We start from the raw sequence: 72089 nt of genomic DNA on the forward strand, positions 1-72089 counted from the left end.
CCCGACTTATGGGGGAATCATAATCTCCATCGTCCTTTCCTCACTGGGACAATGCTCTAATAATGAAGATCATCACACTTTTATTTTTCTTACAGCTCAAGAATTACAACTCGATACTTAGAACAAGATATGACTCTATATGAATGCCTCCGGCGGTGTACCGGGATGTGCGATGATGCATGGGTGACATGTATGAAAGAATTATGAACGGTGGCTTTGCCACAAATACGATGTCAACTACATGATCATGCAAAGCAATATGACAATGATGAAGCGTGTCATAATAATGGAACGGTGGAAAGTTGCATGGCAATATATCTCGGAATGGATATGGAATGCCATAATAGGTAGGTATGGTGGCTGTTTTGAGGAAGGTATATGGTGGGTGTATGATACGGGGGAAAGGTGCGCGGTATTAGAGAGGCTAGCAATGGTGGAAGGGTGAGAGTGCGTATAATCCATGGACTCAACATTAGTCATAAAGAACTCACATACTTATTGCAAAAATCTATTAGTTATCAAAACAAAGTACTACGGGCATGCTCCTAGGGGATAGATTGGTAGGAAAAGACCATCGCTCGTCCCCGACCGCCACTCATAAGGAAGACAATCAATAAATACATCATGCTCCGACTTCATCACATAACGGTTCACCATACGTGCATGCTACGGGAATCACAAACTTCAACACAAGTATTTCTCAAATTCACAACTACTCACTAGCATGACACTAATATCACCATCTCCATATCTCAAAACAATTATCAAGTATCAAACTTCTCATAGTATTCAACACACTCATAAGAGAATTTTATTATTCTTGAATACCTAGCATATTAGGATTTTAAGCAAATTACCATGCTATTAATACTCTCAAAATAATATAAGTGAAGCATGAGAGTTAATCTATTTCTTCAAAATAAAACTACCACCATGCTCTAAAAGATATAAGTGAAGCACTAGAGCAAATGACAAACTACTCCGAAAGATATAAGTGAATATCAATGAGTAGTTGAATAATTATGCAACTATGTGAAGACTCTCTAACATTTAATAATTTCATATCTTGGTATTTTATTCAAACAGCAAGCAAAACAAAATAAAATGACATCTAAGAATAGCAAACATCATGTGAAGAAGCAAAAACTTAGGATCAACCGATACTAACCGATAGTTGTTGAAGAAGAAAGGTGGGATGCCAACCGGGGCATCCCCAAGCTTAGACGCTTGAGACTTCTTGAAATATTATCTTGGGGTGCCTTGGGAATCCCCAAGCTTGAGCTTTTGTGTCTCCTTAATTCCTCTCATATCACGGTCTCCCTAAATCTCAAAAGCTTCATCCACACAAAACTCAACAAGGACTCGTGAGATAAGTTAGTATAAACCATTGCAAAAACCTTATCATACTCTACTGTAGAAAATCAATAAAATTATTATTCAACATTGCATACTAAATGCATCTGCATATTTAATAGTCCTATCCTCAAATAGAATCATTAAAGAAGCAGACATATGCAAACAATGCAAACATAACAGCAATCTGCCTAAATAGGACAGTCTGTAAAGAATGCAGCAACATCCATACTTCCCTAGCTCCAAAAGTTATGAAAAATTCCCGCTGTATTAAATTTATCAGAGCTTAATATGCAAAAAGGTTTCAACATTTTATCACATTATGACTTTTCTAGGGAATTATTGCAACAGCGGTAAACTTTCTGTTTTCAAACAGCAACATGTGGACTTCTAAAATAGGGATAGTAAAGGCTATCAATACCACTTTTATTGAAATAAAAGATGCAAAACATTGTTCTAAATAACAGCAAGCAAATCCAAACAAAATAAATTGACTCTCCAAGCAAAACACATATCATGTGGTGAATAAAAATATAGCTCCAAGTAAAGTTACCGATGAACGAAGACGAAAGAGGGGATGCCTTCCGGGGAATCCCCAAGCTTAGGCTCTTGGTTGTCCTTGAATATTAACTTGGGTGCCTTGGGCATCCCCAATCTTAGGCTATTTCCAATCCTTATTCCATAGTACATCGAATCTTTACCCAAAACTTGAAAACTTCACAACACAAAACTTAACAGAAAACTCGTAAGCTCCGTTAGCGAAAGAAAACAAAACACCACTTCATGGTACTGTAATGAACTAATTCTTTATTTATATTGGTGTTAAACCTACTGTATTCCAACTCCTCTATGGTTTATAAACTATTTTACTAGCCATAGATTCATCAAAATAAGTAAACAACACATGAAAAACAGAATCTGTCAAAAACAGAACAGTCTGCAGTAATCTGAATCAAACGTATACTTATGGAACTCATAAAATTCTCAAATAAATTTCTGGACCTGAGTAATTTATCTATTAATAATCTGCAAAAAGAATTAACTAAATAGCACTCTCCAATAAAAAATGGCAGCAATTCTCGTGAGCGCTAAAGTTTCTGTTTTCTACAGCATGATCAACAAGACTTTCCCCGAGTCTTCCCAAAGGTTCTACTTGGCACAAACACTAATTAAAACAATAAAACCACATATAAACAGAGGCTAGATGAATTATTTATTACTAAACAGGAGCAAAAAGCAAGGAATAAAAATAAAATTGGGTTGCCTCCCAACAAGCACTATCGTTTAATGCCCCTAGCTAGGCATGATGATTTCAATGATGCTCACATAAAGGATAAGAATTGTAACATAAAAAGAGCATCGTGAAGAATATGACTAGCACATTTAAGTCTAACATAATTCCTATGCATAGGGATTTTGTGAGCAAACAACTTATGGGAACAATAATCAACTAGCATAGGAAGGCAAAACAAGCATAACTTCAAAACTTTAAGCATATAGAGAGGAAACTTGGTATTATTGCAATTCCTACAAGCATATATTCCTCCCTCATAATAATTTTCAGTAGCATCATGAATGAATTCAACAATATAACCAGCACCTAAAGCATTCTTTTCATGATCTACAAGCATAGAAATTCTATTACTCTCCACATAAGCAAAATTCTTCTCATGAATAATAGTGGGAGCAAACTCAACAAAATAATTATCATGTGAGGCATAATACAATTGAAAACTAAAATCACGATGAAAAGTTTCATGGATATCATTATTCTTTATAGCATACAATTCATCACAATAATCATCATAGATAGCAACTTTGTTCTCATAATCAATTGGAACCTCTTCCGTAATAGTGGATTCATTACTAAATAAAGTCATGACCTCTCAAATTCCACTTTCATCAATATAATCATCATAAATAAGAGTCATGCTTTCATCATAATAAATTTTCTCATCAAAACTTGGGGGACAAAAAATATCATCTTCATCAAACATAGCTTCCCCAAACTTGTGGCTTTGCATATCATTAACATCATGGATATTCAAGGAATTCATACTAACAACATTGCAATCATGCTCATCATTCAAATATTTAGTGCCAAAAATTTTAATGCATTCTTCTTCTAACACTTCGGCACAATTTTTCTTTCCATCATACTCACGAAAGATATTAAAAAGATGAAGCGTATGAGACAAACTCAATTCCATTTTTTTGTAATTTTCTTTTATAAACTAAACTAGTGATAAAACAAGAAACTAAAAGACTCGATTGCAAGATCTAAAGATATACCTTCAAGCGCTAACCTCCCTAGCAACGGCACCAGAAAAGAGCTTGATGTCTACTACACAACCTTCTTCTTGTAGATGTTGTTGGGCCTTCAAGTGCATAGGTTTGTAGGACAGTAGCAAATTTCCCTCAAGTGGATGACCTAAGGTTTATCAATACGTAGGAGGCGTAGGATGAAGATGGTCTCTCTCAAGCAACCCTGCAACCAAATAACAAAGAGTCTCTTGTGTCCCCAACACAACCAATACAATGGTAAATTGTATAGGTGCACTAGTTCAGCGAAGAGATGGTGAAACAAGTGGTATGTGGATGGTAGATAAAGGTATTTGTAATCTGAAAATATAAAAACAGCAAGGTAACTAATGATAAAAGTGAGCGTAAATGGCATTGCAATGTGTTGAAACAAGGCCTAGGGTTCATACTTTCGCTCGTGTAAGTTCCCTCAACAATGATAACATAATTGGATCACATAAATGTCCCTCAACATGCAACAAAGAGTCACTCCAAAGTCACTAATAGCGGAGAACGAACGAAGAGATTATGGTAGGGTATGAAACCACCTCAAAGTTATTCTTTCCAATCAATCCGTTGGGCTATTCCTATAAGTGTCACTAACAGCCCTAGAGTTCGTACTAGAATAACACCTTAAGACACAAATCAGCCAAAACCCTAATGTCACCTAGATACTCCAATGTCACCTCAAGTATCTGTGGGTATGATTATACGATATGCATCACACAATCTCAGATTCATCTATTCAACCAACACATAGAACCTCAAAGAGTGCCCCAAAGTTTCTACCGGAGAATCACGACGAAAACGTGTGCCAACCCCTATGCATAGGTTCATGGGCGGAACCCGCAAGTTGGTCACCAAAACATACATCAAGTGAATCACGTGATATCCCATTGTCACCACAGATATCCACGGCAAGACATACATCAAGTGTTCTCAAATCTTTAAAGACTCAATCCGATAAGATTACTTCAAAGGGGAAACTCAATTCATTACAAGAGAGTAGAGGGGGGAAGAAACATCATAGGATCCAAATATAATAGCAAAGCTCACGATACATCAAGATCGTATCACCTCAAGAACACAAGAGAGAGAGAGATCAAACACATAGCTACTAGTACATACCCTCAGCCCCGAGGGAGAACTACTCCCTCCTCATCATGGAGAGCACCGGGATGATGAAGATGGCCACCGGAGAGAGATTTCCCCCTCCGGCAGGTTGCTGGAACAGGTCTAGATTGGTTTTCGGTGGCTACGGAGGCTTCTGGCGGCGGAACTCCCGATCTATTGTGCTCACAGATGTTTTTAGGGTATATGGAGATATATAGGCGGAAGAAGTACGTCAGGGGGGCCACGAGGGGCTCATGAGGGTGGAGGGCACGCCCAGGGGGGTGGGCGCGCCCCCCTGCCTCGTGACCTCCTCGCAGATCCCCCAACGTGCACTCCAAGTCTTCTAGGCTTCTTTCCTTCCAAAAATGAGTTCCGTGAAGTTTCAGGTCAATTGGACTCCGTTTGGTTTTCCTTTTCTTCGAAACCATAAAACAGGGTAAAAAACAGAAACTAGCACTGGGATCTGGGTTAATAGGTTAGTCCCAAAAATGATATAAAAGTGTATAATAAAGCCCATAAACATTCAAAACAGTAGATAATATAGCATGGAGCAATCAAAAATTATAGATACGTTGGAGACGTATCATTAATCACATAGAGACCGTTCTCGACATGCCCAACAAAGGCTACTTTAAGAGTCTTGCTCCACCAGAGGGCCACGGAATCAATATCAAAGAAAGTGGCAAAGCCCATGAGTGCTAGTTGATGAACGGAAAGTAAATTGTATGCAAGGGACTCAACAAGCATGACCTTCTCGATCGTAAGATCATGAGAAATGACAACTTTGCCGAGTCCCAATACCTTAGAAGATGAGGCATCACCCCACTCGACATTGGTGGGCATGGATGGAATCTTTTGCACGTCCACCACCAAGTCCTTGGTTCCGGTCATATGATTAGTAGCTCCACTATCGAGAAACCATGATCCCCCACCGGAAGCAAACACCTACAAGAGATCAATGCTTGGTTTTAGGTACCCATTTTGTAATGGGTCCTTTGATGTTAGTAACAAGGGTCTTAGGAACCCATATAGACCATTCAATGTACTCATAAGTAGAACCAATAAATTTGGCATAAACATGCCCATCTCTAGCGCGGCACAACACATAAGAAGGGTTCAAGTCGCCGGCTTTGTTCGGAAGGGGAGCGTTTCCCTTCTTGGCATCACTACCCCTCGTGGAGTTCTTCTCCTTCTCCTTAGTAGCACCCTCACCCTCCTTCACAAAGGTTTTCTTGAGAGGAGGAGGTCGTTAGCCTTGTCATTCTTCTTCTTGTTCTTGGACTTGGGCACGTACCCAATCCCTTCCTTGCCACAACTCCCTTTTGGTTGGTCAAAAGGTCATTGAGGTTCTTCTCACCTTGTATGCAAGACACAAGACCTTTCTCAAGTTGCACCTTTAGCTTAGCGTTCTCCTCAACAAGATGCACATGCTCACAACACGGGTTAGTAGCATTTGCATTATCAATTAACATCATACGAGGAAAAGTAGATTTCTCCTTGGTTAGCTTTACTTGAAGTTGATCATGAGACTCTTTGAGGCTAGCACGAGCACCCTTCAAGACCTTGTGAGCCTTGTCAAGTAGATCAAACTCCTCTTTGAGTCTAGCAAGATCAACCCCAAGTTTGGCCTTCTCGGAGTTTAGCACACGAGAAACAACGAGAGCATGATCAAACTCTTTCTTTAACTTAGCATGATCAACATTGTGTGACTCCTCAAGAGCCAAACGAAGACTACGCTCTTCCTCAAGAGCATTGGAAAGATCCGAAATCTCATCATCATAGTCACGACTATGCCCCTCCATCTTGGAGATAGTATCTTCATGAGACTCGATCATGTCATTGGCTTCACCAAGTTGTTCCAAGAGAGCAACAAAATGCTTCTTGGATTTACCCTTGAGTTTACCCATAAAGGACTCAAACTCATTTTCCTCCACATTAGATCCCTCACATTCATAAATGCAATCCGTCAAGGAAGGATTATTAATGATGGTAGTTTTGATGTTGGGGGTTACCTTGTTGGTGGCTTTGGCCATGAGGCACTTGGCGGTGATGTTCTCATTGGGTGAGTCGAAGAGGGACACTCGTGGAGTTTTTGCAATGGCAACGGAGGCCATGACAACCGACTCACCATCTTCATCATCATCATGGTACTCTTCTTGAACCACCAATGTCTTGTGAGGGGTCTTCTTGGTGAAGTTGCTCTTGTTGGGGAAAGACTTGGCTTTGTCCTTTTGAATGAGCTTGCCACCATTGTCTTCCCTCTTCTCATACGGGCACTCCGCAACAAAACAGCTCACATTGCCACAATTGTAGCAAGTCCTCACACGTTGCTTGCCTTTTGTGCCACTTGAGTTGTTCTTGTTGAAGTTTTGCCTTGAGCTTTTCTTGCTCCAAAATTGCCTTGAAGCAAGTGCCATGTGTTCATGATAGGCATATTTTGTATCTTCGGGGTTGCTTCCATCTTCTTCCTCTTCTTCTTCTTCTTCAACACAAACCTTGGCCTTCAATGCAAGGTTGGGCTCCTTTGCTCTTTGAGAACGAAGCACCGCATTGTCGGCGGTCTTGTCCAAGATGTTCATAGCCACAAACTCATCCAACACTTCACTTGAGGTCAATGTGTGGAAGTCCAGCCTTTGACGAATGATGGAGGACATCGCCTTGTGGTATGGCATCATTGACTTGAGGAATTTGCGCTTGATCCAATTGTCGTCCGTGTCCTTGCTCCCATGATCTCGGAGTGAGACTGCGAGTTTAGTTACTCTCCGATAAAGCTCACGAGGTTCTTCATCTTCTTTCATTGCAAACTCATCGGCTTCGTCTTGCACTACTTCATAGTTGGAACGTTGAATGCTTGCGCTTCCCCGCTAGAGAGAGACCACACAAAGCCATGCATCTTTGGCTAAGGCGAAGGGTCGAAGATGAGGTAGATCTTCGGGTGGGATTGCATCTTGGATGATGAAGAGAGCATTCTCATTGAATTGATTATCTGTGGCTTCTCGAGGAGTGAAGTTTCTTGGGTCATGCGGATAGAAACCTGTTGGGGAATGTAGTAATTTCAAAAAAAATCCTACGCACACGCAAGATCATGGTGATGCATAGCAACGAGAGGGGAGAGTGTGATCTACGTACCCTTGTAGATCGACAACGGAAGCGTTAACTTGGTTGATGTAGTCGTACGTCTTCACGGCCCGGCCGATCAAGCACCGAAACTACGGCACCTCCGAGTTCTAGCACACGTTCAGCTCGATGACGATCCCCGAACTCTGATCCAGCAAAGTGTCGGGGAAGAGTTCCGTCAGCATGACGGCGTGGTGACGATCTTGATGTACTACCGTCGCAGGGCTTCGCCTAAGCACCGCTACAATATTATCGAGGACTATGGTGGAAGGGGGCACCGCACACGGCTAAGAATATGATCATGTGGATCAACTTGTGTCAAGGGGTGCCCCCTGCCCCCGTATATAAAGGATCAAGGGGAGGAGGCCGGCCGGCCCTCTATGGCGCGCCAAGGAGGAGTCCTCCTCCTAGTAGGAGTAGGACTCCTACTAGGAGGGGGAAAGAAGTGGGGAGGGAGAGGGAAAGGGGGGCGCCCCCCCCCCTCTCCTAGTCCAATTCGGACCAGGGGGGAGGAGGGGCGTGGCCCACCTTTGGCTGCCCTCTCTCTCTCCACTAAGGCCCATATGGCCCATTACTTCTCCCGGGGGGGTTCCGGTAACCCTCCGGCTCTCCGGTTTTCTCCGAAATCACCCGGAACACTTCCGGTGTCCGAATATAGCCGTCCAATATATCAATCTTTATGTCTCAACCATTTCGAGACTCCTCGTCATGTCCATGATCACATCCGGGACTCCGAACTAACTTCGGTACATCAAAACTCATAAACTCATAATATAACTGTCATCGAAACCTTAAGCGTGCGGACCCTACGGGTTCGAGAACAATGTAGACATGACCGAGACACGTCTCCGGTCAATAACCAATAGCGGAACCTGGATGCTCATATTGGCTCCTACATATTCTACGAAGATCTTTATCGGTCAGACCGCATAACAACATACGTTGTTCCCTTTGTCATCGGTATGTTACTTGCCCGAGATTCGATCGTCGGTATCTCAATACCTAGTTCAATCTCGTTACCGGCAAGTCTCTTTACTCGTTTCGTAATACATCATCTCACAACTAACTCATTAGTTGCAATGCTTGCAAGGCTTTATGTGATGTGCATTACCGAGAGGGCCCAGAGATACCTCTCCGACAATCAGAGTGACAAATCCTAATCTCGAAATACGCCAACCCAACATGTACCTTTGGAGACACATGTAGAGCACCTTTATAATCACCCAGTTACGTTGTGACGTTTGGTAGCACACAAAGTGTTCCTCCGGCAAACGGGAGTTGCATAATCTCATAGTCATAGGAACAGGTATAAGTCATGAAGAAAGCAATAGCAACATACTAAACGATCGGGTGCTAAGCTAATGGAATGGGTCATGTCAATCAGATCATTCACCTAATGATGTGATCCCGTTAATCAAATAACAACTCTTTGTCCATGGTTAGGAAACATAACCATCTTTGATTAACGAGCTAGTCAAGTAGAGGCATACTAGTGACACTCTGTTTGTCTATGTATTCACACATGTATTATGTTTCCGGTTAATACAATTCTAGCATGAATAATAAACATTTATCATGATATAAGGAAATAAATAATAACTTTATTATTGCCTCTAGGGCATATTTCCTTCAAAACCTTCTTCAGTGATTCTCCAAAGATTAGTGTTCACATGATTTAAATGACGCTTAAAGCGATAAACCCAAGAATCGAAGTCCTCATTTTTCACAATCTTAGGGGGAGGACCGGCATGATTCAAGTGAGTGGAAGGAATCAGTCCACCATAAACAAGTGGTGGTTCCACATGGGCAAAGATGCCAGTGCCATTTTTACCACTAGAAGAAGGAACCTTTTCACTACTAGCTTCCCCCTTGTCGGAGTTAGCATCCGTCACCTTGTCCGTGGGATCACCCACTTTCAAAGGTGCAGTAGATAGTTTAAGTCCTTCAATGAATTTAGTAAACATGCTTTCAACCTCGGTTGTCATTGAGGTTTTCAATGTCTCCAAGGCTACATTGAATTCCTCACGGGAGACCGAGGTTCCCCCATCACCCGTAGACGAGATCGGATTCACACGGGAGTGCTCCTCCACACCGTCTATGGTGTCAACCATACTCTTTGGACGGCAAAGTCCTTAGAAAAGAGACGAGGCTCTGATACCAATTGAAAGGATCGATATGGTTGACTAGAGGGGGTGAATAGGCAACTAACAATTTTTTCTTGGCTTTTCTTTACCAAATTAAAACTTTACATCAAAGTAGGTTGTCTAGATGTGCAACTAGGTGAGCAACCTATATGATGCAACAACAACGAACATACAAGCAAGCAAGAGAAGTAACACTAATAAGCTTGCACAAGTAAAGGTAAGAGGTAACCAAGAGTGGACCCGGTGAAGACGAGGATGTGTTACCGAAGTTCCTTCCTTTTGAGAGGAAGTACGTCTCCGTTAGAGCGGTGTGGAGGCACAATGCTCCCCAAGAAGCCACTAGGGCCACCGTATTCTCCTCACACCCTCACACAATGCGAGATGCCGTGATTTCACTATTGGTGCCCTTGGAGGCAGCGACCGGACCTTTACAAAAAAGGTTGGGGCAAACTCCACAACTCAATCGGAGGCTCCCAACAACACCACGAAGCTTCACCACAATGGACTATGGCTCCATGGTGACCTCAACCATCTAGGGTGCTCAAACACCCAACAGTAACAAGATCCACTAGGGATTAGTGGGGGGATCAAATATCTCTTGGTGGAAGTGTAGATCGGGGCCTTCTCAACTACTCCCGAGCAAATCAACAAGTTTGGTTGGCTAGGGAGAGAGATCGGGCAAAAATGGAGCTTGGAGCAATAATGGAGCTTTTGGGGGAAGAGGTAGGTCAACGAAGAAGAAGGGGACCCCCTTTTATAGTGGGGGTAACAATCCAAACATCAGAGAATCAAACCTCCAACGACGCGGGAAGGCCTAGAGGGTGTGAAACGAAAGTGTACGTGATGATTCCACCCTACCCTTACCAAAGCGGACCCCCTCTTGATAGTACGGTGACTCCTACGAAACTAGTCCACCAACAAGAAACGAAAGAGCTACACCATCTTGAAAAACACTCCGAGGGGAAAGAAATCGTCTCGAGCCAAAGGATTAATCTCTGAAATGCTCAAAGCACATGGTTAGTCCACAAATATGTTGTCATCAATCACCAAAACTACATCAAGAGAGATATGCCTTAACACTTGCGTCGCTCCTCCACCAACCGAAGACCTTCAGCCTCAATACGCGAGTCGACACTAGCAAGCTCTTCACCAAGGCGGTTCATCGCGCCCATCGCCTCCTGGAAGAGATCGTGGCGGACCATGTTGTGCTCGCGCTCGAGCTCGAATGCTCGGCCCACCTCGTCCTCCACCTCGGGGGCTGCGGGTGGAGCATCAAGTGGCGCACCACCTCCCGGTTGGGGGCTGGGGGCTAGCACGGCCCCAGGCGCCAGCTGACCCTTGCGAGGGGCCCGAACCAAACAAGGCCCGCTACTTGAAGAAGACTCCAGGATCGAGACTAGCCATCTACCAACCGTGACCAGGGGAGGAGCCATTGGCACGCCTGCTACGCTCCGAGCAAGGCCCCGAAGAAAGGACGGCAAAGGCGCAAGCTCGGGGCGCCTTGGTAGCAGACGGGTGCGATGGGACGAGAGGGAGATGCTTCTCTAGAGATTTCACGGCCTTAGCAGAAGGGGGCCTGAGGGGACAATCGTCAGGAAAGGAAGGCGGCACATAGAAGATCACCAAGATAAGGTACTTACTCGTTGATAGCGATGTACTTCCGACGCTTCAACGGTCCGAAGATGCTGCCGCCGCTAGGGGGTCCTTTCCTCTTGCGGAGCTCCTCGAAGTCCACACAAAGGCGACCGAAGGGCTGGACGTGACGGCCGGAGCGCGGCGGAGCCGAAGAAGAACCAAGAGGGATGGCTTCAGGGGAGCCCGGCTGCAGCGAACAGCCCGGCTCTTTCTCGCTGTGACCTCCCGAGGCTCCTGGAGCCTCGGCCTCGGGAGCTGCATGCCGCATCTCATCAGCGACCGACGCCTCAGGAGGGGCGTCACAAGCTCTCGAGGACGATGCCCTCGGATCACCGCTCGGCATGTGCTCCTTAGCACCTGAGCAGCCGACCCCCGTCATAGCTCGCTCCCCCGCACCGTCACCTGGGGCGAGCTCGGCACCGGCGGCGAAGAATGGGACCACGATGACGGGATTCACGCAGGGCCCCACCAAGCCAATTGGGTGCAGCCCCCACTCATCAAAGGAAGGTGTGCTCACGGCAAAGGTGACCTTGTTCTCGCAGCGGTACAACATGCAGCTCTTCCTGGGCATCTCGTCCGACAGAGGGACACCAGATAGGACTATGAGCACCGTTTGGCACGCAGCAAGAGGAAGCCCCTCCTCCTGAAACGTCATGTTGTCCTGTCCGCTGAGCAAGGCCCACATCGGGCGAGAGTGGCGCTGAAGCGGAGCAACTCGACGCCTGACGAACTCCCTCACCACCATGGGTGCAGTCACGCCAAGGTCCTTCAGCCACCTCAGCCTAGCCCAGACGGGGGCAAGGCAGGGGCTCGTGAGCTTCTGATGGCCCCAGCCAAAGTTTGGAATGGCAGGCCCCACCGGAGCTTGGAGCAGAGGGTTGATCACGCCGGCATCAACAAACACCCATAGCATGCGGAACTCGCTCGCGGATGAAGGAAGCTCGAAGTCGATCCCCATGCCTGCTGTCGTAGCCACGACCTGGAAGCCCACACACCCTGAGCTCTGTCGGGCACCGGTGAGATGCAGTGAGAAGAAGTGGCGGAGGAGTGCCAAGGAGGGGGTGATGCCCACCATGGCCTCACACATGAAAGCAAAGACGGCAAGAAGGGTCACAGATTGAGGGTCGAGATGGAGCATGTGGATCTGATAGTGCTCGAGCACCGCGTTGAAGAAGGCGGAGAAGGGAGGAAGCAGGCCAGTCCAGAGGGCATCAATGAAGATCGGAACCTCGGTGACTGCCCGAGCCATGCTGGAGCGAGACGCAGGCCAGGCCAGCATCTCTCCTCACTCGTTGAAGCTGGAGGCGAGTATGGGGCACACCTTGCCCATGGCCTCGTCGTTGAGCACCCGAGGCCGGCCGAGCGCCGGCTCGAAGGATGGAGGCGCACTTGTCGAGGACAGAGGGTTCGTCCCCTTTTCGGCTTGTTTCGGTGCCATGGCGGTGAAGCGGGCGGAGCACTGGTCGGATTGGGAAGGTGGAGTAGGGCGTCGAGGAAGCAGGGAGATTGGCAGAACCAGGCGTGGCGATGGAAGAATAACTATGCAAGAAGCGGGGCCGCATAGCCAGGCGGATTGAAGGGCAGCGTGGGGAAGCAGAGACGCCCACGTCCAATCAACCGCCACGCGTCGACTGAGGCCGCAGGCTTTTGGGGCCCGTGGTGCTCCGAACTTGACCCTTGGCTTCGCCGCGAAGCCAAGCCCAAGCGCACCTTGGGCCCGGGGGCTACTGTCGGCGTTCTGGGAACGGGGGTCCCCAGACTTGCCTGCCTGCGGCCCACGGCGTGGCCAAGCAGCAGGCCGTACGACCCATCTTCACCAACAAGGCACCCAAGACCCTCGCGAGGCGGACGACGCAAGACCTCCTCTGGAGTGGCCTATCTAGGCAGGCTCACGAGGAGCGGAGATATCAAGGCAGGGCGAACCTCACGAGACTCTCGTGACGTGAGCCATGACGATCGACACCAGGCGGGTGCCAGCGCGCGCAGCGTCCTTATTTCCCCTTTGGTGCAAAGGAGGCAAGCGCAGCCGCGGAGTACCGAGGCCTCAGGCAAAGGTTGCCATTTCGATGCAACAAGTCCAAGACCAGAAGGACGGCAGACGGAGGTCATCGTGGAGCCCAAGACGTTGTCACCCCAGAGCCTTTCACAGGCGCAGACTACCTTTTGTCAGGATAGCTTGTACTAGCTGCCCCCCCTTCAAATTAGCCCGCCATTGTTGGCTCCCTTCCCGCTCAATATTTGGGAAAGAGGACCAGGGCCTCTATAAATAGGACTAGCCACCACCATAGTAGGGATCGGATCGCATCTCATCTCATCTTAGCTTGAGGGAATCTACACACCACAAGTTCATACGCACAAGAACACCTCAACCTCAGAAGGTTGTTCTTCCCTTATACTGTTCATCATCAACCCAAGAAGCAATTCACCACCACCACACTGGAGTAGGGTATTACACCACAATGGTGGCTCGAACCAGTATAAACCCCGTGTCTTTCTGTGTTGTGAGTTCGTCGAGTTCGTCCGCAAGAACTTAGCGAGCTAGAGCGTAGATCGGTAGGAGGGAAAGACTTCACGCGCACCCCAGTGTTCGAACCTTAAGGGTTTGCTGGAACCCCACATCTGACATGTATCACGGGGTCTGGATGCACCAGCGAAATTTGCACCAATTCTCAAGGTGATAAAGGGCAATGCACGGTACCGTAGAGGCTAGCAAATTGCGAAAAGGTAAGAGTGTGTATGATCCATGGACTAACATTAGTCATAAAGAACTCATATACTTATTGCAAAAGTTTATTAGCCCTCGAAGCAAAGTACTACTACGCATGCCCCTAGAGGGATAGATTGGTAGGAAAAGAACATCGCTCGTCCCCGACCGCCACTCATAAGGAAAGCACTCAAAGAACACCCCATGCTTCAAATTTGTCACACAACGTTTACCATACGTGCATGCTATGGGACTTGCCAACTTTAACACAAGTATTTCTCAATTTTGCAATTACCCAACTAGCATGACTCTAACATTACCACCTTTATATCTCAAAACATCTATCAAGTATCATAGTATTCAGTGCACTCTATATGAAAGTTTTTATCATACCCATCTTGAATGCCTATCATATCAGGACTAATTTTATAGCCAAAGCAAATTACCATGCTGTTCTAAAAGACTCTCAAAATAATATAAGTTAAGCATGAGAGATTAATAATTTCTACAAAATAAAACCACCACCGTGCTCTAAAAAAATAAGTGAAGCACTAGAGCAAAATTATCTAGCTCAAAAGATATAAGTGAAGCACATGGAGTATTTTAATAAATTCCGATTCATGTGTGTCTCTCCCAAAAGGTGTATACAGCAAGGATGATTGTGGTAAACTAAAAGGCAAATACTCAAATCATACAAGACGCTCCAAGCAAAACACATATCATCTGGTGAATAAAAATATAGCCTTAAGTAAAGTTACCGATAGACGAAGACGAAAGAGGGGATGCCTTCTGGGGCATCTCCAAGCTTAGGCTTTTGGTTGTCCTTGGATTTTACCTTGGGGTGCCTTGGGCATCCCCAAGCTTAGGCTGTTGCCACTCCTTGTTCAAAAATCCATCAAATCTTTACCCAAAAACTTGAAAACTTCACAACACAAAACTCAACAGAAAATCTTATGAGCTCTGTTAGTATAAGAAAACAAATCACCACCTTTAGGTACTGTAATGAACTCATTCTTTATTTGTATTGGTGTTAAACCTACTGTAGTCCAACTTCTCTATGGTTCATGCCCCCCGATACTAGCCATAGATTCATCAAAATAAGCAAACAACACACGAAAAACAGAATCTGTCAAAAACAGAACAGTCTGTAGCAATCTGTAGGTTTCGTATACTTCTGTAACTCCAAAAACCCTGATAAGTTAGGAAGTCCTAAATAATTTGTATATTGATCTAATGCAGTTAGAATTGGTATTTTATCGCTCTCTGGTAAAAAAATGGAAATTATTCTCGTGAGTGCATACTTTCTGTTTTTTCAGCAAGATCAAATAACAATCACCCAAGAAGATCCTAAAGGCTTTACTTGGCACAAACACTAATTAAAACATAAAAAACACAATCATAATAGAGGATAGATGATTTATTTATTACTAAACAGGAACAAAAATAAAATTGGGTTGCCTCCCAACAAGCGCTATCGTTTAACGCCCCTAGCTAGGCATAAAAACAAGAATAGATCTAGGTATTGTCATCTTTGGTATGCAATCCATAAGTGGCTCTCATAATAGATTCATAAGGTAATTTAATTTTCTTCCTAGGAAAGTGTTCCATGCCTTTCCTTAATGGAAATTGGAATCTAATATTTCCTTCTTTCTTGTCAATAATTGCACCAATCGTTCTAAGGAAAGGTCTACCAAGAATAATAGGACATGTAGGATTGCAATCTATATCAAGAACGATGAAATCTACGGGCACATAATTCCTATTTACAACAATAAGAACATCATTAATCCTTCCCATAGGTTTCTTAACGGTGGAGTCCGCAAGATGCAAATTTAAAGAACAATCATCAAATTCACGGAAACCTAGCACATCACACAAAGTTTTGGGAATCGTGGAAACACTAGCACCCAAATCACATAAAGCATAACATTCATGATTTTTGATCTTAATTTTAATAGTAGGTTCCCACTCATCATAAAGTTTTCTAGGGATAGAAACTTCCAATTCAAGCTTTTCTTCATAGGATTGCATTAAAGCATCAACTATAGGTTTGGTAAAAGCATTATTTTGACTATAAGCATGAGGAGAATTTAACACGGATTGCAACAAGGAAATACAATCTATTAAAGAACAATTATCATAATTAAATTCCTTGAAATCCAAAATAGTGGGTTCATTGCTAGTTTTGACCTCTTCAATCCCACTTTTATTAATTTTTGCATCAAGATCTAAAAACTCCGAATCATTGGGACGCCTTCTAACTAAAGTTGACTCATCTCCAGTCCCGTTTTTATCAAGATTCATATTGGCAAACAAAGATTTAACAGGAGACCATCAATCACTTTTAGATCTTCATCATTATTATCATGAAAACTAGAAGAACACGCTTTCACAAAGCAATCTTTTTTAGCACGCATCCTAGCGGTTCTTTCTTTGCACTCATCAATGGAAATTCTCATGGCTTTGAGAGACTCATTGATATCATGCTTAGGTGGAATAGATCTAAGTTTCAAAGAATCAACATCAAGAGAAATTCTATCCACGTTCCTAGCCAACTCATCAATCTTAAGCAATTTTTCTTCAATCAAAGCATTGAAATTCTTTTGTGAGGTAATAAATTCTTTTGCGAATTCATAAATTCTTTAACACTAGTCTCAAAATCAGAGGGCATCTTATTAAAATTTCCATAAGAGTTGTTGTAGGAATTACCATAATTATTAGAGGAATTACTAGGGAACGGCCTAGAATTAAAGTTTCCTCTATACGCGTTGTTACCAAAATTGTTCCTACAAACAAAATTCACATCCACAGATTCATTATTATTCTCAATCAAAGTAGACAAAGGCATATCATTAGGATCAGAAGAAACACTCTTATTAGCAAACAATTTCATAAGTTCATCCATCTTTCCACTCAAGACATTAATCTCTTCTATCGCATGAACCTTTTTACTAGGAGATCTTTCGGTGTGCCATTGAGAATAATTAACCATAATATTATATAGGAGTTTATTAGCTTATCCTAAAGTGATTTCCATAAAAGTGCCTCCCGCAGTCGAATATAAAAGATTTCTAGAAGCAAAATTCAATCCAGCATAAAAATTCTGTATAATCATCCATAAATTCAAACCATGTGTAGGGCAATTACGTATCATTAATTTCATCCTCTCCCAAGCTTGTGCAACATGCTCATGATCAAGTTGCTTAAAATTCATAATATCGTTTCTAAGAGAGATGATCTTAGCGGGAGGAAAATACTTAGAGATAAAAGCATCTTTGCACTTATTCCATGAATCAATACTATTTTTAGGCAAAGAAGAGAACCAAGTTTTAGCACGATCTCTAAGCGAAAACGAAAATAGCTTCAATTTAACAATATCATTATCCACATCTTTCTTCTTTTGCATATCACACAAATCAACGAAGTTGTTTAGATGGGTAGCGGCATCTTCACTAGGAAGGCTAGAAAATTGATATTTCATGACAAGATTCAACAAAGCGGCATTAATTTCACAAGATTCGGCATCGGTAATAGGAGCAATCGGAGTGCTAATAAAATCATTATTGTTAGTCTTGGAAAAGTCACACAATTTAGTATTATCTTGAGCCATCGTGACAATCAATCAATCCAACAAGCAAGCACAGAAGAAGCAAGCAAAAAGAAACGAATGAAAAAAGGCAAATAAAACGGCAAAGGTGAAGTGGGGGAGAGGAAAACGAGAGGCAAATGGAAAATAATGTAATGCGAGGGATACGAGTTTGTGATGGGTACTTGGTATGTCTTGACTTGTGCATAGATCTCCCCGGCAACGGCGCCAGAAATGGCTAGTTGTCGGGAGATCAAATCTCGACTTGACTTGGTGCAAATCTCCCCTGCAACGGCGCCAGAAATCCTTCTTGCTACCTCTTGAGCATGCGTTAGTTTTCCCTTGAAAAGGAAAGGGTGATGCAGTAAAGTAGTGTAAGTATTTCCCTCAGTTTTTGATAACCAAGGTATCAATCCAGTAGGAGACTACACGCAAATCGACTAGTACCTGCACAACAAATAAGAACCTTGCAACCAACGCGACAAAGGGTTGTCAATCCCTTCACGGCCACTTGGAAAAGTGAGATTTGATAAAGATAATAAGATAAATATTTTTGGTATTTTTGTGGTAAAGATTGCAAAATAAATAGTAAACTAGAATTGTAGATTCGGAACTTATATGATGTAAAGTAGTCCCCGGGGCAACAGGTTTCACTAGTGGCTTCTTTTAAGATAGCATGTATTACGGTGGGTGAACAAATTACTGCCGAGCAATTGATAGAAAAACGCATAGTTATGATGATATCTAAGGCAATGATCATGAATATAGGCATCACGTCCGTGACAAGTAGACCAAAACGATTCTGCATCTACTACTATTACTTCACACATCGACCGCTATTCAGCATGCATCTAGAGTATTAAGTTCATAAGAACGGAGTAACGCATTAGGCAATATGACATGATGTAGAGGGATAAACTCAAGCAATATGATATAAACCCCATCTTTTTATCCTCGATGGCAACAATACAATACGTGTCATTTCCCTTTCTGTCACTAGGATCGAGCACCGCAAGATTGAACCCAAAGCTAAGCACTTCTCCTATTTGCAAGAAAGATCAATCTAGTAGGCCAAACTAAACCGATAATTCGAAGAGACTTGCAAAGATATCAAATCATGCATATAAGAATTCAGAGAAGAATCAAATAATATTCATAGATAATCAAGTTCATAAACCCACAATTCATCGGATCTCAGCAAACACACCGCAAAAGAGTTACATCGAATAGATCTTTAAGAAGATCGAGGAGAACTTTGTATTGAGATCCAAAGAGAGAGAAGAAGCCATCTAGCTAATAACTATGGACCCGAAGGTCTATGGTAAACTACTCACACATCATCGGAGAGGCTATGGTGTTGATGTAGAAGCCCTCCGTGATCGAATCCCCCTCCGGCAGGTCGCGGGAAAAGGCCCCAAGATGGGATCTCAAGGGTAATGAGGGTTGCGGCGGTGGAAAAGGTGTTTTGCCGCTCTCCCCGAAGGTTTCAGGGTATAAGAGTATATATAGGCGAAAGAAGTAGGTCAGTGGAGTTATGAGGGGCCCACGAGGGTGGGGGCGCGCCCTCCTGCCTCGTGGCTTCCTCGTTGCTTCCTTGACGTCCACTCCAAGTCTACTGGATTGCGTTTATTCCAAAAATGATCCTCACGAAGGGTTCATTCCGTTTGGATTCCGTTTGATATTCCTTTTCTACGAAACACTGAAATAGGCAAAAAAACAACAATTTGCAGTGTGTTTTCGGTTAATAGGTTAGTTCCAAAAATAATATAAAAAGGTATATTAAAACCCATTAAATATCCAAAACAAATAATATAATAGCATGGAACAATAAAAAATTATAGATACATTGAAGACGTATCAGGTGTGTTGGGGACACAAGAGATTCTTTGTTATTTAGTTGCAGGGTTGTTTGAGAGAGACCATCTTCATCCTACGCTTTCCACGGATTGATAAACCTTAGGTCGTCCACTTGAGGGAAATTTGCTACTGTCCTACAAAATTTTGTGCTTGGAGGCCCAACACGAGTCCTCATGAAGAAGGTTGCATAGTAGACATCGCTGCTCGAGAGAAATTATGCGAAGTGTTGCGTAGTGAGCACCCCTCCTGGCACTGATTTGGGAGAAATTATAAATGATAAAAACCACACAAAACCTAAACCATAATGATTGAGTGTCACCGAAGAATCCAATTGAGCTTGAGCCTAACTTGGACTTGTTACAGTTGAGGATTGTGCATACTTCAGATGGTTAGGAGTCGTTCAAAGCACAGTGTGTGGGATAGACGAAAAATAAGTTTATATAGGTCTAAAGATCACTACAAGATCTACCTCAAGTAATTGTAAGAATTTAGGGGAACTTAGCTCAAGGATAACAAGGTGAAGCCTTTTGTGTCTTCGGAGCTATGGTTGAACCTCTCCAACCCATACGTAGAATTGTGTCAACAGTGTAAGCGGGATAAAAAATCAATTTGTCTTCACCGAGCATCCGAGTTCCAATTTTTCGCGCGTTTACTTTCTGTAATTTGCGTCTTACGAGGAATTACCCCCTCTCCTTTTGTAAAGATTTGTCTGGATACTTTTATATTTTGTTTCTTAGCTTTATGTTCAGATTTGTACTCGCTTACTTTGTTATAAAGTATGTTTGCTTACTAGTTAAGTTGACTATCGATCTAGTTTGCTCATGTTGTTTTACTTATTGCGTTTTCCATGCATGTCCCTTTGCTACTCTCCAGTTATAGTTTTTCTTCATTATGGTTCTGTTGTAGATATGTTTATTATTGTTTTCAAAGAATTTGTTAAAATATTCCATTCACCCCCAAGATCTGGTCAATACATTTGATCCTATAGTCATTTGTAAAGCATATGCATCCCGTTCGAAAGCCCTACACAGTGGTTGCTATTGTTGCAAGAAAGCAAGCAGTTTCGACAAACCATCAGGTGGTTAGTTAGGAAAAACATGCTCAATAATACATTTGTTTCTATCTAATGGTAGAGAATGCATGTGCACCTTTTCTTCCAGCGTTTGCAGAAAAGACATGGAATGCATGCACATCACTCAATGAAAACTCCCTATGTCCCATGATATAGTGTGCATTGCTTTTTGCAAAAGTCAAACTTCATAAACTTTGATCAAGTTTTAAAAAATCTATGTCTACAATATGTAATATAGACCACACGGAAATATATTTCATGATGAATCTAATGGTATTGATTTGATATGCTATATGTTGATAGTTTTTCTCTAAACTTGATCCAAGTATACAAAATTTGACTTACAAAACTTTTAATACGCACTATACTTTGGGCGGAGGAAGTACAAAATTAGCACATTCCACATGAGACAATGTTAGTCCCATTCGAACTTATTTTAGAATTGAAAAATGTGTAACCTTCAAACCATGTGGCCAAATCAAAATCTGCTTTCACCCATCGTGTTTCTCACGACAAGATCTTCAAAACTAAATCCTACATGAGCACATCCCAACAAATGTTTTTGAAAATCAACTTTTTACCAGCAAAATTAAGTTCCTTGTATGTACTTGCTTTTCTAGCACATACCAATAAAAATGGTACTGCCTCGAAATATAAGAGTGTTTAGATCACTAAACTGGTGATCTAAACGCTCTTATGTTTCTTTACATAGGGAGTATTTTCTTTAGTAAAACTATATCCATACGCTTTCTTGAATTTTTTTATTGTTCCTTGTTATGTGAACTTCAAATTTTAATCCACATGGAAAACTTATGTTGGATATATCTGAAAAGAAACTTGCTATGATGAAAAGAAAATGTTTAATATAAACCTATTTTCTCTGACAAACGGTGGGTAGACTGTCTTTTATTAATTGTATGCGCTAAGAGAAAGTTCCATGTTTTTAATGTTTTTATACAATTTTTTAAGAATTTTCCCCTGTATTTTTAAAACATAAATTAACTTGACAAAAAGTAACTTGTAACTTAGCTACATTGTGTTATTTCGAAGAAGCTAGTGTATGCCATAGAAACTACACAGAAGGTTGTTGAATTATATGCAAACTCCTACTTTTCATAAACATGCTTTTCACAGTCAAATAATGTATACTAAATGTTGACTTATCATTGTGGTAGAAAGTCAGCCCGGACAAGAAAAGCATATTTATACCTCAAACTTGCTTTTCGTGCCTCAAAGTTTCTTTTCAGAACTATCCATTTAAATATGCCCATGTGGTATTTATTTTGGAATATCTCATCATGTAGGAACACAACAATGAAAAACAATTTTGATTTGGACAGTTGGTTTGGAAGTAATGCATCTTAAAAAAATGAGTAAATTCCGGTTTTTACCCCCTATTTTGACATTTTTGACACTAATTACCCCATTTAGCAGGATTTCATTCATTTTACCCTATTTAGTAGAAATGTTGCCATAATTTACCCTGTTTAATTTTTTGTGAGCATTCTAACCGGCAGGTCCAATTGTGTTGTGCCTATTTACCCTGTCTATTTTTTGGAGTTGATGGTATTCTCCTATTATTTATAAAATAGATCCTTCTCTATTATTTGCAACAGATCATGGAAATAAAATGCGAAAAAATTGTGTTATGACAACTATTTCTGCCTATTTGTTCCCTGGGTCATGATGTCAATTCGTCTCCTTATTCAAGGATCATGCTGTCAAATTATCTCTCTTTTGCCAAACAGATCATATTTCTGCTTCACACTACTGTCAAAACTGATTAATATAGGCTATAGACTGCTCTGGATTCACATGTTCGAAACAGGATTGAATAATGCTTCCCATTTATAGATAGCTTCACTAGTTCACAACTACACAAACTACAGAATACACCAAACAGTGGCAGTGGCAATGACAGGCTACACAAGCAGCGGCACAAACACCTTGTCAGTCTTCACCTTTCTTAGCTCCTACACATTGCAGAAGGGTGACATGTATACACATGATCTTTAATAAGCATCTTAATTCTGTCCTAATGAAACGCCTCGCCGGCTAATGCATGAGTCGGGAAAATATCAGACTACACAAATTGCTATGATAGATATGGTCAAAATCTTGTGGAATGGGGTACGACTGAGAGGGATTGTTTGTTCACCAACCTCACTAATTTGTTGGACCAGCCATCGCCATAGCCCCGCCATCAACTGAGCACATCCTCATGGGGTCCCTGCTATGTCGCCAAAGTAGTAAGATGAACTGGTCACAGCCTGATGGGATCATGTACAAGGACGCGCCTATGCCAACGTCGGCGAGCTTGACGGAGCCATCGGATTCCACGGGGTCATTTCTTGCTTGGATGTCGCGGCCATACAACCCTGCTCGAGGAGGTATGAAATCGCATGGCCGGCCGCTCAGCACTCATCGTCGCCACCGCCATCATCATCACCGCTGCCTGACAATCCCCAACCCAAGGTTCGAGCGAGCCTAGCATGTGTGTGGGTTGGAAACCTAGACGGGCGATGCAATCGATAGGGGACAGGCAACACAAGCAAGAACCGACTGGAGGCAAGCGTGGCCCACGGCCGACTCGGGCGTTGTGCGTTGGATGCGACGCGAGCGACCTCCATCAGGTTGGTCCTGTTCCCGGTCAAGGAGAAGCTGGGAGGACCGGTCCAGCAGGAAGAAAATAGGCAGGAAAAAACGGTCGATGTGGGATGCCAAGTGGACCTGACAATTGGGACATGTCGGTCAGAACGCTCACAAAATTTTAAACAGGGTAAATTGTGGCAGAACTTTTGTTAAATTGGGTAAAATGGATGAAATATGGCTAAATGGGGTAATTAGTGTCAAAAATATTAAAATAGGGGGTAAAAACCGGAATTTACTCTAAAAAATTTAAACGGTTTGTATGTTGCTAATGCGATCTATTTTGGTCCTTTAGGGTTTGTCATTATTTGATATGCAGCGTAGTACGCATCCTAAAAGCTGAGAAATGAAGGGGATTCCAGTGGACATTCAACCATTCCTAGGGCACGACTCCACATAAAATTGTGTGAGGGCACACATAAACAATATGTGATTGATGTTATCAGACTCTTTACAAAGAGACCAACGAACGTTAGCATTACCATGTCTGTCTTAATAGTATGGTCAGTAGAAGATAAGCAACCCATAATCACTTGATTGCCATAAGAAAATTTTGATTTTGAAGGGGTTTTTAATCTGCCAAACTCTATTTAGATTGAGGTTGGTCTGGCCCATGGCTTCAAGCTTCTTAGCTTTACAAATGGACTTCCATTGACCAATTTATATTTTCTTTTTGTTATCCTAACTGTTCACGAAGAAATTACTACTGTATCATATTTGTTCAAGCCCTCACGGGAAACATTTCGAGGGGTGGGGGGGGGGGGGGGGGGGTAGAATCCTCTCGGAATAATGCATGGTATATGCGTGGAAAGATAAAACAATTATCTCTAGATGTACGTGCACGACAAATTCCCGGCTATAATCGACAAGGTCAGGCCGACTCCGATAGGAAAACTGCGACAGCGGCGCGTCACAGCTAGTTCTGACGACCATAGTGGTTGTTCAATGATCCAAGGTCTCAATCTATTTTTCTATTTATGTCTGGGTGATTTGTACTTAGTGAACCTTTATAATAGATCCCTGTCCTTCTCATGAAAAATATGATAATTAATCAAACTATTGAAAGGCAACACTAATCAGGTTGTACAGTACACTAATTTACAGCGTCACATCGTCCTCCAAACTTACACCACACAACGCCGCATCAATCATCTGACCTCTCCGTTGGCACATTTCTCCTCACTCGACACCACCCTACCCATATTTTATTCCTCCAGCATATGCTCCGTATCAAAAAGCTCTGTGCGGGATTTCTATATAAGAAAGAGAAAGGGAAATCGACGAACTCGATCGGTACAGGTAGGCAAAAGTGACAGCCCACAGCGTGTCCGAAACCTATGATAACTGCCAACCAGAATCGGCAGCGGCATTGGATACCCGCGTCGCTCCATCGCGCTGCCGCAACAACCGTTTTTGTTTCGAGTTGGCCAACGGCACCTGCCCCTCTGGACGATCGCCGCTGTGTGTGTGGTGTCGTCTGGACGGGAATGATTATGTCCGTCCTCCGGACTGGCTCCGGCGGCCGTCTGGACCAAGGGATCGATCGAACCGGGACCTCGTGTTTTCATGGCGTTGGCAGTGGTTGTTTGCCACTCGGACTGACAACGTGTGTGTCGGTGATCAATGTACCCTGCTCAGGCGTGATTCAGTGGGTGAGAGTGTGTTCCGTGCTCAGAAACTACCCTCGAGCTCTCAAACCCAGCTCATGTATGTAATGTACTGCTAGTACTCCCTCCGGTCATGGGAAGAAAAAGTACCATCATTCACAATGCCAAATCAATATTGTTAGATTCATTATGAAATGTAGTTTCATAATATATATATATATATATATATATATATATATATATATATATATATTTGGTATTGTAGATGTTGGTATTTTTGAATATACATTTGGTCAAACTTTGCAAAGTTTGACTTGACATAAATCTAATATGCAGAGTAAAAAAGACCGGAGTGAGTAAATGAGATGGGTCTAGGTTAAACCTGATCATACCCCGGGTCGGGCAAAGCCTGAAGCAAAAAACCAAACCGAGCCCGGCTCGGCCTGAAACACATGATAGTGACATTTTTCAATTAAAATATTTATATTCAGGGAACTAAAATAATATAATATACGGCCTCTGTAGTGATCTAAACGTCCTTATATTAGTTTACGGAGGGAGTATCTACATTTCGAGTAAAATATACATTTGTTGTCATTTCGGGCTTTTCGGCTTTTGGGTCGAGCTTCGGGCGATAAAATGGAGCCCAAGCCCGACCCAAATGCCGGGCAATCGGGCTTGGCCTCGGGCCGGCCTGGGCTGCCCATGCATAGGTCTAGTGTAGGTCCACTCTCCAAGATGAAATCTTGTACATAAATATGTGAGAAGAGATTGTGAGAATATTGTTTGATAAACCCTATAACTATTCCCTCCGTCGAGATTTATAAGATGGATACTTTTCTTAGGTCTTTGGTTGACCAAGCTTCTAGGGAGGTATGTATGTAGGAAGTAAATTCTAGCCGAAAAAGATTCATTAGAAGATAGAAACAAATCCACTATTGGTTGAATTACAATCAAATTGCTTTAATACTCCCTCTGAATGGGAATAGAAGTCTGACACGACATCCTAAGTCGTCAATTTAACTAGCGAAACATATATACTATGCCACAAAAAGCACATGTTTAGAAACTGCATTCGATGTCGAATCTAAAATATAAATTTTTGTGACAAATAACATATCTTTTGCTAATCAAATCAAAGACCTAAAAACCCGCGTCAGATTGATGTTCCCGCCTGGAGGGAGTATGTGTGATATGCCACCAAAAGTATATGTATTTTTTATTGCTTACCTTACATGCCCAATGGTGAACAAAAATCATGTTTGAAAACTTGACTCAACAACAAATTCAATAATGCTTTTAGTGGGCATATAACACGTATTTCACTAATTAAATTGAAGATCAACAAATATGTGTTGTCTTACAAATCTATGCTATGGAATTATCAACGAAATGAGGTATGTTTACTCAAGTTATATTTTAAATTGATCCAATTCTACATTGTGTGTAAATAACATAGATGCGATAAATGTTACATGCAACTCTTGTTGGGGAACGTAGTAATTTCAAAAATTTCCTACGCACACGCAGGATCATGGTGATGTATAGCAACGAGAGGGGAGAGTGTAATCTACGTACCCTCGTAGACCGTAAGTGGAAGCGTTTATCAACGCGGTTGATGTAGTCGTACACCTTCACGATCCGTCCCGATCAAGTACCGAACGTAAGGCACCTTCACGTTCAACACACGTGCAGCTCGATGACGTCTTCGCCTTCTTGATCCAGCAAGAGGGGCGAAGTAGTAGATGAGTTCCGGCAGCACGACGGCGTGGTGACGGTGTTGGTGAAGAACAATCTTCGCAGGGCTTCGCCTAAGCACTACGAAAACTATGACGGAGGATAAACTAGAGGGGACGGGGTTGCCGGCACACGGCTTGGTGTTTCTTGATGTGTCTTTGGTGCTAGCCCTGCCCCTCTATTTATATGTTGAGCCCTGGGGTCGAAACTTGGAGCAAAAGCCTCCTCAAAGTCAGTTTTGCCCGAAAGGCAAGAGTCCCGCTCGGACTCCAGGACTAAACGCCACAATCCTTGGCGTCTGGCACAGACGTCAGGGTCTCCGGCGTTTGCCCCCCTGGCCTCCGCAAAACTCTTTTTGCACCGACTTATAGCCCCGTGGGCCTGACCCCTTAGCCTAACCATATCATCCAATATATGAATCTTTACCTCCGGACCATTCCGGAGCTCCTCGTCATGTCCATAATCTCATCCGGGACTCCGAACAACATTCGGTTACCAACATACATAACTCATAAATACTATATCGTCAACGAACGTTAAGCGTGCGGACCCTACGGGTTCGAGAACTATGTAGACATGACCGAGACATTTCTCTGGTCAATAACCAATAGCAGAACCTAGATGCCCATATTGGCTCCTACATATTCTACGAAGATCTTTATCAGTCGAACCGCATAACAACATACGTTGTTCCCTTTGTCATCTGTATGTTACTTGCCCGAGATTCGGTCGTCGGTATCTCAATACCTAGTTCAATCTCGTTGCCAGCAAGTCTCTTTACTCGTTCCATAATACATCATCCTGCAACTAACTCATTAGTTACAATGCTTGCAAGGCTTATAGTGATGTGCATTACCGAGTGGGCCCAGAGATACCTCTCCGATAACCGAAGTGACAAATCCTAATCTCGAAATACGCCAACTCAACAAGTACCTTTGGAGACACCTGTAGAGGACCTTTATAATCACACAGTTACGTTGTGACGTTTGGTAGCACACAAAGTGTTCCTCCGGTAAATAGGAGTTGCATAATCTCATAGTCATAGGAACATGTATAAGTCATGAAGAAAGCAATAGCAACATACTAAACAATCAAATGCTAAGCTAATGGAATGGGTCAAGTCAATCACATCATTCTCCTAATGATGTGATCCCATTAATCAAATGACAACTCATGTCTATGGTTAGGAAACTTAACCATCTTTGATTAACGAGCTAGTCAAGTAGAGGCATACTAATGACACTATGTTTGTCTATGTATTCACACATGTATTATGTTTCCGGTTAATACAATTCTAGCATGAATAATAAACATTTATCATGAAATAAGGAAATAAATAATAACTTTATTATTGCCTCTAGGGCATATTTCCTTCAACTCTATGCTTGGCTTTTGTTTGGCAATGTTCCCAAAAAAATGGTGTTGTAGTTGTCGATGTAAAACATGTGGTTTCATACTTAGTAATGGAACTTTAGGGCAATGTAACATGAGTTTTTTTAGCAGAAGAGTCATGCAAAGGCGCAAGGCAATCTAGGACCTATCCTAGATTCCTTTCTCCCCTGCTTTTGAATCTAGTAGTGGATGTTTTAACCAAAATGTTGAACAAAGCCTCTAAGGAAAAACTTATTAAGGGCCTAGGACATGCTTTTTGCCCTGAAGGAATTATCAGTCTGTGGTATGCAGATGATACAATCATGTTTGTTGATGGTGACTCCAGTTTGGCTGCCAACCTCAAATGGGTCCTTACTTGCTTTGAAAATGTGATTAATTATGACAAAAGTGGATCTCTTTAAACCTAGATGATAAGTTTCTTGCTTTGCTGACATATTTGGTTTCCCTATAGGTTTTCCCAATCAAGTATTTAGGCATCCCCTTTCATTCTAATAAACTCTCTAGGGAAGACCTTCAACCTTTAATTGAAAAAAAAAACTTAAAAGGATTGCAAGATGGAGGGGTAATCTCCTTTCTTACAAATGGAGTATTATCTTAATTAAATCCTGCCTTGCTAGCATCCCCGTCTATCTTATGTACTTTTTTAAATTTCCCAAGTGGGTTTTGAACCTCATAAATTCTTGAATGAAAAATTGTCTTTGGAATGACTTTGAGGGCCATAGAAAACTGCATTTGGCCAATTGGCAATTGGTGTGGATGAACCAAGATTTTGGAGGGCTAGGGATCGCTAACTTAAGAGACCTCAATATTTGCATCCTAGGATCTTGGATTAAGAGACATGCCTTTGGGGAAGGAAAAATATGGAGATCTGTGGTTGATGCCAAATACCATACCTCTCCCCCAATATCTTATGCAATAGCTCAGTAAATTCTTCCGTCTTTTGGAAAGGGGTTATGTGGGCTGCTAGAGCTGTCAAATTTGGCTACAGGTGGGTTGTGGGGATGGTCATCAAATCAGGTTCTAGGAGGATTCCTATTTTGGAAACCCCCCTAGTTGTCCAGTTTTGGGACATTTATTGCATTTGTAGAGAACAGTGTAGCACCATTAATCAAATATAGGATGAGAGCACCCTCAAGCTTACTTTTAGGAGGATCTTCACTGATAGTATGATGGAGCAGTGGTATGAGCTACAAGCCATAGCTAGTAGCATTTTCTATAAAGAAGAGGGTGTCCCTGATTTGGCAATATGAAATCTCTGACATTTACTTATCAAGTTCTTTGTATGCTATCATCAAGTTTAGAGGTGTGACTCCTGTTTACATTCCCATTGTTCGGAAGTTGGTCATCCCTCCCAAGATTCATATATTCCTCTAGTTGCTTAGTCATAATAAAATACTAACCAAGGATAATCCGAAGAAAGGAATATGAATAAACCTGAAGATTGTCTTTTCTGCACATGTAAGGAATTAGTGCAACACCTTCTCTTTGATTGCATAGCTCCAAAGCAGGTTTGGCCGATTTTTGCAAATAGGTCATTAGCGACATGTTTTGAATCCATTAGTTCTCTTTGGGTAACGGGGAAAAACTTGATGTTGTTAACACCATTTGTTTTGTTGTGCTTTGGTCTTTGTGGAAGGTTAAAAAGAACCTAATCTTTAATGGTGTGACATGATTTTTTGTTAAACAGATCCTAGGAATGATTTTGGAAATGGAGACTGATCTTCAAGGATCACATGCTGGAGCAAATAGACCTCTTCTGCCATCACTTGCAGTCGGTGCTGAAGGTGCCGACAATGCTAATGGGGGGGAGGGGGGTAGAGTGCATGCATATCTGGGAGCGCAAGATCGACATCCAGCCGCTAGCCTAGACTACACTGCGTGGACTGGACTCAGACATCCCCCTGCTTTGCCCGCAGGATGCAAAATCTTCGCTTTGGTGGCTACTGTGAGCCCAATCTCGGTGTTGGAGGCCTCGTGCTGGTCGCAAACAATGACGATGCTCCGGGTGGTTTGATCTCTCGGATGGAGAGACAAAACACAAAAAAGGGGAAGCACGCTGAGCGCAGTTTGCCCTGTATCCGTGATGTAGGGTGAAAACTTTAGTTTCTTTTAGTTATATTTGTTCTTTCTTTTTTTCAGCGAGGTTGTTGTCCTGTAATAGGCTAGAACCTTTGAACCCACTACTTTGAATGTTCCTTATGGTACTTGTGTGACTTCTTTTATTTAATATAAAAAGGGAGCCGATAAGTGCTCCTTCCTATTGATCTAAAATTTTCATAGGAAAATAAACATTAGACTAGACTCAATAAAATGATGTATACCAAACGACAACTCCTTTCCCATTCCTATTTATAGGATTCTTATTTTATATGAAATTCCTTTTTCTACGTTTTTCCTACCATGTGAATCAAAGGAGGCCTAAGTAAGTAGGCGGTATAACGCGGCCAGCGACATGGTAACCAAACTTAATGACGACGACAATCAAATTGTCAATTCTCTGGGCCCCAAAAATGTTAGGGTTCCCTTGTCTCCCGCCGAAGCTGTTGCCGGTCCGCCTTGTCTCCGGTGGCCTTAGGGCCATGGGGGGCGTGGTGGATCCCGACCTTTGTCGTCTGGGGGGCTTCGTTTTCAGACGTTTCTTTGAGTTTTGTTGGGGTTTGTGTCTTGTTCAGAACGGTGAGACGACGGCGGCTCCCTGAAGATGGAGTAAGGTTCTTCCTGCCTAACCCTCATCCTGGTGGTGCGTCTAACATCTTCGGTGGGCATGTGGAGGTATGTCTTTAGTGGATCAGTCTTTGATGGATCTGTTCAGATCTGGTCGTCGTTCGTTTACGTTCGTGTGTTTTTAGGTTTGATCCTTTCGATCTGTGCTACTCTTCATCGACGGCGGTTGTTGGTCTGGTGCACTGGTCCCATGGGGCGCTAGCACGACGACTTCCCGACTATCTACTATAATAAGGTTTGCCCGCCTCCGTCGAGGGAGGGACGATGACGATGACGCGCCTTCGGCTCACTTCAATGTTTATAGTCATCGCTAGGTGGTCTATGGATTTGAATGTAATTTTTATTATTTTTAGTTTTCGTTGTATTGTCATGATTGAAATTAAATAAATTCAAAGTTTTTTCGTCAAAAAAGGTAGTGGTATCCCCTGTGTTGATACCTGCACCGTGGCATATTCAGCCGCCTCGACGTGGAGGTTACCGGTCCGTCTCAGATCCTCCTGGACACACGGACCAAAACGCACACCAGCTCGCCCGGCCCGGCTCCCTTTGTTTCCTCGCCACTTCATCAATCGAGACGTTGTTGGGCAGACGGGCGGATTCCTCCTCTTTTTCTCCCGGCGCCAGCCATCGCCCATCAGCAGCGCACGAAACCTTTTCCCTTTTCCCCGCCTCTCCTTTTCCTTTCCGGAGGGGACAGCCTGGCCCGACGGCGACGCCCGGCCGGGCCGTCGCCATTCATCCTGCCCCGCCCGGTAATCGCTCTCGGACTCGGAGCGACTTGATCCCGTCCCCGCCCGCCTGATGGTTGTCGTCTGCAGTTTTATCTTTCGACATTATTACGGAGTAAAATATGCGCCCGTGCCGCAGACGGCGAAGGGATCAACGGGGCCTGAAAGTCGCACGTCGTCGCTGTATTCCTTCACGAAGGTGCTCCGCTACGCTTTTGTTTTCGCCAAGTACTTGCCGCTGAACTACACGTACGCTTAGGCTTCTAGGGGACCGGCCTATGAACCGGTGTCGCTTACGGGTCGGGTGGTTTGTCAATTTGATGGTTTGACGAGAGCCCAGCCATGTGTTCCCGGCGCTGCATAAGATATACACGTTCCATTCTTTTAAAAATGACTGTGGGAATTGCAGATGCATGGGGGAGAAGCTTCATCGTTCATCATGCTGTGCAGTGCACGCCGCGACGCAGGTCACATGTGTACCGGCTGGCTTGTCCCGAGCCTATGGACGACACATGGAGTTTACACGTTTCCGCGGCGCGTAAACAAAAGCAAGGAAATTAACTGGTGACATGGCCACGCTACGGCGACGTCGATCGCCGCCGTTCTTATCCAGTGCGCGTGTTGACTATCTGGCGGGGATGGGATTCATTTTGGGCCGAGGAAATTCGGGTCTGATGGGAAATTGGGGTCAAGCGGGGATGAAACGTAGTACCAAGAAACTTGCTTCTCTTACGGTGGAATCAAACACATGATGATTATGCATATGAATATACGTATCAATCATATATGAGTCAAAGACGCCGTAATAATATTCACACACACACAAAAAAAAACGCCGTGAGATGGAAGAAGAAAAGGAGCGCAAGCAAAGCTTCAAAACTAGTTAGAGCATCTCTAGTAGATCCCGCAAATCGGGTCATCCAGCAAAAAACCCACCGGTTTGTTGGACGGAGGCCATTTTGCCGGCCCGAATATATCCTGCATATTCACCCATCTTGGAAATGTTTTTGAGGATCCTTCATACCGCAATCCATTTCCGCCAAATCTATGGGAGAAGCGCATGTTCTTGTTGACCCCCCTTTCCTCGGCGCGAACTCTTTTTCACTCACTTCCGTTCCCGCCTCCACTCCCCGCCGCCACCGCACATACCCGTTGGTTATTGCTGCCCACACCGTCTGATAGTTCCGCCGCCCTGCGCCGCATCCATTCTGAAAGTGCGTTATATCGACTAGAGGGGGGGTGAATAGGCGATTTTTATGAAAGTCTTCAAAACATGGGAGTTTTGAAAACAAACGATAGAAATGAACCTATAACCATGCAGCGGAAGGTAGACTACCCTAGACAAGCCATAGTTAAGGATTCAATGAAGTGAAAGTACAAAGACTAACAGCAACTAGGCAGTACGGATCAGGATGGAAGATAATATGAAACCAATCTGAACAAACAGTCACACAATGAAGACAAATGGACAATGCAAATAGGCAATGACTTCACAAGAACCAACTATAAATAAAGAGATGGGAAGGATAGAACCAGTAAGCTTGGTGAAGACAAATGTTTGGTAGACCAGTTCCAACTGCAATGACAGTTGTACGTCTGGTTAGGGCGGATAGGTATTTAAACCTGAGGACACACAGTCCCGGACACCCAGTCCTGAACACACAGCTCAGGACACTCAGTCCTCACAGTATTCCCGTTGAGCTAAGGTCACACAGACCTCGCCCAATCACTCTGGTAAGTCTTCAAGGTAGACTTCCAAACCTTCACAAACTTCGTTCACCGGCGATCCACAATGACTCTTGGATGCTCAGAACACGACGCCTAACCGGCTGGAGGATTCACAGTCCTCAAGTGTAATAAGTCTTCAGATCACACAGACAGGAAAACTTAAGTGATGCCTAACACTCTTTGGCTCTGGGTGTTTAGGGCTTTATCCTCGCAAGGAATTCTCTCTCAAAGGCTTCGAAGTGGGTTGCTCTCAAACGACAAAAGCCGTACTCTAACTCTGAGCAGCCAACCATTTATGGTTGTAAGGGGTGGGCTATTTATAGCCACTAGGCAACCCGACCTGATTTGTCCGAAATGACCCTTGGTCACTAAGGAACTGACACGTGTTCCAACGGTCAGATTTCAAACACACACGACAACTTTACTTGGGCTACAAGCAAAGCTGACTTATCCAACTCTGGACAAGATTTGCTCTCATAGTCTTCACTCGAAGACATAGGATTTTAGTTAAGCATCACTTCAGTCATTCTGACTGGTTCTCTTGGACCCCACTTAACAGTACGGTGGTTCCTATGACTCAACAAAGAAAAACACAAAACGACGAAACTGCTAAGTCTTCGCGCTCCATAGTCTTCACGCGATGTCTTCTCTTATCATAGTCTTCAATGTGAATGTCTTCACATACCACCTCTGACTTCAATGTCTTCATACATTTTTAGGGGTCATCTCTGGTAGGGAAACCGAATCAACGAGAGACTTCTACCTGTGTTATCCTGCAATTCTCACAAACACATTAGTCCCTCAACTAGGTTTGTCGTCAATACTCCAAAACCAACTAGGGGTGGCACTAGATGCACTTACACATTCCACCAAGTTTGAGCGCGGGGGTGTCCATTTGTGTCCATGGGCTCGCCGACGCTGTCGGCGCCTCCCCGTAGCTTGGCGCGTGGCCTTGTAGCCGGCGAATCCGGTTGGTTTCCAGCGCCTGTGAGGCTCGGATCGGTCGGGATCGTTCGCACGCGCCAGAGGGCGGTATTTCGGCCAGATTTGCTTCGGCCGGCGGGGAAGAAGCAAGGTGCGGCCAACTTTGCTTCGGGGAAGGTATGTTCAACGCCCACCTATGCATTTCCCGATTATTGTCATTCAATTTTGATAGGTAAGGTTCGAATGAAATTCACGGGCGTGTATTTTTTAGATGGATTGGAGTTCGTCCTCCTCGTCTTCGTCTGATGATTCGGGCATAGAAGAGATGATCCTCGACGACGATGTCGACACCCTAGTGTTGTTGCATCTCATGGATGAATTTGAGAAGGGGCCATAGAAATGAATATCTTCACATCGAAGAAGATACCATCATCAAATGCGTCCGTGTCTTTGCAAAGACAACTATCCGGATTTTTGGCCCGGGTACCTTCGGGCTCCAAACAAGGAAGACATGAAGAAGCTCATGGAAATGAACGAAGAAAGGGGATGTCCGTGCATGCTAGGTAAGGTAGTATTGATTGCATGCGTTGAAGGTGGAAGAACTGCCTGGTGGTTTGGGAAGGGCAATACACCGACCACAAACAAAAATCCACCATTGTGCTTGAAGCCATGGCTTCACATGGTCTATGGATTTGGCATTGTTTCTTTGGTTTGCCGAGGTCTCTAAATGATATCAATGTCCTCCAATGATCTCATGTATTTGCTCAACTAGCTAGTGGCAAAGCTCTGGTTTGCAATTATACCGCCAATGGCCATGAGTATACCATGGAGTACTATCTTGCCGATGGTATTTATCCTTCCTGGTCAACATTTGCGAAAACCATTAGTGACCACAAAATCAAGAAATAAAAAGTCTTTGCCGAAGCACAAGAGGCTTGTCGAAAGGACATCGAGAGGGCATTTGGTGTATTGCAAGCTCGGTTTGCCATTGTTCAAGGTCCTGTTCGCTGTTGGGATAAAAAATCTCTCAGAAACATCATGATTGCTTGTGTAATTTTACACGGTATGATCATCGAGGATGAGAGAGATTTGGACTTAGAATACAATTATGACAATGTTGGTAGTGGTATGAAGCTTGCCATGACGCAAATGAGATCGCTGCATTTCTTGAAACCTACCGGAAGATTGAGAATCGTGATTCACACAAGCACTCAAGCTTGATCTTATTAAGCATCATTGACAACTCCATGGGGCGAGATAGATTCCCAATTTTATTCATATGTACTTGTGTGTGATTCGAACAATTTGGTGTTGCAATAATTATTCAAACTTTGAACATTTGTTGCAAAGAAAACAATTGTTGTATTGTGAATTGCTTTTCGGACCATTTATATCCATACGTTTATTTTTCATTCAATTTTTTGTTGAAATCTTCAATTCACGAAGCTATGCAAAATTTGTGGTACCGCGAGCCTTCTGGCGCGGAACAGATCCCATGAACGCATCCAAAACATTCACGAGACGAGTATACGAGATCTGTTCCGTCGGAGGGTTCACGGTACCATATGTATTTTTTTTTGCCGACGCCCTTCAACGAATTTTTGCGGGACGGGCATATACCGGATCGGCTAGAGATGCTCTTAACCACGTACTACCGGATCATTACTGAACTAATGATCGGTTTGATTTCCACTAGCCATAGACCCCCAATGAATGAACAACATACAAATATATGTGTGATGGCAACGACATTTTCCAAAACAGTGTCCTTCCGATCGCGTCACAGAAACCGTAACATAAAACAGTATTGTTGTTGGCAGCAACGCAGACAGGTCGCATTCGAAAAAGACGAAGAACCGCATACAGGTCCCTTGGCTTTTTTTTTACATGAAATATGAGAGTTTTATTGCATGAAAGAAATTCGGTTACACTCAGCCCTAAGGCTGCTTATAATGAAGGATGGATAGTTATCCATCCAACACTCAGATACCACTAAGGAAATAGCATGTTTGGCACAAAGGTCAGCCGTGCCGTTGGCATCCCTACTAACATGTTGCACCGAAAAAGAAGCAAAATTTGCAGTTCTCTCCCTGATTTCCTCGAAGATAGGCGTCACAATAGATATTGAATTATGACGCATGTGATGATGGAGGTCGACTGTTTAGAGGTGGTTACACAGGTCCCTTGGCTTCACACTCTACCTAGCTCTTTTTTTTTTTGAACACACTTTAACTAGCTCGAGTAAACCACGGGCCAGCTCAGCTCGCCTAATCTTGTTTTTTCTTTTCTTTTGAGATTAGCTCGGCAAATCTTCAGACGCGGGTAAACCAGGCAGCTATTTTTAGGGCGGCCGAGTAAAAGCCCACCTCACCTACCACTGCGGCATCTTGACTCCCCCCGCCCCGTCCGGGTTTGCCCAACGCCCCGCCAGTTTCCCGGCATTTTTTTTACCGGCCGCCGAACCGAACCCGGAGAGGAGACCGGACGCCGCCGCGGCCCCTCCCCACCCCCGCGTCCGCGAGAAGAACTGTTCATTCACACACTCCGCTAGTTACCGCGTCGCGCGGCGCATCGTCATCCCCTTCCTCCCTCCCTTCCTTATAAGCCGCCCGCCCGGCCTCCTCCCCCTCCCCCTCTTGCCCCCTCTCGCCCCCCGCCGCCGCCGCCGTCCCTTCCTTGTAGAGACAGCGTGTAGGCGCCGGGCGAGCAGGCCACCGCCGCAACCCTAGCCAGCTAGCGAGCCTAACAAACACCGCCGGTTGGAGAGGACTAGCTGCTGCTCGAGAGAGAGAGATGTCGTCCGGACGGTACATGGCCTACTCGCCCTCCCCGTCCACCACGCCGCACTCCCCGCGCATCTCCGGCCTCCGCGCCTCCTCCGCCGCCGTCGCCGACCAGGAGAAGTAAGCACCCCAGCTCCCTCTTCCTCCTCCCCCAGCTTCCCGTCTTGTCGTTTGTGGAGTGGACTAGGCTGGACTATACTAGAAGGTGTGCGTTGTTGGAAGGGGCTGGAGTAGCCGCCGTCGCTCACTTTGTGCGAGGCTAGGCTCCGATCGCGCCGGGGAGGCCAGATTCGGGCCCTCACAGCGCCGATTCGGCGTGTTTTTGGGGTGTCACCAAGGTTCCGCGGCTTGAATCTGAATTAACCCGGCGAGGTTTAGGGCTTTTTGGGATCGGATCTGATTCCCCGCGGCGAGATCTCCCCTTTGTGGTAACCATTGCGTCCTGTCGTGTCTTCACTCGATTTTCGCTGAATCAAACGGGCCAGCCGCTCGCTTCGGCCGGTGTTCACTTTGCTCGCCGATCGCCTTGCGATTCTGTACCGCGTGATCCAGCGGGGATTTGCTGGTTATTTGGCGAGTTTCGTGAGGGGGAGAAAGCTGACTTGGCTGTGCTGTACGATAAGAGTGACAGACGATGACTAATAATGGTTCTTTGTCTTTCTACCAGGTACCTTGCGGAGCTGCTCGCTGAGCGCCACAAGCTCAACCCGTTCGTCCCGGTGCTCCCTCACAGCATACGGCTGCTGAATCAAGGTGAGCTCTCATCTAATCATGCCATTTGTGTTATGATATAACATCTGCGCGCTGGTCCAATTGCTGCTTCTTCCACACGATTCGGAATATTCTGTTGTGATGGCGAGGATATTTGACTTTCCTTGCTTGTGTGCCTCTGATTCGTTGCTTATGGTGGTTACCCTTTTTCCTGCACAAAGGAAGCTGTTTTCACCTGCAGCCGAGCTAGATTTGCCACAAACTCAGTCATTCTTGTTGTGTGCATTTACCTTGTACATATTGTGTGGTGGGATATGCTTTTATTCTACCGTGTTGTTGCTTCTGTTTGTTTTATAAAATGAGTAGTGTTGTTGCTTCTGTTTGTTTTATAAAATGAGTAACAATCGTTTCCATGACTGCTCTTTAGGTTGTTTTCATTTGCAACCGAGAATGATTTACCACAAATGTATTATTCTTGGTGTGTGCATTTACTTTGTAGATATTGTCGAGGGGGATATGCTTTATTTTACCTTGCTGCTGCTTCTTTCATGATTGCTGTTTAGCTAACCACTACACTAGTGCTCCCCCTGCTTGCTTAACCACCACACTGGAGTATTGCCTTAGCAAATGATGAAAACTCTTAATATCTTTTGTTTCTTCACCACCCTACCTACCACTACCCCACCTCGCCACTCATCTTCTGCTTTGGTTTGGACACCTAGTTTGGCAACATGGTTTCCTCAAAACCGTAGTAATCTAAAACCTCAGTGTTCAGTTGCCTAGGCAATGGATACTTCAGTTTCTAAAAACCACTTTTTCTTCTTCTTCAGTTTCGAAAAGAGTGGTCAAGACCTATTTCTTAAATACTAAAAAAACATGGTATTGGAGAAACACCTCAAAGTTTTGAAAACTGCGGTTTCTGAGAAACCATAGTATTCTACAAATACCTGAAAAAAACTGAGCTGCCAAACGCAGCCTTAATCTTTATCTCCACGAATTCATGTACTCATCCACAACTCTACATGACTAATCTTCTTTATGAGAATGGCGTCCCACGACTATCTCATTGTAGCTTAGTCTTCGATGAATGGCTTCACTAACTTGGCTGAGGCTTGCTGGACTACATTGACTTTGTCTCATCCAGCAACCTGATGGGGGCATGCCTTTTGAAAGTACTAAGCTGCATAGTACCTCATTTTCTGTCACGTCCCAATGTGTCATGATCATCAGTGAGCTTGCAGCCGTGCAATTTTCTATTACCAGTCCAGGGGTTATTTAGAAGAGGAGATTTATTACTTTGTCTCTAGGGGAAGTAATCCTAACTTATCTTCATTCATAGAAATAGATGCTGCCATGCACCCTTTAATCTTCACTCATAGTAATCCTAACAAAACTGTGCTAATCATGATATAAAGAGACATGTCATGCCCCCTTGAGCTTTGACCCGGATGCCCATGACACTAGACGGCATGTCTATGGGGCAATATATATCCTTCCTTGATGGGATTATTTGTGGCGGAGGATATTTTAGATTACCAGGATCACAGGGAAGCTCCAACTTAGTTGGATGAACACCAGTGTGCTAATATTCTATAGCTGTAATTAATAATCTTACAAAAGGGATGCAAAATTTTAAGCATTTGATGTATACCTCTTTCATGTTCCTCCGTTTAGCTGTAATGTTGTAACTCTATTTATATTGTTGAATTCTGCTTGTTCTACGAATATTTGTTCTGCTACTATTTTTTTTCTGCAAGTGCATATTAATTAATTTATTCGCATATCTTCCCAGCATAAATGTAATAGTCCTTTACAACTAACTATACAGATTTGCAGTTGACACTATTATGACTTTGTTAATTTTCCGTTGTTAAGGGATGAAAGGTTCTGTAGATTAGTTATTTACACTAACTCGTCAGGTATATATGTATATTGCTAATCACTAATTCTAACTGCTGACTTTCTACATCTTGTTCTTGAAATTGCAATTTGAAACAGAAATTTTACGTGTTTCCACACTATTGGAGAACGCCTCCCTTTTAAACCAAAGTGGCTTTGAACATGGTAGTCCACTAACATCGGGAGGATTATATTCAAATGGAGCAGCAACTGATATGAATGGATGGACTTCAGCATTTCAATCAGAAGTATGGATACTGACCATTTAACATAACTTACTCTTACATGTCTAATTACCATCTTTGAAAGCTTAGATCAGGTCTTTCTAACTGACTGTGACACTAACAGACCTGGTTACGTTCTTGGTACCACTTGGTCCTTATGCTAATTTATTATTCCTGAAATCTTAAATCTGGGGTTTCAAGCTGCTTTTTGCACTGCTAAAGCTAATGCTCTTGATACTGCTTGATCCTTGTACCAACTTTGCTAACTTTATTATCCCTTCCAGGCAGAGGGTTCAAAAGATGCCATTAAACTCCTCTCTGTATCACAACTGTTGGATTTTGGAACTTCGGATAACATGCTAACACTCTAACTCACTAATGCGGCACCATATGTCAGAAGTCTAACCAGTATGCTACTTAATTGACATGCTAACATCAGTCTGCTAGTTGGTCACAGTGATGCTACTTATTACTACACATTTTCCTTGCTACCCTTAAGATGAGTTGGGATGATTATTACACAATATTTGAGAGTATCTGAACTGGAAAATAGTGTTGACTTTGTAGATCTTTATTATATTGATAGCAAAACGAACTGTGGTAACTGTTATTTATGAAGTATAATCCTGTAACTATTCTGATTGCTCATAAGTCATGTGTGTTTGACTAGTTCTTTACATTTGGCTTGAATTTTGTAACTTTTCAAGTGCTTACGGCAAAAGCTACTCCTGTCGCTCCATATCCATTGTTCTAAATAATCGAGCTGTAACCATTGCAGAGTTCATCAGCTTATAGTTGGCTTGGAGGTTCTCAAGGCAGCTCATCTGGACTAATTGTCAAGAAAACAATGAGGGTTGATATTCCAGTAGACAAATATCCAACAGTAAGTGTGCTATTACTATGTTATTACACTTTGAATTGTTGTGGGAGTTGTGTCATGATGCTTTTTGTTTATTTTTCTAGTACAACTTCGTTGGTCGCATCCTTGGTCCCAGAGGAAATTCCTTGAAGCGAGTGGAGGCAACTACTGACTGCCGTGTGCTTATAAGAGGCCGGGGTAGCATTAAAGATCCAGCTCGGGTAAAACTCTTGATACCATGCTTTCTTAATCTCCCCAGTTAGATATATTGGCAAGTCTGGAGCATATTTATTGGCTTGTTTCAAGCAAATTTGTACCATAAGCATGTTTAGGGAGAGCTATATAATTTTCACCTTTCCTATTACCCGATGTTATAAATGGAACCTGGGTTTTAGTTTTTATGGCAACCCCACTCCTATCTCTTGTTATCTATACTGGCTGTTTTTCAGTTTTCTCCCCAGCGGTTTCTTATTGTTAATTTTTATTTTATGTTATTTCTGAGCTCACATATTTCTGTAAGAGTGAATTATCACCAAAGAATTGCTTGGTTCTGGTGGAAAAAACTTGTATTACTTGTTTTCGGTCTGTTTCCAGTGGTAACCATATGTCATTCAAGTGTTATTTTCCCCCCCTTTCTGCATGCTTGTGTTTGTTTTGTACTTCAGTCGACTTCACCTTGTAGTTTGTGGTAATGCTTTGTAGGAGGAAATGATGCGTGGAAAGCCAGGATATGAACATCTGAATGAACCCCTACATATATTGGTTGAGGCAGAGCTGCCTGTTGAAATTATTGATGCTCGTCTGATGCAAGCCCGCGAGATCCTTGAGGATCTGTTAAGGCCAATGGTATGTATTTATATTGATATCTCCTCTATTTGTCTTCTGATTCTGCAGAATCAGTGCCCCAAAGTTCTTGTATTCTATTGTCTATAAGCAGGACGAGTCTCAGGACTTCTTCAAGAAGCAGCAGCTCCGGGAGCTGGCAATGCTCAACGGCACCCTCCGTGAGGAAGGGATGCAAAGATCTGGTTCCGCATCCCCTTTCCACAACAGCCTTGGAATGAAGAGGGCCAAGACAAGGGGGTAAAAGGCCACGAGTACCATGGGAGAACCAATCATCTGTCCCGAGACGGAAACTGAGTATGCCTATGGGTTTGCCTTCGTGGCTAATGGCGCAAAAATGGTCTCGCACCGCTAGCGTCGGAGCAGCCCGTACTTGATAATACATATGCCTGGAGTCGTGTTCGCTGCTACTGGAGAGGTTTGGTTATGGCAAGACTGGGTGTCGACTGTCGAGCTATATATCGGGTTGTGCAAGAAGTGGTTTGTGTATTGCTATGAGCTATGACTGGGGCTTTGATTTAAGGTTCTTGTGCTTGTATTTGAACTTTTGAAGAATGTTTTATGATTATGTTATTTGGGATTGAAATGACGTTGTAATTTGTTACAGTTATAGTATTGCGTAATAATAGATGGATATTGTAATATATAGGTTCTGGTATTTGCATTATTCCGTGCAACATCCTTTGTGGCATTGTGAATGTTTGTACGCATTAATCTATAGTTTTACTCCTTTTAAGTATATCTTTCTTTTCTGAAACCGAGACAAAACAGTTGCCTCATCTATTAACTACTCCCACCGTCCCACACTATAAGATTGTTTTGCAAGGGATGGAGAGAACGTTTTGGTATGTTCAATATGAAATGTGGCGTGATTCATGGCGGCATTCTTTGCTTGACTGTAACATGGTGAAATGCGTCTCGTCACTACGTGAGGATGATGCAGTTTACCAATTTATGTTGATGACACGCCGAACCCGAAGCTTTGGTTATTCTCCTTATGCAACACCCTGTCCAAGGACCAAATTCATTGAGGTCTCGTCACTGTGCTATCTGGCATGCGAGGCGCTGAGCAATCCACGAAAGTGAATTCCAAATCCCCTGTCGACGCATCTATTTATAAACCGTCACTTGGAAGAGATAAAAGATGAGCAGCAGGAGAATGTACAAAGGAGGGCCGCACTGGATCCCTCCCTGAATGGAACCCATAAAATGAATACTGATGCAACGGTGTCACCTACAATATTTGTTGGAATTTTGCTAGTAGGCCTTTGGCTCAAAGCCCAACTAAAATTCTGAAATTCTCTTGGCCCATTCATGCACACATGTGAGTGGAGTGAGTGAGGCTAAAGTTTAGTCCCACCCCGGAAGTTGAGAGAGAGTTGCACCTCTTTATAAGGTGAACTCTTCTACCATTTGTATGAGCATGAGAAGAGAAGACCTACGCGCGCGCTCCTCCTCCTCGTCGCGCCGCGCCGCGGGTTGCGGGTTGCGGGATTGAGCCGAGCCGAGGACAGAGCTATGCACGTTGTCTATATTTTTGCTGCTTGGGAAAATTAATGAGTCATTAATTAATAATTAACGTACGCGTTAATTACTGAACCGTTTTCCGATTCTTTTGGATCATGATGACTCGGACGTGGGGTTTATTCCCACGACCTACCCGGCCCGCACTATATAGTCAGGCAGACGTCTACCCTAACCGCCGCCGCTTCGTATGGTTTCTCACCACCGTTCCAGATCATTGCGCCGCCAAGCAAGTCTTCTCCATCCCTCCTTTCGGCGTGCACCGGGAGAAGGGACAGCAGGCCTCCGGAACCCCGCCTCTCGTGATCCTGTACGGGAGAGGGACGATCAGGTTTCTTTGAGGACATATTTCCTATGAAGGATATGTCGAGTTCATCAAATCAGGAGATACCTACTCCATCTAGTGAGGAATTCACTGTAATTCCTGAACCCACCATTGCGATGGAACACGTTGAGAATCCTGTTGAGGGTGACAGTGGAACTCCTGTGAGGAGTAAGAGACAAAGGACTGCAAAGTCCTTTGGTGATGATTTCATTGTGTACATCGTGGATGACACACCCAGGACTATTTCAGAAGCCTATGCATCTCCTGATGCCGAGTACTGGAAGGAAGCTGTACGTAGCGAGTGGATTCCATCTTAGCTAACGGTACCTGGGAGATCACTAACCGTCCTTATGGGTGCAAACCTGTAGGATGTAAGTGGGTGTTCAAGAAGAAGTTTAGACCTGATGGTACGATTGAAAAGTACAAGGCACGGCTTGAAGGTGAAGACTTCTTTGATACTTACTCACCCGTGGCTAGACTGACCACAATTCGGGTGCTACTATCACTGGCTGCCTCACATGGTCTTCTCGTTCATCAAATGGACGTTAAGACAACTTTCCTCAATGGAGAGTTGAAGGAGGAAATTTACATGGATCAGCCAGATGGTTTTGTAGTACCTGGTCAGGAAGGAAAGGTGTGCAAGTTATTAAAGTCTTTATATGGCCTTAAACAAGCTCCTAAGGAGTGACATGAGAAGTTCGAAAGAACATTAACTGCTGCCGGCTTTGTAGTAAACGATGGTGACAAGTGCGTGTACTATCGCTATGGTGGGGGCGAAGGAGTTATTCTTTGTCTGTATGTCGACGACATATTGATATTTGGAACCAAACTTGATTTAATCAAGGAGGTTAAGGATTTCTTATCTCGCTGTTTTGAGATGAAGGATCTAAAAGTAGCTGATGTTATTTTAAACATCAAGCTGTTGAGAGATGAGAATGGTGGGATCACACTGCTTCAGTCTCACTATGTGGAAAAGGTCTCGAGTCGTTTTGGGTATAGCGACTGCACACCTTCTCCAACTCCATATGATGCTAGTGTGTTGCTTCGAAAGAATCGACAGATTGCTAGAGATCAACTGAGGTATTCTCAGATTATTGGTTCGCTTATATATTTGGCGAGTGCCACGAGGCCTGACATCTCTTTTGCTGTGAGCAAGCTGAGTCGGTTTGTGTCAAAACCGGGAGATGATCATTGGCATGTGCTTGAGAGAGTTATGCGCTATTTGAAAGGCACCGCGAGCTATGGGATTCACTACACCGGGTATCCAAGGGTACTGGAGGGTTATAGTGACTCAAACTGGATTTCTGATGCTGATGAGATAAAGGCCACAAGTGGTTATGTTTTTACACTTGGTGGTGGCGCTGTTTCCTGGAAGTCTTGCAAGCAGACCATCTTAACAAGGTCAACTATGGAAGCAGAACTCACAACATTGGACACTGCCACCGTTGAAGCAGAGTGGCTTCGTGAACTCTTGATGGACTTACCTATGGTTGAAAAACCAATACCCCCTATCCTGATGAACTATGATAATCAAACTGTGATCGTCAAGATAAACAGTTCGAAGGACAATATGAAGTCCTCAAGACATGTGAAGAGGAGACTAAAATCTGTCAGAAAATTGAGGAACTCCGGAGTTATTACGTTGGATTATATCCAGACGTCGAAAAACTTGGCAGATCCCTTCACAAAGGGTCTATCACGTAATGTGATAGATAATGCATCGATGGAGATGGGTTTGAGACCCACCGCATGAGTTGTCCATAGTGGTAACCCACTCTATGTGATCGGAGATCCCGTGAAGTAGAAGTGGGAGACAAGCTGTTGGTCAGCTGGGAGGAGAGTATCCCTATATTAACTATCCCACTCCGTGAAGATGCAATACTCTCCTGATCTGCATGGCAGATTGATACTTATCTTAATGTGTTCCAAGTGGCTTATTCGGGTAAGCAGAGATGTTGTCCTGCAGAACATCTTCTGAGGAACACACCTATATGAATTTGACTGTTAACGTCGCAGTCTGTGAGAATTGGGTGTTCTCTAATAAATTCATGAAAAGGCCCTGGAGTATGACGTATACGCTCCACCCGCGGGGAAGCCTTGCGGCAGCCAAGTATCGGTCAAGAATTTGTGTGAAATTAGTCTCGCAGAAAACTTGTAGTTCAAGGCATAATCCACTATTCAAGTTGTGATCTAGTGTAATATAAATCTCTAAGTGGAAGTTCAACTTCACAGTCTCCACTAAGCACCGGTATATAAACAATATTTTGAAACTAAATGATGAGATGTGCCAATGAGACTTTGTGGGGGATTGTTGGAATTTTGCTAGTAGGCCTTTGGCCTAAAGCCCAACTAAAATTCTGAAATTCTCTTGGCCCATTCATGCACACATGTGAGTGGAGTGAGTGAGGCTAAAGTTTAGTCCCATCCCGGAAGTTGAGAGAGAGTTGCACCTCTTTACAAGGTGAGCTCTTCTACCACTTGTATGAGCATGAGAAGAGAAGACCTACACGCGCGCTCCTCCTCCTCGCTCGCCTCGTCACGACGCGCCGCGGGTTGCGGGTTGCGGGATTGAGCTGAGCCGAGGACAGAGCTATGCACGTTGTCTATATTTTTGCTGCTCGGGAAAATTAATGAGTCATTAATTAATAATTAACGGACGCGTTAATTATTGAACCGTTTCCGATTCTTTTGGATCGTGACGACTCGGACGTAGGGTTTATTCCCATGACCTACCCGGCCCGCACTATATAGTCAGGCAGACGTCTACCCTAGCCGCCGCCGCTTCGTATGGTTTCTCACCACCGTTCCAGATCATTGCGCTGCCAAGCAAGTCTTCTCCATCCCTCCTTTCGGTGTGCACCGGGAGAAGGGACAGCAGGCCTCCGGAACCCCGCCTCTCGTGATCCTGTACGTTAGAGGGGCGATCAGATTTTTGGGGAGCGCACTCGCGCGACTGCTAGCAGCGACGACTTCGCGAACGATGACTTCTTCCCCGACCTCGGCAACCTCGTCCTCGACGACATGGGTGACAACGTCAACGCCGGCGGTGTTGCTCCCGCTGCACCGTATGTGATTCTATCTTTCCTGTTCGAGATCGTGGTAGAATTCATGTTTCTAGTATGTGCCCTAGATGTGATCTGTTCATCTGCTATGCTAGTTCACATGATTAGTTTAATCTCTATTGCTGTATTCATGATTTATCTTCTGTTTATTCGGATTAAATCTCGTAGTAATTTGCTCATATTTCCAACGATATCCAGAGGAGCTGTTGGCGCGATTTGTTGTGATGATCATGGTGTTTTTGAAGGAGCCTCGGCAGTTGTTATTGAAGGGATCACTGACCCTGAAATCTTGTAAGCATTTGCGTGTAGCGAGGCTACTAATCTCCATCCTCGCCTCCTTCCATACTCATCCAAGAGCTAGAGGTGGCATCAAATTCAGGTGGTCATTGCATGATCATGAGAGAGATTAAGGCCCTGTTTGTTTGGGCTTCTCTTCTGCTTTTGCAGCTTCAAAACTCCGGCAAAAAAAGAAGCCAAAAAAGCTTCTAAATTGGTGTTTTTTACTTCGGCTTTTCACTTGTAACAGTACTGATTCATAAGCCAAAAACTGAAACAAAAATCACCTATTTAGAAGCTTTTGTGGTTTTTTTTGTCAAAGTGAAAAGGCTGCAAAAACAGAGGCAAAAACCCAAACAAACAGGGTGTAAGAAGTGTCGTTTAAATTTTTTCTTGGCTTGTCATTTTAGTGATAAACGTTTAAAAAAAAATTGGCTTGTGATGTTAGCGATGAACGGCGTGCATGTAATATAAGAACATCGAAGCTCATAGGTTAGCTATAGGATGGCAATGACTCTTGATGTTGGCCGTCATGTATGTTGTCGCACTTATTCTTCTGAGCAACTTAATAAAAGAACTTCATAAAAGAATGCTTGAGGTCACACTTAATAGTGTACTTTTGGCAATACTGTTACTGAATGATATGATCCAATAATCTGATTAATTTTCATTTCAGTGATAGAAAATGCCGGCAGTAAGCAGCCTGATTAACCAACACTAGCAGAATTACTTCATGAAGTACTAGCTCATAGTAGGCACTTAGAAACATATTTGCATAATTAACAGCACAATTACTTTATGAAGTACTAGCTCATAGTAGGCACTTGGAAACAGAGTTGTATAATTAACATCCAAGTTCAAAGCATAAACAAAGTGCGAGTTAGCAGGTACACCACCACCACCATTGTCACCATATCTCGGTTATGAACCTAGGTGGTTGACTTCACCAGCCAGCTAGTGAGCTTCAGCCCAAACTTCATTCACCGGCACCTGCAGTCCAACACCAATTCCACTTGTGTGAATTGCGTGAATTCATGCCACATGAAAACAAACCGCCACTACTGAAAATTTATCATTCAAAAAATGCAAATGAATCGGTGTGCAGTTCAGCAAAATGTTTGGCAAATATGCAAGCCTAGTTTCCACACTCTATTGCTACTAAAAAAAAGAAGTCCCACCTCCCATGTACCACGTCCTGAGTTGAAGTTAATTTTTGCCACCATATTAATAGCCATGTGTTATTTATCGACATTGACATAAGCAACCATTTATAATTAGCAATGTCAATAATTTTGTCTAAGAGAGGCACCTCGAGCAGCTTTGGAATAATCTTACTCACCCTACCAAGATCGGTACAAAATAAAATATCACATTCGACATTACATTTATACTTGCAAATATACAAACATATTGGTAAGTCCAAGTCCTACTGACAGCAGCATACTTTGTTCTTTCAATATTGTATTATTCAGCTATAGTTTAGAATGAATTTTTTTTGCAGTGTGTCATTCTGCTGTTAACTGTAATATTTGCTAATAGAAGCAGGGACAAAAACCAGCATCTTACCATACTTGCTTCCCCAAAAGTCCCAGTAGTACGTTGCCTTTTTGAATCCAAATATTCATCAATAGTTGCCAATTCTGCCCGTGGATTCTTTCTGGGATTGAAACCACCGCAGGCACCTTCTTGACTCTTTTCTGGGCCTGTCCAAGAATCAGTGCTCATGAGGATTATTGGGTTGACTACAGTCAAAGCATAATATCTAGTGTTCTCTAACAGTGAATATCACATTGACCAAAGGTGCACACAGGGGCTTGTGCACATTTCAAAAAGAGGCTGCACCAACTTAAATTCAACTACTCCCTCTGTTCACTTTTATAAGGCGCTCTAAACATTTCAGACAGCTCGTAAAACAGCTCATTTTCAGTTGTCTGAAACGACTTATAAAAGTGAACGGAGGGAGTAGTTTCTTCTCAAGCCAAGGATTTTTCAGCAGAACCTATATATGGTGCATCTCATGTTTGCAGTATGCAAAGCTTGGTAGCTCCTGAATGCAAATGCAACCCAAAAAGTACCATGAGACAGAAAATAAGTAAAGAACAAAAACAGGTAACAAATGGACGATTCACCGACTCAAGAATAATGTCCAAATTCTAATTTTTAACAAGTATTTTCCCGTAGAAAGTTAGGAGAGACGTGGTAAAAAGAAATCAGAAAGCGGGGCCAGTCATGAACTGGATTAATGAAACTGAAACCTCACATACCATTGTCAGTAATACATATATATATCCACTTACCTATACTATTTGGTGTTCTTCCCAATTAAGATAATAGGGACAGATCAAGCCGATAGAATTTCTTCTTGGTATCAAAATGATTTGAGGGGTTCAATTAATCTACCTGGACTTGTCACTGATGAGATACCATAGTTTTCAGCGTCTCTTGTCATGTTCAGAGTCTGGCACACTGAAGAAACAGGAGCACCTGCAAGGACTGGTATTTAGATATGGTGACAGGTATCAGTAACTGATGGAGTGCAAAGAGCACCATCAAAGCCTACCGAGGCCATCGAGTATTAGTAACAATGGTGCATACAGTCCCTTGATGCATAATTTGGTTATCTCTGGTAAACAAACATTTGGAGGTAAAAATGATACAGAACAACAATAAACAACAAAATAACAAGCCAACAAGCAAAAAAAAAGGTTTCCAACTGTATAATTCTAAGATAAATTCTACAACTATGGAAAATAACATGCATAGAAACCAAACAATAAAGATTGCAATATAATGAAGCATAGCAAGGAGCCAAGGAATTACAACAAGTAATAACTATAGATACCGAATTTGGAAAAGAGCCATCTGACACATTAAAATCGTAAAAGTCTCCATGTTTTAACTACATCAAGTAATATTGTCAATGATTTATCTAGCCCAATCACTCATGCATTTGCCATTCTCTAACAATGAAAAAGATTAGGATAATTATGTAGATGGAGATTTTCCCTAGTTTAGAAGAAATTGAGGTCGTCCAACTTATTTCACCTGCATTTGTCAATGACGAGGTACCAGAACTTTTAGCAGGACTTGTCAGCGGAACTGGAGCAACAGGAGCACCTGCAGCACAGCAGACAGTTGGAATAGCAGCAAGTAGCAAAACACAGACTAAGCAAAAGGAAGGCACCATTTCTCGGAAGTGCAATCATGAAATATCATGCAAATAAAATAGCCATAGAATGTGAAGCAACCAATAGAAGAAAGAAAGAACTGAAAAATTAAGGGAAATATGTTTCCATTGAAGATGTTCAGAGATAAATAAGGGAAAACAATGTGCACTACAACCAGACGCTAAGGGGTGGAACAGAATGTAGCGGCACAAGGTATTGTAGGCCAACAGGCTGTGATGTGCTCGCATTTGGACGTTTGCCTACATTATTTAGAGAAAACTTCTACAAATAGGGGCAAACAATGCCCTTAAGACCGAAACGGAAGACTTCCAATAAAATGTAGGATGGCCGAGGTATTTACTGATTCATAGACCACATCACAGGAATGATTAAAGCATAAATCAAGTGAAACAAAACAAACTTGGCAAATATTAAAACCACAGCAGTAAAAACTAGAGAGAAACATAAGCGGAGAGTAAACCAAAACGGTGGCAAATGACATAGGTAGAGAGCAAAACAAGAGTGAGAGGTTACCTTCCTTCATAATTTGTTGGAGCAGGGAAGTCGCTTTACCTGAACCAGCTCGTAAGCTTTCATCTGAAGATAACACGAGTTCATCAGTCGCCACACACATACGACATACACATGAAATACCAAAAGGTGGTTACTTGGCACATTGAGCAGCAAATAACTAGCATAGGCTTGAGATCAGATGAATTACCCAGAGGCAACGTCAATGGGAAGCACTTGGTGCGGCTTGGTGTAGCAAGTCGGCAATGTGAGCGGCCTGTTGAGCTCTGGGGTCCTCGAAGCTAACCTGGAGAGGATGTACGCAGCCTCCCTCCTCACTCCATCCCAGTCCATGGACGCCCTAACCAGCATATAGGGTGATTCACATTCTTGAAACAAGAAAACTCATACGATGAACCCTCCATGAATTCAACGGAATGAGCAATGCGTGCAAGTTAGAGGCCGTAGGGAGAGATACCGGAGCTGCTCCGACGAGAGCAGGGCTTGGGCCATGACACGAGGAAATGTGTGGTTCGCTTTCGTTTTCCAGGCATCAACGACGTGTTGCATCCAATGGTGGGCCCGGAGCTTGTCCATGGCGGACTCATCCCCGGCGGCGATGCTGGCCAAGTAGTGGTGCATCAAGAGGAAGTTGCGGAAGGCGTGGGCGTGGAGGCTCCTGGGGCCGGCAGGCAGGAAGCCATCAAGGTAGTCGATGGCATCCTCCCACAGGCCCTTCCTCACGAGCCCCTGCAGACGCTCCAAGCAGAAGGGCTCACTCGCCTGTAGCATCAGCCTGCAATAAACCTAGATCAATTCCGCAAACAAGTAGACAGCCCTGGGCTGGTTCCTGTGCTGAATTGGGGAAGGGGAAGGAAGGGGACGTACCCGTTGAAGGCGACATCGTAGCGCTGGCGCGAGAGGAAGGCGAGGAGTCGCCGGTGGCGAAACCGCGACAAGCAGGGGTTCTCCGCTTCGTCGGGGAGCTCGGCCGTCGTCGTCACGCCGGGGCAGGGTTGGGATTCGGGGTCGAGGTCTAGGGATCTGGGGACTGGGGAGGGGTCGAGGTCGAGGTCTAGGTCTAGGGATTTGGGGGCTTGGGAGCACATCCTTCCTCAACGCGGGCGGATTCGACTTGTTGGGGGAAGAGGGGGATCGAGGTCGTATAGGAATTGCAACTGCAGACTCGGTTTGTTTTTGGAAGATGAGATGAGGGGATTGGAGGGACATCCTCTTTCCTTCGCGTATCGGCCACGACGGGGGCTGGGCCCCTCTTTCTTTCTTTTCCCCCCTTTGTTTTTTATTTTATTACTATATCCTTTTTTAGGGTTTTCTATTCTAATTAGTTGCATGCAAATTAAGGACAGTAATAAAACTGAAATCTTTTCCTGCTCACGCCATCAGGCCGTTCGTTTTTGGATCTGACCGTTCCAGTGTGTAATTTGTGTCTCACTCTCGCCTCGACCGTCATACTTTTAGAGCATCTCCAATCTAGACTGTGGAAAGAAATGAAGGCTTCTCAGGGCATGTGTTTTCTGGCCGTCGGATAGCCTGTCCAAATGAATCCCGCACGTCAGATCTTCAGATAAAACAATTTGGGCTGTTGGATCAACTCTGATGCGACAAGCAATGAATAGTGCCCGTCGTTTTTCACTCGTTCTACAGTCCTATGTGTCTATGACCTACGGGGCCATGCGAGGTGGGCCACTTTTGTCAGGGGCTGCGGGAGAGGGGGTGACTAGTGCTGGTTCTAATTAGTAGAGAGATCCTGCCTCCGCATGTAGTTTTGGAGGGCCGATGAGGGTAGTTTCGAGATTTCATATGCTCTCCCTCGTGTATCATCATGTGGATGGCTGGGCTGCGTGTTAGGCCAAGGAGAACGACCGATTGGGTGAACCCTAGCCGCCACTCTCCCCCCCTTCTCAGCCCGTGCTATCTCCTTTCTTCCTCGCCTTCCCTCGCGCCGCCACCCGCCGAGAAGCACCGCGGCCACTGCTGCTTGAGAACCCTAGCCGCCGCCCCCTCCCTTGGAGGAGGGGCTAGGGCCGGAGCCCCCTCCCCCTCACCCCTATATATAGTGGGGAGGTGTTGGGGATATGATTATCAGATATGACCCGCCCAGGAGGGGCCGGGTCATCCACATGGCGGTTCATCTAAATGAAGCCCAAGAGTATATTAGAGATGGCGGTTCAATAGACAGGTTTGTTAAAAGGGCCCAAACCCGAAGGCGGCTTAAGGCCCGTAAGTGTAAACCGTCATGTATATGTAAACTTGTATTGTAAGGCATGTAAGATAAGTCACCGAGCCGGACACGTTTGTATCAGCCGGCCGGGACTCTGTAGGCCGCAAGGCGTCAACCCATGTATATAAGGGGGCGACCCGGCAGCGGCTTAGTGAAAGAAACAACAGATCGAGAGCCATGAAAAGTGTATTTGCTCCCTGGTAATCGAAACCCTAGCAATACCACCTCAAACTGGACTAGGCCTTTACCTTCACTGCAAGGGGCCGAACCAGTATAAACTCCTCATGTCCTTGTCCCGTTTAACCCCTTTAAGCTAACCTCGTCGCAATGGTTCCACAACTAAGTTCTTCCATGAGGACATCTGTCGTGACACTTCCACGACAGTTGGCGCCCACCGTGGGGCCAGCACACGGTGGTTTTGAGTTCTTGAAGGGCAGCTTCGAAGGGATCAAGGGATACGCTGTGGGCCGGATGACCAAGAGTCGTCGCGGCAAGCTCTACATCGACGACGCAGACTGGGGCCCCGAGGCCGGCTCAATTGAGTACGGGTACCGGGTACCCTTTGGCGGAATCCACGTCTTCATCGGCAAGATCGGCGAACCGGGCCCTGAGCCGGACATCTGCACCGACATCATCGAGACGGCTTAGCGTGCACGACCCGCCCGGGTTAAACCCGCCGTGAAGCATGCCTTTGTCGGATGTATCAATGCGGCTGAGTTTAAAGGCTCTATGTCTGGCGGTGAGACGGCCATCTACTCTGATGGTGAGTCGTCCACAGGCGAGACCGACTCAATGTATCAATTGCAAGACGGACGGCTCCGGGGCTATTTCGATGGCGACGGTATTCCGGACCCCCATGAGCCGCCGAACAGGGTGGCGATTTTTCATGGCTGGCACGCAGCCGGTTCTCGGCTCGACAGCCGCCGCGGCCATGACTTCCAGCGCAGCAGCGGTGACGGCAGCGGGTGCTGGCGGTTCAGCGCGCCCGCCGGCTCAAGTTTTGTTGAAGTATATTGCCCGCTTCCCTCCATCAGTTCGGACTTTTGGATGAGTTGGCTAGAGCATGAATTCAATATGGTATCCGAGCCAAGAGGTCTTGAGTTCAAGACCCTGCCAACGTAGTATTAAATAAAATGATTCTGCGGCCGACATTGATCCCACGTGAGGGAGTCCTGGATTAGGGGGTGTCCGGATAGCCGGACTATACCTTCGGCCGGACTTCTGGACTATGAAGATACAAGATTGAAGACTTCGTCCCGTGTCCAGAAGGGACTTTCCTTGGTGTGGAAGGCAAGCTTGGCGATACGGATATGTAGATCTCCTACCATTGTAACCGACTCTGTGTAACCCTAGCCCTCTCCGGTGTCTATATAAACCGGAGGGTTTTAGTCCGTAGGACGAACAATAATCATACCATAGGCTAGCTTCTAGGGTTTAGCCTCCTCGATCTCGTGGTAGATCTACTCTTGTACTACCCATATCATCAATATTAATCAAGCAGGAGTAGGGTTTTACCTCCATCGAGAGGGCCCGAACCTGGGTAAAAACATCGTGTCCCTTGTCTCCTGTTACCATCCGCCTAGACGCACAGTTTGGGACCCCCTACCCGAGATTCGCCGGTTTTGACACCGACATTGGTGCTTTCATTGAGAGTTCCTCTGTGTCGTCACTTTTAGGCCCGATGGCTTCTCCGATCATCAACAACGACGCGGTCCAGGGTGAGATTTTTCACCCCGGACAGATCTTCGTATTCGGCGGCTTTGCACTGCGGGCCAATTCGCTTGGTCATCTGGAGCAGATTGAAAGCTACGCCCCTGGCCATCAGGTCAGATTTGGAAGTTTAAACTACACGGCGGACGACCGCGGAGACTTGATCTTCGACGGATCTGAGCCACAGCCGAGCGCGCCGCACTATCACGATGGGCATGATCTAGCTCTGCCGTCGAACAGTGCCCTGGAGGCCGCACCTGTGTCCGCTCTGACCCTTAGCTCAGAGCCGACCACACCAATCGAGGATGGGTGGTTAGACACCGCCTCGGGGGCTGCAATCTCTACGGCGATCAAGCTGAACACCAGCCTTGTCCTCTGCGAAGCCCGTGACTCCAAGGTGTCAGACCCCTCTCCGGACTCCGAGCCCTCCACGCCCCTACCAATCGAATCCGATCGGGCGCCGATCATGGAATTCACCGCCGCAGACATCTTTCAGCACTCGCCCTTCGGCGACATTCTGAATTCACTCAGGTCTCTCTCTTTGTCAGGAGAGTCCTGGCCGGGCTATGATCGGCAGGATTGGGATGTGGACGACGAAGAAATTTGATCCCCACCCACCACCCACTTCGTAGCCACTGTCGATAATTTAAACGACGTTCTTGACTTCGACTCCGAAGACATCGACGGTATGGACGACGATGTAGGAGACGAACATGAACCTACGCCTATAAGGCACTGGACTGCCACCTCATCTCACGATGTATACATGGTGGACACACCCAAAGGAAGCGACGACGAGGAACACAGGGATGCAACGAGGAATCGTTCACTTGAAAAGCAATCAAAGCGGCGACGTAAGCGCCGCTCCAAGCCCCGCCTTGACAGAGACAGCAGCCATACAGACCCAGCCATAGAGCAGGACGAGCCGGTGGACGACGATCATGCCTTCGAGAAACCGTCCGAACAAGGCAACTTGGATAAACAAACCGAACAACCCGTCCCCGGCGAAAACAACATTTCGGACGACCTTACGCCGGATAAGCTCACGGAGCAGAAGAACCTCCACAAAAGGCTCGTCGCCACTGCGCGTAGCCTGAAAAAGCAGAAGCAAAAGCTCAAGACTGTGGAAGATGCACTCAGAATCAGATGGAGCAAAGTACTCAACACCGCAGACAAATATGGCGGCAGTCGCCGCACAAAAAGCTATCCGAAGCGAAAGCTACTGCCTGAATTTGACGAGGAGGCCTTAGAGCCCCTGCAGTCAAAAAATAAGAAAGCCACCCGGTCGGATAGACGACCGCACAGCCAGCATGGAGCGGCAAGTGGCGCCGCACACAAGCCGGCACGCGATCCACTCAAGGATTCGCACCAAAAAGATGGCCCAGCCAGATCGATCTATGGGCCAAGAAAGCAGGCTCTAGTAAGCAATGCAACACAACAAATATCCGAACATCACGGCACACCCAAATACAGGGGTGCCGCACACCCCCTATGTTTCACCGATGAGGTTCTGGACCATGAATTTCCAGCGGGATTCAAGCCCGTAAACATAGAGGCGTACGACGGAACAACAGACCCTGGAGTCTAGATTGAGGATTATATCCTCCACATACACATGGCCAGAGGAGACGACCTCCACGCCATAAAATACTTACCCCTCAAGCTCAAAGGCCCAGCCCGGCATTGGCTTAAAAGCCTTCCCGAAAACACCATTGGAAGTTGGGAAGAGCTCGAGGATGCTTTCCGGGCAAATTTTCAAGGGACCTATGTCCGCCCTCCGGATGCAGACGATCTCAGCCACATAACTCAACAGCCCGGAGAGTCAGCTCGGAAATTCTGGAATGGATTTCTTACTAAAAAGAATCAGATAGTCGACTGTCCGGACGCCGAAGCCCTAGCAGCTTTTAAGCATAACATTCGAGACGAATGGCTCGCCAGACACCTCGGCCAAGAAAAGCCAAGAACAATGGCCACATTAACAAGCCTCATGACCCGCTTTTGCGCAGGAGAGGACAGCTGGTTGGCAAGATGTAGCACCAGCGACCCAAGTACATCCGAAGTTAGGAATGGAAACGGAAAACCCCGACGCAACAAGGACCAGCGCCGGAATAAGGGAAACAGCCCAAAGAGCACGACAGTCAACATCAGATTCAAAAGCTCGCGGCAGAATCAGAGAAAGCCGCCCCTCAATGATAACAGGGACGAGCTGTCCAACCTAAACAAAATCTTGGACAAGATATGTCAAATACACAGTACTCCTGGGAAGCCTGTGAACCATACCCACAGAGATTGTTGGGTTTTCAAGCAATCCGGCAAACTCAACGCCGAACACAAGGGGCTCGACACACCAAGTGAGGACGATGACGAACCCCACAAGCAGAGCACCAGGAAACAAAAAAATTTCCCACAAGAAGTCAAAACAGTAAACTTACTTCACGTGACAAAACGAGCGGCACCCATAGAGATACGCGCCATACGGCCTATCCCAAAGGGGTCTCGCCGATGGTTGCTAAAACCGATCACCTTCGACCATCAGGATTACTCTAGAAGTATCCGGAACGCAGGTTGGACTGCCCTGGTATTAGATCCAATAATCGACGGACTCCACTTTACACATGTCCTGATGGACGGCGGCAATGGTTTAAACCTGTTATATCAGGACACAATCCGCCACATGGGGATAGACCCAACAAAAATTCTCCATAGCAAAACCTCCTTTAGAGGGGTAACGCCAGGCCCGGATGCCCATTGCATGGGTTCTCTCCGACTAGAAGTTATGTTCGGCTCCCTCGATAACTTCCGTCGCGAAAAGCTAACTTTCCACATCGCCCCATTCTCAAGTAGCTATCAAGCACTGCTGGGACGCGAAGCTTTCGCCCGCTTTAACGCAATACCGCATTATGCATCTCTTACGCTTAAGATGCCCAGTCCACGAGGCATCATCTCATTAAAGGGAGACATTGAGTGTTCCTCCCGCGCGGAAGACTGTGCGGCTGCCTTAACAGCCCCACAATAAAGCGGCTTCACCAGCCAAAGGTCGTCAAGACAACGGACACGGGTAGACGAGTCCGGCATAAAAATACAATGGATAAAGGCTTAATAGCCGCATACCCCTGTACTAGGGGCTCCGCGCATACAAAATAAGAGATAATAAAGCTCAATTTCACCGATTTTTGAATCATACTTTGTTTATTTTAACATACGTTCTCGCACGACCTTTCTTCAACTAAGTTCCTCTCTTTTACAGATGAACACCGTGCTGTGCCCGTCCAGGATACGGCACAACAGAGACACAGGCGCAGACGTGCAGCAGGGACCCGTTCCAAGGATTCTTTTCAGATTAAGACCCTGCGTAAACCTTTTTTACTGTCTCTTGTTGATGCACATCCCCTGGTTTCTTGGCATAACCAAGGAGGAGGCTGGCGTCTTGGCATGTGCCCACGTCAGAATTTTGCGCGTACCTGGACACTAGGGGCTTATTACTAAGGGCGTTGTCCTACCCATCCTAATAAAGACCGAATACCTTAGGGAGTGTTCGGCGTCGCGAGTTTGGCCTTATATGCATCAGCTCCGAATCATGTCTTTGGTCAAATGTTGGGTTTGCCCGGCTCCTGTGTTTTGCTGCCTTACGTTCCCTCTATCGGCTAAGGCGGCACCAGGAGAACTACTGCGGTTGTGCCTCGGTTCGGCCAGGCGAGCACCTCAGTAGAGAAAGCCGAAAACTGACTGTCATGATATAGCGTGAGACTGGTCAACCACTCGATGACTTACCGAAATCTTTAGGATTCCTCCGCATTAACGAAGGGCCGTTTCCCGGCCAGGCACATACGCGCCCCGAGTTCGGGCGAGCGCAGGCGCCACCAGGGGCTATATAAGTAGCCTCACTGTCAAACTCCTATGGCTAAGTGAAAGTGATAAAGCATTATAGTCCGATTGCCTAGTTCGCTGCGCTATCACCTCCTTTGTAGGACCAAGACGTTGGATCAAGTGTGAGAATGCGCCTTCTCCGAACACCCCCGCATTATTTGCGTGGGGGCTGAAGCCGACGACTGCCATCTTTCAGGTTACACACACACACACACACACACACACACATATATATATATATATATATTAAACGGCCGCACATGAGGTGTTATAATACTTGCAGGCACAAGTATAAAAAGCTTCTACAATTTATCAAAAACATTGTTTTACAATAACATATGCTATTCGAACATAGCATCCTTCGAGCACTGCGTCTCTATTACACGAGCGCCTTGCAGAACTTCCTGAAAATAGTGCTCGGCAGGTACTCGGCTTTCGTCCGAATCTCGGGATGCAACAACGGTGGTCTTCATCTCCGCCCAGTATGTCTTGACACGGGCAAGAGCCATCCGCGCACCCTCTATGCACGCTGACCTCTTCATCGCATCAATACGCGGCACCGCACCAAGGAACTGCTGCACCAAGTTGAAATAACTTTTCGGCTCTGGTCTCTCCGGCCACAGATGACTCATGACACACTTCATGGCGAGTCCGGACAACCTATTCAGCTCGGCCCATTCGGCCAAACGATTGGCTAATGACAGCGGCCGCTCTGGATTATGGAACTGCGACCAGAAGAGCTTTTCCACTTCGCGATCTTCTTGATCTCGGAAGTGTTCGGCCGCATCTGCGGCACTCGCTGCCAAATCCAGATAGGTGTCCGCCGTACTCCACATCCGGTCTAACGGAGCATGTTTAGGATCACAGAACTTCCTCCGCAGCATAAAGGACTTTTCGCCCTTAATATCTCCGGCCTGACGCAGCTCCTCCTTCATAGCTCTCATCGCAGAGCGAGCATCCTTGGCATCCGCAACGGCCTTCTCCAGGTCCGTCTGTTCCGCCCGGTCTTCTTTTTCAAGAAGCTTGCAACAGTCAGCAGCGCTCTTCAGCTTCACGGCCATCTCGGCCATTTCCTTCTTGCTTCGGCCGTGAGCAGCCTGTTCGGCCTTAAGCTCTTCAATTGCCTTTCCGGTAGCCGCATCACTTTTCCTGGCTTGCTCCTTGGCTCGGGCAAGTTCCGCCCGAAGATTCTCCATGGCAGCGGGACCATATGTATCAAACGCACACATTGTAAGATATTGGCATAAAGCTCCTATTACAGGTGCCGCCGGAGGAATTACATACCTTGTGCCTCGTCAAGCCGCTTGTTGACAAGCGCGATGTCAGCATCTTCCACGTCAAGTTGCCGCTTTAGCTCGACAAATTCATCAGTCCGGCTGGCCACCGGACACTTCGCCACCTACGTATGAAGGCAGCATATTAGACCTGGGATTATGATCCTCCGCGCGCCGTCACTTTTGACAACGCACAGAGTCTCAGGGGCTACTATCTACACAGGGCGCATCTTATCTATGCGCAACTGTCAAAAAGGGTACATTATTTCACATACCTCAAAACCTCTCAGTAAACTCCTGACGGCCTCGTGCAATCCGCTCTCCGCGGATGAAATCCTTTCAATCACCGTGCCCATCAATGCACGGTGCTCCTCTAAGATAGATGCTCGCCCTAGCAGATCCTTCAGTTCCCCCGACCGTGCACCGGATGGTGCCGGACTCGTCCTATGGCCTTTTTCGAAGGCCGGACGCGGAGGGCTTTGCGGGGCCATATGACTACCTTTCGGCCCTGCCGGATTCGGGGAAACCCTCCGCGACGATACCTCAGGGTCGCCTGCCTCGCAAGGCGGTATGACAGGGGGAGGCGTTCCGCTCTCCATCATCATCCCCCGAAGACGAGCTCTGCTAAGAAGGGCTGAGGTCCGAGCTACAAGGTAAATTTTCGGTTACTCTTCTCAGATATAAAGCAATGATTCCTCTCATCTCTTAAAAAGAAAACCCCTCTCTACTTACGGCTTGGTGGAGGGCTGATCCCCTTGAGGGCATAATTCGGCCGAAGTATCCCCCGGCGCAGGACCCTTTGATGAAGATTTCTTCCCCCGCTTTGAGGCCATGGTCTCCGGGTCTTTAGAGGTGGTCCTCTTCTTCCCCTGAGGAGAGGAATTTTCGATTCCTCCCTTCCAAACAGCCTCCTTCGAGGAGGTCGTAGCTTCCTTGTCCCCTCCCTCGCTTTCCTCTAAAGGCACAACCTCCAACATCCTGACTAGCACGGGATCTGGCATGATCTCGGGGAGGGGGGCCGGACACCTGATTAGCTTTGCTTTCGCTATCCACTCCTATTTAAAGGATAACTCTTTTAGGGGCAATTTTATGATAAATATACGGATAGCGAGTCCGGGCACAAGGCTACTTACTTGAGTATCCGGGCGATTGCAGCTCAGACCTGTGTCCTCGGTCAAGTCCGGACACACTGCGTGTGATTAGAAGAACAATTTGTACATCTTCATGGGTGTCGCGCCCATGAAATGCTGGAGAGCTCGTGGTCCCTCCGGATTGAACTCCCACAGGCGAAGGGGGCGACGTTTGCGGGGCAAGGCTCGGCGGATCACCACGACCAGGCTGATGTCTCTTTCTAAGAGATCTCGAATGCGGCCCTGCAACAAGGGCATGTCCTTGGATGGCCCCCAGTCCAGTCCTTTATTGACCCATGACGCTAGCTGTGGTGGGGGACCCGAGCGAAAGGCAGGTGGCGCCACCCACTTGGTGCCCCTGGGAGCGGTGATATAGAACCACTCTCGTTGCCATAAGCCGAACTCCTCTTGAAAAGAGCCCTCGGGCCATGGAGCATCAACATTCTTGCTTAGAACAGCGCCTCCGCACTCCGCGTGCCGTCCCTCGATCATCTTCGGCTCTACTTTGAAGGTCTTGAGCCATAGTCCAAAGTGAGGAGTAATACGGAGGAAGGCTTCACACACGACGATGAATGAAGAAATATGGAGGATGGACTCCGGAGCTAAGTCATGAAATTCCAGCCCATAATAAAACATGAGCCCCCTCACGAAGGGATCCGTCGGAAAGCCTAGCCCCCGAAGGAAGTGAGACATGAACACCACGCTCTCACCAGGCTTGGGAGTGGGAATGACCTGCCCTTGAGCAGGCAGCCTATGCAAGATTCTGCCGGTCAAGAACCTGGACTCTCTCAACTTTAGCACGTCCTCCTCCGTGACGGAGGAGGGCATCCATCGGCCTCGAAGGTCGGAACCGTACATTGTCGAAGGTCCGAAGCGCCTGAAATCTGGAGCCTTGGGTGTTGGAACTCGAGGCAAGGGGCGAACTCGTTTGAGATTGAAAGAAAGGGGTAAGGCCTTGGTCTCTTTATAAGAGGTTGAATACCAAGGGCCCTCCCCGTAACCGTTTGGGACTCGCCTTTGATCGAGAAAACATGCCAACGGGCACGATTGGGTTACCCACGTCCGTATTGATGAGAATCCCGTAAGTAAAGGGGGACACGGTCTCTGCTTCGAAAGGACGTGCCATGGAAACCGCCTCGCTAAACGCGCTGAGGTGGGACAGTAAAATGATTCGAATAAAGGGTTGGTCGTGGTGTGATGTCACGCTATGGAATACGTCAGCAGATTAGATTTGTGTAATACTATTCTCTCTATGGCAATATGTGGAACTTATTTTGTAGAGCCGGACACTATCCTTGTGTTCAAAATCTTTGATGAAGTACTTGGAGGAGGAACCCGCCTTGCAATGCCGAAGACAATCTGCGCACCGGACTCCTCGTCATTGAAGCCTGGTTCAGGGGCTACTGAGGGAGTCCTGGATTAGGGGGTGTCCGGATAGCCGGACTATACCTTCGGCCGGACTCCTGGACTATGAAGATACAAGATTGAAGACTTCGTCCCGTGTCCGGAAGGGACTTTCCTTGGCGTGGAAGGCAAGCTTGGCGATACGGATATGTAGATCTCCTACCATTGTAACCGACTCTGTGTAACCCTAGCCCTCTCCGGTGTCTATATAAACCGGAGGGTTTTAGTCTGTAGGACGAACAACAATCATACCATAGGCTAGCTTCTAGGGTTTAGCCTCCTCGATCTCGTGGTAGATCTACTCTTGTACTACCATATCATCAATATTAATCAAGCAGGAGTAGGATTTTACCTCCATCGAGAGGGCCCGAACCTGGGTAAAAACATCGTGTCCCTTGTCTCCTGTTACCATCCGCCTAGACGCACAGTTCGGGACCACCCTACCCGAGATCCGCCGGTTTTGACACCGACACCACGTCTAAGGACTAAAATAGCCTAGACATGAGGGGGGGTGTTGAAGTATATTGCCCGCCTCCCTCCATCAGTTCGGACTTTTGGATGAGTTGGCTGGAGCATGAATTCAATAAGTTTTGACGGATCTGTTGGATGATCTGGCGACTCTAATGGGGGTGGAGGTAACCCCGGACAACCAGGAATAGAATAAGGTGGATGTGGCTAAGTTGCGTGATGAGATAGCGCAAGCTAAGGCGGAATTGGTAGCGGAAAATACTAGGATGGCTGCAGAGCGGGCCATCTTAAACGCCCAGGCACAATGGATTTAAGCAGATTCGTACCGGCTTATGGTGGATCAGAACGCTTCAAACGAAGTCTTGAGAAGAAAACGCTAGAGTCATCGGCCCTCGATTTATGAGTCGAGGAACCTCTTCAACACACCTGGAGCGGGGGCTAGTAACCCGTCGGTGATAAACCAGACGGTTGAGGCACCAGGAGGTGGAGTGTCGGGTCAGCCGCGCGTGGCAGGTTCTCCGCATATGAATAACACCCCGCCTCAGTGAAGGAAATATGCCCTAGAGGCAATAATAAAGTTATTATTTATTTCCTTATATCATGATAAATGTTTATTATTCATGCTAGAATTGTATTAACCAGAAACATAATACATGTGTGAATACATAGACAAACAGAGTGTCACTAGTATGCCTCTACTAGACTAGCTCGTTAATCGAAGATGGTTATGTTTCCTAACCATGAACAAAAGAGTTGTTATTTGATTAACGGGATCACATCATTAGAAGAATGATGTGATTGACTTGACCCATTCCGTTAGCTTAGCACTCGATCGTTTAGTACGTTGCTATTGCTTTCTTCATGACTTATACACGTTCCTATGACTATGAGATTATGCAACTCCCGTTTGCCGGAGGAACAATTTGTGTGCTACCAAACGTCACAACGTAACTGGGTGATTATAAAGGAGCTCTACAGGTGTCTCCAAAGGTACATGTTGGGTTGGCGTATTTCGAGATTAGGATTTGTCACTCCGATTGTCGGAGAGGTATCTCTGGGCCCTCTCGGTAATGCACATCACTTAAGCCTTGCAAGCATTGCAACTAATGAGTTAGTTGTAGGATGATGTATTACGGAACGAGTAAAGAGACTTGCCGGTAACGAGATTGAACTAGGTATTGAGATACCGACGATCGAATCTCGGGCAAGTAACATACCGATGACAAAGGGAACAACGTATGTTATTATGCGGTCTGACCGATAAAGATCTTCGTAGAATATGTGGGAGCCAATATGAGCATCCAGGTTCCGCTATTGGTTATTGACCGGAGACGTGTCTCGATCATGTCTACATTGTTCTCGAACCCGTAGGGTCCGCACGCTTAAGGTTCCGATGACAGTTATATTATGAGTTTATGAGTTTTGATGTACCGAAGGAGTTCAGAGTCCCGGATGAGATCGGGGACATGACGAGGAGTCTCAAAATGGTCGAGACGTAAAGATCGATATATTGGACGACTATATTCAGACATCGGAAAGGTTCCGAGTGATTCGGATATTTTTTGGAGTACCGGAGAGTTACGGGAATATGTATTGGGCCTTATTGGGCCATACGGGAAAGAAGGAAAAGGGCCTCAAGGGTGGCCGCACCCCTCCCCTTAGTCTGGTCCGAATTGGACTAGGGAAGGGGGGCGCCCCCTTCCTTCCTTCTCCTTTTCCCTTCCTCTTTTCCTATTCCATATGGGAGGTGGAATCCTACTAGGACTAGGGAGTCCTAGTAGGACTCCACACCTGGCGCGCCTCTCCTAGGGCCGGCCTCCTCCCCCCTTACTCCTTTATATACGGGGGCAGGGGGGCACCTCTAGACACACAAGTTGATCTTCGTGATCGTTCTCTTAGCCGTGTGCGGTGCCCCCCTCCACCATAATCCTCGATAATATTGTAGCGGTGCTTAGGCGAAGCCCTGCGACGGTAGAACATCAAGATCGTCACCACGCCGTCGTGCTGACGGAACTCTTCCCCGACACTTTGCTGGATCGGAGTCCGGGGATCGTCATCGAGCTGAACGTGTGCTAGAACTCGGAGGTGCCGTAGTTTCGGTGCTTGATCGGTCGGACCGTGAAGACGTACGACTACATCAACCGTGTTGTGCTAACGCTTCCGCTGTCGATCTATAAGGGTACATAGATCACACTCTCCCCTCTCGTTGCTATGCGTCACCATGATATTGCGTGTGCGTAGGAAATTTTTGAAATTACTACGTTCCCCAACAGTGGCATCCGAGCCTAGGTTTTATGCGTTGATGTTGTGCACGAGTAGAACACAAGTGAGTTGTGGGCGATATAAGTCATACTGCTTACCAGCATGTCATACTTTGGTTCGGCGGTATTGTTGGATGAAGCGGCCCGGACCGACATTACGCGTACGCTTACGCGAGACTGGTTCTACCGACGTGCTTTGCACACAGGTGGCTGGCGGGTGTCAGTTTCTCCAACTTTAATTGAACCGAGTGTGGCTACGCCCGGTCCTTGCGAAGGTTAAAACAACACCAACTTGACAAACTATCGTTGTGGTTTTTGATGCGTAGGTAAGAACGGTTCTTGCTAAGCCCGTAGCAGCCACGTAAAACTTGCAACAACAAAGTAGAGGACGTCTAACTTGTTTTTGCAGGGCATGTTGTGATGTGATATGGTCAAGACGTGATGAGATATAAGTTGTTGTATGAGATGATCATGTTTTGTTGAAGTTATCAGCAACTGGCAAAATCCTTATGGTTGTCTCTCTATTGCATAAGATGCAAGCGTCCAATAATTGCTTTACTTTATCGCTATGCGATAGCAATAGTTGCAAGAGCAATTGTTGGCAAGACGACCACGTGACGACACATTGATATAGATCAAGATGATGGAGATCATGGTGTCATGCCGGTGACGATATAGATCATGACAGTACTTTGGAGATGGAGATCAAAGGAGCAAGATGATGATGGCCATATCATGTCACATATTTTGATTGCATATGATGTTTATCTTTTATACATCTTATTTTTGCTTAGTTTGACGGTAGCATTTTAAGATGATCTCTCACTAATTATCAAGAAGTGTTCTCCCTGAGTATGCACCGTTGCGAAAGTTCTTCGTGCTAAGACACCACGTGATGATCGGGTGTGATAGGCTCTACATTCAAATACAACGGGTGCAAAACAGTTGCACACGCGGAATACTCAGGTTATACTTGACGAGCCAAGCATCTACAGATATGGCCTCGGAACACGGAGACCGAAAGGTCGAGCGTGAATCATATAGTAGATATGATCAACATAGTGATGTTCACCAATGAAACTGCTCCATCTCATGTGATGATCGGACATGGATTAGTTGATTTGGATCACGTGATCACTTAGAGGATTAGAGGGATGTCTATCTAAGTGGGAGTTCTTAAGTAATATGATTAATTGAACTTAAATTTATCATGAACTTAGTCCTGGCAGTATTTTGCAAATTATGTTATAGATCAATAGCTCGTGTTGTTGCTTCCCTGTGTTCATTTTGATATGTTCCTAGAGAAAATTGTGTTGAAAGATGTTAGTAGCAATGATGCGGATTGGATCCGTGATCTGAGGTTTATCCTCATTGCTGCACAGAAGAATTATGTCCTTGATGCACCGCTAGGTGACAGACCTATTGCAGGAGCAGATGCAGACGTTATGAACGTTTGGCTAGCTTGATATGATGACTACTTGATAGTTTAGTGCACCATACTTAAATGGCTTAGAATCGGGACTTCAAAGACGTTTTGAACGTCATGGACCATATGAGATGTTCCAGGAGTTGAAGTTAATATTTCAAGCAAATACCCGAGTTGAGAGATATGAAGTCTCCAACAAGTTCTATAGCTAAAAGATGGAGGAGAATCGCTCAACTAGTGAGCATGTGCTCAGATTGTCTGGGTACTACAATCGCTTGAATCAAGTGGGAGTTAATCTTCCAGATAAGATAGTGATTGACAGAATTCTCTAGTCACCATCACCAAGTTAGTAGAACTTCATGATGAACTATGATATGCAAGGGATAACGGAAACGATTCCCAAGCTCTTCGTAATGCTGAAATTGATGAAGGTAGAAATCGAGAAAAATATCAAGTGTTGATGGTAGACAAGACCACTAGTTTCAAGAAAAGGGCAGAGGGAAGAAGGGGAACTTCAAGAAGAACAGCAAGCAAGTTGCTGCTCAAGTGAAGAAGCCCAAGTCTGGTCCTAAGCCTGAGACTAAGTGCTTCTACTGCAAAGGGACTGTTCACTGGAAGCGGAACTACCCCAAGTGATTGGCGGATAAGAAGGATGGCAAAGTGAACATAAGTATATTTGATATACATGTTATTGATGTGTACTTTACTAGTGTTTATAGCAACCCCTCAGTATTTGATACTAGTTCAGTTGCTAAGATTAGTAACTCGAAACGGGAGTTGCAGAATAAACAGAGACTAGTTAAGGGTGAAGTGACGATGTGTGTTGGAAGTGGTTCCAAGATTGATATGATCATCATCGCACACTCCCTATAATTTCGGGATTAGTGTTGAACCTAAATAAGTGTTATTTGGTGTTTGCGTTGAGCATGAATATGATTTGATCATGTTTATACGGTTTTTCATTTAAGTAAGAGAATAAATTGTTGTTCTGTTTACATGAATAAAACCTTATATGGTTACACACCCAATGAAAATAGTTCATTGGATCTCGATCGTAGTGATAGACATAATCATAATATTGAAACCAAAAGATGCAAAATTAATAATGATAGTGCAACTTATTTGTGGCACTGCCGTTTAGGTCATATTGGTGTAAAGCGCATGAAGAAACTCCATGCTGATGGGATTTTGGAATCACTTGATTATGAATCAATTGATGCTTGCGAACCATGCCTCATGGGCAAGATGACTAAGACTCTGTTCTTCGGAACAATGGAGCGAGCAACAGATTTGTTGGAAATCATACATACTGATGTATGTGGTCCGATGAATATTGAGGCTCGCGACAGGTATCATTATTTTCTGATCTTCACAGATGATTTGAGCAGATATGAGTATATCTACTTGATGAAACATAAGTCTGAAACATTTGAAAAGTTCAAATAATTCCAGGGTGAAGTGGAAAATCATCGTGACAAGGAAAAAAAGTTTCTACGATCTGATCGCGGAGACAAATATTTGAGTTACGAGTTTGGTCTTCAATTAAAACATTGTGGAATAGTTTCACAAACTCATGCCACCTGGAACACCACAGCATAATGGTGTGTCCGATCGTCATAACCGTACTTTATTGGATATAGTGCAATCTATGATGTCTCTTACCAATCTACCACTATCGTTTTGGGGTTATGCATTAGAGACAGCTGCATTCACGTTAAAAAGGGCACCATCTAAATCCGTTGAGACGACACAATCTGAATTATGGTTTGGCAAGAAACCAAAGTTGTCGTTTCTTAAAGTTTTGGGTTGTGATGCTTATGTGAAAAAGTTTCATCCTGATAAGCTCAAACCCAAATCGGAGAAATATGTCTTCATAGGATACCCAAAGAAGACTGTTGGGTACACCTTCTATCACAGATCCGAAGGCAAGACATTCGTTGCTAAGAATGGATCCTTTCTAGAGAAGGAGTTTCTCTCGAAAGAAGTGAGTGGGAGGAAAGTAGAAAACTTGATAAGGTAATTGTACCTTCTCCCTTATTGGAAAGTAGTTCATCACAGAAATCTGTTCTTGTGACTACTACACCAATTAGTGAGGAAGCTAATGATGATGATCATGTAACTTCAAATCAAGTTACTACCGAATCTCATAGGTAAAACAAAGTGAGATCCGCACCAGAGTGGTACGGTAATCCTGTTCTGGAAGTCATGTTACTAGACCATGACGAACTTGCGAACTATGAGGAAGCGATGATGAGCCCAGATTCCGTGAAATGGTTTGAGGCCATGAAATCTAAGATATGATCCATGTATGAGAACAAAGTATGGACTTTGATGGATTTGCCTGATGATCGACAAGCCATAGAAAATAAATGGATCTTCAAGAGGAAGACGGACGCTGATAGTAGTGTTACTATCTACAAAGCTAGACTTGTCAAAAAGGTTTTTTTGACAAAGTTCAAGGTGTTGACTACGATGAAATTTTCTCACTCATAGCGATGCTTAAGTCTGTCCAAATCATGTTAGAAATTGCCGCATTTTTATGAAATCTGGCAAATGGATAAACAAAACTGCATTCCTTAATGGATTTATTAAAGAAGAGTTGTATATGATACAACCAGAAGGTTTTGTCAATCCTAAAGGTGCTAACAAAATGTGCAAGCTCCAGTGATTCATCTATGGACTGGTGCAAGCATCTCGGAGTTGGAATATGCGCTTTGATGAGATGATCAAAGCATATAGTTTTATACAGACTTGCGGTGAAGCCTGTATTTACAAGAAAGTGAGTGGGAGCACTACAACATTTCTGATAAGTATATGTGAATGACATATTGTTGATCGGAAATAATGTAGAATTATTCTGCAAAGCATAAAGGAGTGTTTTGAAAGAAGTTTTTCAAAGAAAGACCTCGGTGAAGCTGCTTACATATTAAGCATCAAGATCTATAGAGATAGATCAAGATGCTTGATAAGTTTTTTTCCAATGAGTACATACCTTGACAATATTTTGAAGTAGTTCAAAATTGGAACAGTCAAAGAAAGAGTTCTTGGCTGTGTTACAAGGTGTGAAATTGAGTAAGACTCAAAGCCCGACCACGGCAGAAGATAGAAAGAGAATGAAAGTCATTCCCTATGCCTTAGCCATAGGTTCTATAAAGTATGCCATGCTGTGTACCAGATCTATTGTATACCCTACACTGTGTTAAGCAAGGGAGTACAATAGTGATCTAAGAGTAGATCACTGGACAGTGGTCAAAATTATCCTTAGTGGAATAAGGAAATATTTCTCAATTATGGAGGTGACAAAAAGGTTCGTCGTAAAAAGTTACGTCGATGCAAGTTTTGACACAGATCTGGATGACTCTAAGTCTCGATCTAGATACATATTGAAAGTGGGAGCAATTAGCTAGAGTAGCTCTGTGCAGAGCATTGTAGACATAGAATTCGCAAAATACTTACGGATCTGTATGTGACAGACCCGTTGACTAAAATTATCTCACAAGCAAAACATGATCACACCTTAGTACTCTTTGGGTGTTAATCACATAAACGATGTGAACTAGATTACTGACTCTAGTAAACCCTTTGGGTATAGGTCACATGACAATGTGAACTATGGATGTTAATCACATGGTGATGTGAACTATTAGTGTTGAATCACATGGCGATGTGAACTAAATTATTGACTCTAGTGCAAGTGGGAGACTGAAGGAAATATGCCCTAGAGGCAATAATAAAGTTATTATTTATTTGCTTATATCATGATAAATGTTTATTATTCATGCTAGAATTGTATTAACCGGAAACATAATACATGTGTGAATACATAGACAAACAGAGTGTCACTAGTATGCCTCTACTAGACTAGCTCGTTAATCGAAGATGGTTATGTTTCCTAACCATGAACAAAAGAGTTGTTATTTGATTAACGGGATCACATCATTAGAAGAATGATGTGATTGACTTGACCCATTCCGTTAGCTTAGCACTCAATCGTTTAGTACGTTGCTATTGCTTTCTTTATGACTTATACATGTTCCTATGACTATGAGATTATGCAACTCCCATTTGCCGGAGGAACACTTTGTGTGCTACCAAACGTCACAACGTAACTGGGTGATTATAAAGGAGCTCTACAGGTGTCTCCAAAGGTACATGTTGGGTTGGCGTATTTCGAGATTAGGATTTGTCACTCCGATTGTCGGAGAGGTATCTCTGGGCCCTCTCGGTAATGCACATCACTTAAGCCTTGCAAGCATTGCAACTAATGAGTTAGTTGTAGGATGATGTATTATGGAACGAGTAAAGAGACTTGCCGGTAACGAGATTGAACTAGGTATTGAGATACCGACGATCGAATCTCGGGCAAGTAACATACCGATGACAAAGGGAACAACGTATGTTGTTATGCGGTCTGACCGATAAAGATCTTCGTAGAATATGTGGGAGCCAATATGAGCATCCAGGTTCCGCTATTGGTTATTGACCGGAGACGTGTCTCGGTCATGTCTACATTGTTCTCGAACCCGTAGGGTCCGCACGCTTAAGGTTCCGATGACAGTTATATTATGAGTTTATGAGTTTTGATGTACCGAAGGAGTTCGGAGTCCCGGATGAGATCGGGGACATGACGAGGAGTCTCAAAATGGTCGAGACGTAAAGATCGATATATTGGACGACTATATTCAGACATCGGAAAGGTTCCGAGTGATTCGGATATTTTTTGGAGTACCGGAGAGTTACGGGAATACGTATTGGGCCTTATTGGGCCATACGGGAAAGAAGGAAAAGGGCCTCAAGGGTGGCCGCACCCCTCCCCTTAGTCTGGTCCGAATTGGACTAGGGAAGGGGGGCGCCCCCTTCCTTCCTTCTCCTTTTCCCTTCCTCTTTTCCTATTCCATATGGGAGGTGGAATCCTACTAGGACTAGGGAGTCCTAGTAGGACTCCACACCTGGCGCGCCTCTCCTAGGGCCGGCCTCCTCCCCCCTTGCTCCTTTATATACGGGGGCAGGGGGGCACCTCTAGACACACAAGTTGATCTTCGTGATCGTTCTCTTAGCCGTGTGCGGTGCCCCCCTCCACCATAATCCTCGATAATATTGTAGCGGTGCTTAGGCGAAGCCCTGCGACGGTAGAACATCAAGATCGTCACCACGCCGTCGTGCTGACGGAACTCTTCCCCGACACTTTGCTGGATCGGAGTCCGGGGATCGTCATCGAGCTGAACGTGTGCTAGAACTCGGAGGTGCCGTAGTTGCGGTGCTTGATCGGTCGGACCGTGAAGACGTACGACTACATCAACCATGTTGTGCTAACGCTTCCGCTGTCGATTTATATGGGTACGTAGATCACACTCTCCCCTCTCGTTGCTATGCATCACCATGATCTTGCGTGTGCGTAGGAAATTTTTGAAATTACTACGTTCCCCAACACTCAGCACGTAGTGACGCCGTCGGGTCATTACTCCACCCCTCTAGACAACATGATGCTGCAGCTACGCAATTGGCGGCTCTGCCAGTTGAGGGCGAGACTCCGACGACGGTTGAAACCCGAAGGGCCAGGGAACTTCTTCAAACAGCCTTGGTACAACAGCAGGCTTATTCCTATAGTCATGACCGGATTCACTCGACCCCTCGTCCAAGCCGGAGTTACAGTAGGCACATTGACTCGCCAGCAGTCTCGAGTACTGAGCAGCGCCGTAATCAGCCTCATGGACATAACTCGGCGTGCAATGGTGGCAATGCACAGGATTTGG

The 72089-nt window shown here is 44.9% G+C and overlaps 2 protein-coding genes across 3 annotated transcripts; one reads left to right on the plus strand and one right to left on the minus strand.

The window, feature by feature from the left end:
* Nucleotides 1–36981: 36981 nt before the first annotated feature.
* On the plus strand, nt 36982–42334 carry LOC125514434 (KH domain-containing protein At5g56140). 2 transcript variants are annotated; one of them, XM_048679762.2, is made up of 7 exons: nt 36982–37274; nt 37822–37907; nt 39864–40012; nt 40767–40871; nt 40952–41068; nt 41550–41693; nt 41782–42334. In XM_048679762.2, the coding sequence occupies exons 1-7, from the start codon at nt 37165–37167 to the stop codon at nt 41932–41934; spliced, it is 864 nt and encodes a 287-aa protein (XP_048535719.1). In that variant the 5' UTR covers nt 36982–37164; the 3' UTR covers nt 41935–42334. The 2 variants fall into 2 exon arrangements, with proteins under 2 accessions (XP_048535719.1, XP_048535720.1); XM_048679763.2 differs by having other exon boundaries at nt 36985–37274; nt 41785–42334.
* Nucleotides 42335–47629: 5295 nt separating this feature from the next.
* LOC125514435 (uncharacterized) lies at nt 47630–51776 on the minus strand. Its single transcript, XM_087530657.1, has 10 exons — nt 51443–51776; nt 51033–51350; nt 50766–50915; nt 50713–50735; nt 50579–50641; nt 49923–49994; nt 49438–49500; nt 49278–49361; nt 48444–48580; nt 47630–47867 (listed from the first exon to the last, which is right to left on the minus strand). Exons 1-10 carry the CDS (start codon nt 51661–51663, stop codon nt 47832–47834), a joined length of 1167 nt encoding a protein of 388 aa, XP_087386783.1. The 5' UTR covers nt 51664–51776; the 3' UTR covers nt 47630–47831.
* Nucleotides 51777–72089: the final 20313 nt, after the last annotated feature.

Source organism: Triticum urartu, chromosome 6A (assembly GCF_056163025.1).
Source record: "Triticum urartu cultivar PI428250 chromosome 6A, HENAU_Tu73, whole genome shotgun sequence".
Taxonomy (NCBI): Eukaryota; Viridiplantae; Streptophyta; class Magnoliopsida; order Poales; family Poaceae; genus Triticum; species Triticum urartu.

Coding starts and splice junctions, on each gene's coding strand:
- LOC125514435 (XM_087530657.1), bottom strand. CDS start 51,663: ATGTGCTCCCAAGCCCCCAAATCCCTAGACCTAGACCTCGACCTCGAC. Junction 50,736..50,765: donor CCCATTGACGTTGCCTCTGG/GTAATTCATCTG, acceptor AGCCTATGCTAG/TTATTTGCTGCTCAATGTGC. Junction 49,362..49,437: donor ACTAATACTCGATGGCCTCG/GTAGGCTTTGAT, acceptor CAGTCCTTGCAG/GTGCTCCTGTTTCTTCAGTG.
- LOC125514434 (XM_048679762.2), top strand. CDS start 37,165: ATGTCGTCCGGACGGTACATGGCCTACTCGCCCTCCCCGTCCACCACG. Junction 37,275..37,821: donor GCCGTCGCCGACCAGGAGAA/GTAAGCACCCCA, acceptor TCTTTCTACCAG/GTACCTTGCGGAGCTGCTCG. Junction 37,908..39,863: donor CATACGGCTGCTGAATCAAG/GTGAGCTCTCAT, acceptor AATTTGAAACAG/AAATTTTACGTGTTTCCACA.